The sequence below is a fragment of the Neolamprologus brichardi genome, chromosome 17 (assembly GCF_056152115.1).
Source record: "Neolamprologus brichardi isolate AB-2024 chromosome 17, ASM5615211v1, whole genome shotgun sequence".
Lineage (NCBI taxonomy): Eukaryota > Metazoa > Chordata > Actinopteri > Cichliformes > Cichlidae > Neolamprologus > Neolamprologus brichardi.
In genome coordinates, this window is record NC_142120.1 from 15,243,189 (window position 1) to 15,315,277 (window position 72,089).

Here is a 72,089-nt window from a genome sequence, read left to right on the forward strand (position 1 = left end):
CTCAGGCGAGCAATTTTGTCCACTCAGACAAAGCCTCCAAACTGGTACTGGTACAGGAGTGGAAACTTTTGAAAAAGAAAGCATGGAGTCCTATTTGAAAGTTTTCTTGCTTATCCATGACTGTTTGCATTTTATTGTGATTTTCTATCCAGGTATACTATTGCATAGTGAATCAAAATCTGATGGCACTTTAATGCATTCATAATTCCATTAATTTCACACTCATTGTTGTACCTTTTTCTGTGCATACTGATACACTTTGAACCAAAAATGTAAAATTCAGACCTGTTGCCAACTTTTGTACAGTACTGTAGTATTAAAAATGTACAGCACCAATAGAAGTTTGGCTTGTGCTGTGGTTGTACAGTAAACACTAAGATTTGTTGGTAAAACTGGGAGTGATCTGAACACATTTATTCAGGCTACCATGACATTAATAAATAGAAATACATATTTTTCATAAGACTAAAATTACACTGTTGACATGATGCTGGAGAGATCTGTACGTGAGAACGCTAGAAAGTCTTTTTCTCAAAATCAAAATAATACTGTATGCCTCTACAATTTGCAGACACAGTCGCAGTTAGTTGGCGAAATATGTTGAAATTATATACACATTTAAAACACAACACCTGGCACAACATTAAATTAAAAGAATGAAACATCCAAACAAACAGAGAAACAACAACAAAAAGCTCTGTACACAAGCAACAAATAATCGCTATCTACATTAACTATGCTTAGGGGAAAAAAAATTGGCTTTTCACATATGTTGAAGGCTCTAAATCACAGACTACCTCACTGACAATTACTACTTCTGAATTAAAAGTATGTCCAAGTTGCTGGAGATAGCTCAGAAAATGTGGATCCAATAACGGATACTGTCGTGTTTCAGCAGCTGCGTAGTTTTACACTAATTAAAATGTGCGTATCTGCTAGCTTGGTTGCTAAAATCTTACCGAGGCGAGGATTTAAGACACCTTCTATGAACATGCGTCTGTGTTGGAAATGAGAGAATTGTGATACAATATGCAGATTACACATGAGGCACATATTCATACAGTACATGTACATCTGAGTAGTAGGAATAAATATAGACGACATGTATGCAACAAGAATTGCCATTTGGATAGCATCAGCACTGGACGTAAAGCTTGGCCTTTGAACAAATAGAGTTTTAACTTTCGTCCCTCCAACACCACACTTTTTATTGCCGTGGGCTCTTAGCATGACCTCAAAGTCCTGTAGAGTGTCCCATAATTTAATCGTTTGGTTAGTTAAAAAATAAAATATTCAAAAAGGAGTAGCATCTAATAAACATGCATTTGCCTATTGCTCGTCCCTTTTCAAACAGCTCCATTTAACACGAGCTTTTTAAATGACTTTCCTCTTCTTTCAAGAAGCACAAATTGACTGTGAGCTTTTGTCCAACTAGTTCAAATTCTACTCCCGCTTTAAAATATAGCGGCGACCTGACATGTATTATGGTTAGCAATGTCAGCAGAGACAACAGATTCTTAGTGGCAGTCATAATAGGGCTGCTTTGATTTGTGTTGTGACTGTGAAAAAAAAAAAAGAATGGCTCATGTCACAGCCTTCTGGTCACAGTACCTCATGCAAAAAAAAAAAGGACATATTGCTATATAACATTTCCCCATGCTTCTCCCTCTAATGTCTATCAACTACGGAGCTCTGAGGTTGAGATGAAAGTTGGAATATGGGGATCTGTAACTGTTTTGTGGGGACTACAGGAAGTTGTGCATGTCCGTTTTTGCAGCTGCAAGCTCCTTCTGTCAGTCCTCTGGGTGATTGCGTCTATTGCGGCTCTTCCTCCGGTCCAGCAATGGTTTCAGTTTGGCCAAATCCCCTCTGAGAGGTCCGGGCGGCTCCGATGGCTGCTGCTGCTGCCTCTGTTGGAGGTTCTTGAGCTCCTTTCTCTCTTTGCAGTATTGTTGCACTGCCAGGTTCTCTGCGGGACTGAAGGCTGCCAAAAGGACCTTGGGGTGCAAAGATCTGGCCCATGCCCAAGGCGACTGCTGCTTGTCTGTCAGCATGCTCACCATGGCTTCACTCAGCACATGCAAACGGATTTTGGCGACGGTGCGTTTAAAGCCATTCTCGGAGGTCAGGCAGTAGTAAAGACCCTGGTCGGACAGCTGCACAGAGCGGATGAGAAGGCCGTGCTCGGTGGAGAGGACGCGGTCACTCAGCTTAACCTGCAAAAATATACAACAAAAATCCTGGCTAAAAAATGCAGATTTAAGGGATCACTTAATGATTAATAAGATAAGATTCTTTATTGTCGTTATTCAAGAATGTACAGCAAAATTATGGTGCACCGCCAGGATAAGGACTCTTTGCAATCAGCTAATGAACACCTATGAGAAGACTAACATTTTTAACATTAATAAAGGGACTATAGCTTGTAAGACCGTTGTTTATTTCTCTAGTATGGTTATTTTTTACTTTAATTTGTCACTCAATAACATAGGGCACAGATTTATTGCATGATTGGAGACATTATAGGAGAGAGACTCTTAAGAAATCCTGATAAGAAACCTGTCAGAAAATTGTGCAATGGCAAGGATGACCGTTGAATGACTTGTCACACCCTCAAAAGTCAAATTAGGAAACATGTTTATTCATTTAAGCATGTGCTTTTATCCACTGGCTAGATAAATGCCTGTAATAAATATCTTGGTGCTATCAAGAGGAATGGCGAATGGCGAGACTTGACTAGGACATTCAAGTCTCAGTTATTCATGATTACTGATTAGAAGATCGGAAGACGGCAAACTGTGAATGCATATTTTTTTTCTAAAAAAAATTGAAGTACCCCAAATTTTATATGTGTTTACTGCTCAAAATTATAGTCAATAATGACTAAAAGTATGCCTGAAATGTTAATTTAAACCTAAGAGCTGTGGGAAGTTTAAGTGTTGGTTTGACCACCTGAAAGTTAAAGTTAAAGACTTAAACTTCATTGCAAATGTTTTGGTCACCAGGATATTGATGTCATTGCCTGTACTTTATATAGAATGCTTCTTACTTGTCTGTAAACTCCTGCCAACTACTTGCTTAAGCAGTAACAAAACTGTGAAGAGTGTGACTTAAAGTGGAAACAGAGACTATTTGTCTTCATAGCAAAAGTTGCTCCATTTAAAAAGGTGTTGTTACAGCAGTAAGGAACAACCTTTAATTTGAAGGCGGACATTCTCTGATTCAGATGTGGTTCGCATTGTTAGAAGTTTCACTGTAACTCAGAGGCTAGTTAGCAAGTGTTTGCAGACAAGGCCTTCCATGCAAACTACAAGCCACTGTGGCAATCTGTGCGATCAATGCACTAATAAGGGAGTTTTTGGGGCAGTGCTCTCCTTGCAATCGATTTCACCAAGTGACAGGCAGCAACCTACACCAACCACTTGCCAACCAATTAGGGAACACACATTTTCCCCTAGGGACTAGAGGTTGCCAGGGAGTCACTGCAATGACAGGCATTTTAGATCTATGTGCTTGAAGAGCTTGAAGCTTCATGAGACTCGTCCTACAGCTTAGGACAGTCTACTACTGCATACAGCATACTACTTCCAAATCAGTCTGGCCTCAGTTTAGAAAAGGCTCCAGTGATTACACATCATAAAACTGAAGTGATTTATTTTAAGACCCCCCCCCCCCCCCCCATGCAACCCTGCTCGACAGAGGTGAGAGCTAAATGCATAAAAGATGTGTTTTCATCATGCCCAGCTTTGTTTAAACTTTCGCTGCCTTTTAAAATGCTCCCTCTATTTAAGTGCCGTCAAACATTTACAAAATGTTTCCCCACTGAGCATTGAGTGTATCGAGCCATTAGTAAAAGCCCATATCATGTTTGATCTGTATCAACACTTATTACGATGCTCCCCTGCCAATAAGCATTAAGAGTGTCATTCCTCAGGCAGTGCACATCCTGATAACTCATATGAGCTCACTGGATTGTTACGACATGTTTAATCTTTGTTGTAATATTTAACCAAACACTGGAGCAACCCCCTACGGGCTGACAATGGGACATCTAATCAAACCGCTTGCATTGTGAAGGGTTTATCTTGTTAAATTCTGCAGCTAAAGTGGGCCGTAACATTGACCTCTTGGAGGTCAATGTTAATGGAATTATGAATGCATTAAAGTGCTTTAAATGTCAAACAGACCTCTTTCCTTCTGTCATTGTCTCGCTGAATCAGCCAGCGAATAGACGCCTGAGGAGACTTGGGAAGACACTCCAGAAAAGTGGTGTTGTTTTTTACGCCGTACTGTGTCATCTCCACTGCGTTCCTGTAGGCTAACAGACACAAAGACACACACGCAGACACAGGCAGACACATGCACAGGGTCAAGAAAGGCAATTCATACGTCATTTGCTGACAGACACAAAGAGCACAGATGGACTCAAATCTGGCTCAAGCCTCAACAGTGAGAGCGAGATGTTGACTCAAAGCTTAGTCTGACACCTGCGGCACAACCGAACCCCACCCCAGACTTCATTTTCCACAAACAATATACACTTTGACGTATCAAACCAATTCACTTATTAACTGTGTCATTTTTCTTCTATCTAAACGGTTCATCACTCAGTCGGGTGTATGACAGGGTTGCGACTAATTAGCGGTAATGGCCATATGGCTGGTTCCCCACGCTCGTGTTAATTTAGTAAAGTAAACTGTTCATGGAAATTGAACACTCTGGGGAGCCGATTCTCTCCTCTCATTAAACCGCACCTGCTAGTGGACTGGATATATATTCATGAAGAATGAAGTCTGGAGTACGGACTCAAAAATAGGCCTAAATGCTAGCAGAACACACACAGAAATATCTGCAGGCACAGGCTGTGTGTAAACCTCAAATGAACTTACATTAGGGAAGAAAACTTACAAATCCAGTTTATCAAAACAGCATTAGCATTCATGAAGAGTCATGTTTCTGGCCACCTATACAAATATTAGTCTAATAACTAAACCACTTTTAGCTCTGTTTTGAATCTTTCACATTAATCATGATGCCTTGAGCCATTGTTACCTTTAAAAGGATATTTCCGGAGCTTTAATTACCTTTTAAATTGAATCCTCTACACTGAGTGAGTGGATTTCCATGCATAATATCCTGCCTTCTGCTTCTCCTGAAAGAAGGAGGGAAAAAAAAACTCGGTCGATGGCTTACAAAATAAAATACACAATCATAACAACCGTCCGTCTGTCATATTGAAATGGTGGAAGAAGCAGTCGCTGCCAAAACAATATGAGGAAAATCTGACCATGTTCTTCCACTCGGTGGAGAACACTCATATATAACAGCTTGAGGAAAAAAGCAAGTAAACAGCTGACACATTTCAGAGACATTCTCTGCAGAAAAACAGAGAAGGTCTCTGAAATGTTTTTGTAGTTTTTGTTCTACGACCAAACTAAATTTGGCCTGCGTCTGACTGAACTGTCAGGAGACAGGCAGCTGGTCCTTAAAGGAACCAGAGAGACACCGGAGCAGAGGCGAGGTGTCGCTCATACCTCCTCGTCTGTGTTATGTCTAGACGCCGGAAGGGAAACTACAAAAGTGGAATCTGGTTTACACAGAAGTGTGCGCTGATGGATTGCAGTCATGTGATCTTTTGGCCTTCACAAATTTTGAGCAAAACTTTCTATTCCAGTTTAACGTATAGCACATCAGTTGCTTCCCATGCTTTGGAAAGTCAATTGGTTTGATATTTGCTGTAACTTCATTGGCTACTGTAAACCTCACTGTAATAATCCTGCAAATTGCAAAATGTTAAGTATAATCAAAGTGAACAAAAATAGTGTTTAATTGTGAAAAATGTAAAAGTCGCTAATGTTTATTTAAGACTCGTGAAAGTTTTGCCTCCATGAATGGGTTTCCTGTCAACACCTATCAGTGCTTATTACCACTGAATAATTTGTTTGGAGGCTTGCAGAATTTTTTTTCATGCAATACAAGAAAGCAATCCTCACTGGGTACAATTAAATTTAATACTAGCAGAAAACTGTAGCTATAAACCCTCAAACTGGAAACGTTTGTCTACCTTTTGCCAGTGGGATAGAAGCGGGAGCAGCTCAGTCCATCCCAGGCACAGTAGGGGTCTCTGGCGAGGCAGCAGTCAGCGCAAGCCGAGCCGTAAGCCTGACAACGGTGCAGGGAGACCTGCGAGACCCCGAACTCTGAGCTGGCGTACAGCTGTTGCTGCAAAGTAAACAGTTCAAATGTCAGCAGCCCTGTTTGTCTTAATAAGTGGCCGGCTGACAGGAAAATGAGGCAGGGCGCAAGAAAAAAAAAAAAAAAAGGGCTTATTATTTCCGTGCCTTTGGGAGGCTTATCACGCACAGGAGATTACTGTTGAATGCATTACGTAGTGGCCTTGGACAGTGAATGTTTTTAAACAATATAAGTGCACTTAAGATAAGCAGATGCATACATAACATATTCAGAATGCTTACTTTTTTAGAGGATATTCTTAAGTTTGTAACAGGAGCCTTATTCTGAAAAACAGCAAAGACAAAAACAAAGTTCAGAGCTTGTATGTTGATGAAATAAACGTAGAACTTTCTGGAAAATATACATTTTAATTCATAACACTTCGATGAGAAAACAAATACCAGACTTTATGGTAATTATATAGCAAAGAATGGGCGCTCTCAGAGTTCTTGTTTCATGAAATACAGTCCAAAATAAATCAGGCCCTATGAAGCTATTGCCTATAGAATGTTCTACAGGAATAGTTCTCCAGGCTTCTTGAAGGAACCTCAAAGCTCTTCGTTGGATGTTGGCTGCTTTTGTTTCTATTCTGTGTTATGATGATCCCACACTGCTGATATCAATATCAGTATCTTGCCCAAATATCCTTGGGCAAGATACTAACCCCGTGTTTGCCTACTGGTGGTGGTCAGAGGGCCCGGTGGCGCCAGTGTCCGGCAGCCTCGCCTCTGTCAGTGCGCCCCAGGGCAGCTGTGGCTACAATGTAGCTTGCCGTCACCAGTGTGTGAATGTGTGTGTGAATGGGTGAGTGACTGAATGTAGTGTAAAGCGCTTTGGGGTCCTTAGGGACTGAGTAAAGCGCTATACAAATGCAGGCCATTTACCATTTACCAATAATGCTGAAGTCAGGGCTTTGGGGAGGCCAGTCCATGACTGATAGCTTTCTATTGTATGTTTTTCTATCCAGGTATCCTTGCTGTACTGGCAGTATGTTTGGATTGTTGTCATGCTGGAAGATGAAGCTGTTGCCAGTCATATGCTTCCCAGATGGTATTATTAATGCATACTTTTTGCATTTATATTTCCATCAATTATGATAAGATAAGAAGCCAACAATCGGTCATGAAAGAGTCTCCACCCTCATTTGCCAATGGAAGTAGACTAACTGTTGTACCTCTTGCCTGACCTCTTCCCTGCATATTTATGATGGGGTGAACCAAAAAAACTAAAATTGGAATTCATCCCTTCATAAGACCTGATAACCTGATATTTACTTTACTTTATAGATGTTGATATTTATGATATTAACTTTATATACTTCAAGACACCTTTTGATCTTGAAAAAGAGCTTGCAAAGCAAACATAATCACAAGGACTGCAATGCTGGTGCAAAAAGGCACAAATCAGTCTAGATTCTAGAATAACTCTGGATAGATGTCTTTAGTAGCCTGAGAAATAAATTATGTATTCTAAAGAGACAAATCTCTTTAGATTGAAGTCTATGTGTTCCACCATTTGGTAGAAAGATCAAAGGAGACTTTTTCTTCTGATCACAGATCTATCACCTAAGATAAAACAACATATGCAAAGGTTCACTTGAGGGCGACTTCCAGACTTGGAGTATGCTAGCATGTTTCTCATCACTCTACACTGCTCTGCACTACAGAACATCCATCTCCCAAATGCCACCCTGCCTTTTGTCTGTCTGCCCTTGGTCTTTGTGTAGTGGCCAAACACACCCTCCTCCCAGTCCCTGCCTTTGATTTAAGGGGAGAAAGGGGATTAAAGTGAAAGAGGAAAAAAAAAGAGAGAAGGGAGAAATACAGAGAGCAGACCTTAAACACTTCCAGCTCCTCCAGGATCAGATCGTCATGCAGGGAATGGTTGCTGGGTAGCACAATCACCTTCTGTATTGTACCTTTGTCTGAAGGGCAAAAAAGCACACGTCTCATGAGTTCCAACCCCACACATGCATTTAACTACCGTGTGAAACAGATACGGCTACGCAGCAATGAACATCTAAAATTGTGAGGCATCAGTAAACGCAGAACACGACTGCTGGTGGAAAAAACCCCACCAGCTCCACCAGCAGTCTGTTTTTCTTTGCCCATGTTTGCTTTTGAATTAGGCATGATAGCCATGACCAGTTTCCAAAAACAAAATCAGCTGTGACAGGAGTGGGAATGGAAGCTCTTAAGGCAGGTCAAGGACCACAAAAAGGGCAAAACGCAGCTCTACCCTCATCGGTATGGCTCTTTTGGCCTGGGAATTTGAGCAGCAAAGCAGGGAGGAGGAGGAGGAGGGGGGGGTACAGTAACAGCTCCTGGAAATGCCTGATAAGAGCGTCTCCCCCATCCTTGAGACAAAGCGCCATTTCAGGAGCAGATATGGGTACGCGGCACTGGCTACTCTTCAAAAATCAAGGCAGGAGGAACAGAAAGGAGAGGCTGCTCGATAAACACCGGCAGCTGGGCGAGAGACTCCCAGAGCAGTTTGCTGAATGCCAATGTTCACACGTGGACAATTACAAGCATGAATGGACACGCACTTCTGCTAACAAACACACATTTTTCTATTATCTAAATCTGGTGTTTTTAAGCACAGAAACACACTGGCATATATTCGACAAATATTCACTACACAGCAAGCTGTTGCACAATATTGCCTGTCAACTAAATCAGAACTGTAGAACCTTTTTGGAACTGCATCACTTCGAATGCTTAAGTTATACTTCTGCAGCAAAACTATGTAGAGCCTACTATGCAGCTAATGTAAGTGACTGATATTGTTACCAAAATTTATGTTTCACATATTGTGTAATATCTAGGGATGTGCACGTCAGGTCATGGTGTTCGGTTATGGTATAGGCTGCAGTGTAGGGTTTCAGAAGGTTTTGCACTTATGATGCAGATGTAACGATTTAATGGGTCTGGCATTTTCACTTTTTTACTTTGTCAGTGAGCTTTGGATCATTGGAATATTTCTGATACATGACAGGTTTCTGGAGACATGGTGTCATCTTGTCAGCCAGTATTTTGGTATATCTTCTTATGGCATTCATGTTGTCGTCTGTAAATATCAGCCCACCACTTTCTCAGCCTTTTGTACTCACGCAGCACCATAAAACGGTAGCACCACCATGATAATACTGTTATCATGTGGGTGAATGGGTTGAAAATGAGAAAAGTGTTGTTCATACATTTAGGCTGATGAGAAAACAATCACATGTACGCTGCTTTATCTCAATGATCACATGCAACTTTTAGCATTACATTTTTTTCTGTCAGGGCTTTTTTTTTATAGCATAATTTGTTCTGCAAGTGCAAGTCATTCTAGCATTTTCAATGACTTGACATTTAAGTGATGTCTTACAATAGTGTCCCTCATTTAACCTTAGGTAGTGACTTTCTAAAAAAGTGGCAATCCATTATAGGTCCTTCTTCCTTATGTAATGGAAAAAAATCTACTCTTAATGGACTTTATCTTTTGCTCTGATCTATCTGTGCACTGAATTATACTGCATGCAGCGCCATGTTGACCTGTTTGAGCTGAGTGGCAACAACACAAGTACTCCAGCTTATCTGTGTATCTGATAACCAGCTGTGTCATTGAGTTTCCAAGCAATAACCTGTTCAGAAAGAAAATGTCACTATCAGCCTCTGTGTACTGCAAAGACGATGGCTATATTTGAATGTGCTGATGCCATGATGTAGGTCTTATATGGAATCCAGTTTGTATTTATTTTATACACAGTGTCTTTTCAGCGCAAACATTGATCTAACTTCTATTAAATATATTTAAATGAGGTAGTAAAATTAAAATATTGAGATGCTGGTAGTCTGGCTGGTTCGTTTTTATATTTTTTTGTGTGAAGAAACAAAGGAAATGCATCCCACTGCTCTTTAAGAGGCCAACACCCATCCTGTATTACCTGGACTATTATGCCTGTACTATCAGGGCTTTGTTGACCTTGGACCTCGTGCATCTTCTCATCAGGTGGAAAAAGCCAGAGAGGGGCTTAACTTCTTAAGGAAGTTAAAGCACACTCACCTCCCTCATCACCTACTGACCTGAACTTCTACTGGTCAGCAGTAGAGAACCTTCTGACCTGCTATTGCACAGCAGGAAACAGGAAAGATCTGAAACAAGTGGTGAGGGCAGCAGAGTATATTATCGTCTAATGTAAACCTTCCTTTGGGCGACATTTGTTGTGATTTGGCGCTATATAAATAAAATTGAATTGAATTGAAATTGAATTTGGTTGTGTTTACAACAGCTGACTGTAAAAGAAAGCTAGTTGTATTATAATGGACCACACCCACCCCAGACATCAGCCTCTGGGGAAAAGATTAAGCTCAATCAGGTCCAAAACTAACAAATAAAAAAAAACAGTTTTCCCCACTGGCAGTAACCAGTAAGCCCCTCTTCCCTCCCTAAAGCTCTGTTGACCTTTAGCTCTTTTATCTTTATAGTATAGTCTCTTTTTGTCTTTTGCTGTCAAAACAGCTGAAGAGCTACGAAATATTTGTTTTTTGTTGCACGAACAATAACAATAAAGGATTATTCTATCGTATTTCAATACAAAATTACATCTATCGGAAATATTCTGCATGAGACACCTGTCTAAGATATTTTTTAAATACCAGAACTAATACCAGAAAGCTGAGGCCTGTAGAATGCAGTCATATTGTTTTTGTCACATGTGTACAAAAACCATATTTAAAGTGTTTCTGTGTCTGAACTGCAAAAGGCGTACCTGTGCCAAGGAAGAGCACCTGGTAGTTGCCGTCAGCGGCCATGACCTGGTCCACAGCCACTGCCGTGTATTTATAATCAGCATTCGTACGAACCACCAGGGGTCTCCTCCCCACCGGATAGATGGCGTTAAACATTACAGGATGGTTGCGGACAAAGGTCACCACATCATCTGGGAACTCCTTTGTTGTCTGAATGTCAGGTGTGAAGGCTCCACCAGGACACTGCAGAAACATAGGGTGGGTTTGAACAGTGCAAAAACAAAATCTCATTCATTCATTTCCACAAGTTCTGTTTTTTTTAATCAATTAATGAAATTTAAATAAACAGAAAATAGTATTGCAAGTCCTGCTGCAGAGAAAATACATTACTTATTGTTTAATGGCTTTAAATTGTTTGGATATGTTATTTAGAATATAAAACAATATGAGCAAAAGATTTCATACTTCTCTAGAGGCGATCTCTAGAAATCTTAGAGATGAGTTCACTTTTTCAATATGTAGATCATATGCTCATATGTTATTAATTATCGGTTATCTTATCATATCATAAAAAAGCAATAAAAAATGACTGTGTGGCCTAAATGTAACTTACAGTTCCAGGCCTTGGGTAGGGGATGCGCCCCTGGAATGCAATCCACTGAAAGTTGGGCCCTTCTCTATGAGCGAAGGGCCCGTTGAAGACTGTGAGAATGTCCGCCATGTTGTACACGCACACTGCTGAGCCTTTAAACACGGAACTGAAACGACATGCACAACCTGAGTGAGACACTGCAACAGGAACCAGTATTCACCATCTCAAGACCCTCCCAGATGAAATATTCTGAGGTTGTTTATTAAGGTCTCATTTTCTGAGTTGAGCCTGGGTGAACTTGCTGTCACGCTCCGCTGACAACAGCTCACCTATTTCCTCCTCGACGGTCTGATGTGGTTTGGCTCAGCCATTTAAAACCACACTGCTTAACACATAAAAGAGGCTTTGTTGAAAAGTTGAACAGAAGCGTATTGTGCAAAGTGGAGAGAGGGAGGAAGAAAGCAGGAATAACACCGAGCTCAGAGACCTCGAGGACCTCAGTGTTTAGTTTGGCTGTTTTTTTTTTGAGCCAGGAGACACTACTGTAGGCTTTCTACAATCCTGAGGTAACAAGTGGATCGAGGGTTGTTGGAGTGTCACGCTTGGTTAAACAAACAGACCCAATTAAAGATCTGACCAGAAGTATCGAGTGATCACTTTTTCAAACTTCCAAATTTGCCTTGTTGCCCTGCTGGCTGTGCTTTCTGCTGGAGGAGAGCAGTTTCAGTAATCAGTTTGTTGAGAACATTTTTTTTCAGTTACCACAGAAGCTCATGGATTTTTTCCTTAATCCTCTTTCTTTGTGTTTTTTAGTATTTTCTTTCCTATTATGTCATCCATGTCTTTTCCTCTCTTTCACTTACTGAGGTCCCCTGGGCCATGTATGTGTTCATTGTTTTGGTTTCTATAATTTATTTTCACAGTTTTTGCCTTCGTTGACTTTTGTTGGTCAACTTTCTTTCTTCCTGCAGTGTATTTTATTTCTTTTTGTCTTTTTTTTTTAGTTCTTTTTGGGCCCATTTTAACAACTTAAACACAAACCTAATGATTCTACACTCCTGAACTCCTTGTACATATTTGAAACGGTCTTTAACTTTGTATTTCATTAAAAATTACATAATTAGCTTTAAATGAATTTTAATCCATCCATCCATCCATCCTCTTCTGCTCATCTATTTTAAGGTCACAGAGGTGCTGACAGTGTAAAACATACATATAACCTCCACATTGGACAAATGAACTCAAGATCTTCTTGCTGTGAGGCAATAGTGCTTAGTGCACCACTGTGCTACCCTGAATGCTGAAATGTTAGACATATATACCATACTGTGGCTATGAAATGAAACAAAAAATTATTTTTTTTTCCAGGATTTCAAAAATAAATAAATATCTAAACATTTTTATGTTGTTTTATGTTGTTATTTCTTAAATTTCTGATATTATAAAAATACTCTGTGATATCAGGCTATTGTCTTCCAATATTTTTCTCAGATTTTTTTTTATAATGTGTGTTTATCTAGTTGCTAAAAAACATGGCTGGGTTTCAGCTATTTAAAAAATGCAATAACTAAATTCTTTGTGCACTCAACAATCCTATAGAGTATGCTTATGGAAGACATCCAACAACATCATGTCATATGAATTCTAACATTAACATGTGCTATAAATGTATCCCTCGCACTTGGTCTGCAACATGGCACAATGCTGCAGAGGATCTTGAGGAAAGAAAATCAAGGAATACCATATGGCCAAACCACCAGGACACTGTAATTGATAGTTCAGCATCTGAATAAGCTGTTCTGCCACATGACACGTGATATTTATATGTAAGTGGCCCTTTGACAAGCACATCCCCATCTGCTGATATCCCCTGAATGATTACCATACCTCTGAGGCCTACAGGAATGTTACAGTTGGCTTCATCGGCCTTACCTTGTGGAAGTGAACACGCCAAACACCAACAGGCCCTTGGGCAGATCCGTTTCCAGCAAAAACACACTTTCTATAAGAGAAAACACACAAAGAGAAAAGCACACACCTTCCAGTTTAATACCTTCAGCAAATTCCCCAAATCTTATTTCACATCATCCTACAGATAAAAAGGCCAACGAGAGATGAATGCCTGATAAATGTGCTGATGTTTGAAATTTGAGGCTAAGGCTAAGAAAGTCCTGGATGTGCTTATAGTTGAATACCAGGTAACCAAAAGCAACAGAGCAATTGTTTTGAAACTGGACAAAGGGCTGAAATTCGTATCCAGACCAAACATGGGACGTTCCCGGGATTGTTTATGGAGAAAGCAATCTGTTTGAAACCTTGGAACATAAATAGCAAGCTTTTGGAAATTAGCAATCTCTTTGGTTCTCGGCATTATATTTTTCAAACAGTAAAATTAGTTTAAACTTGGTCCGCAGACCATGAAGACCCCGAGCATGGAAATGATGTGTCAAAAGTAATACATTGATAATAACAGGGTGCATTGCTGCAAGTATGTTCTTCTGTTTAACTCACCAAGTTCATCAAAGTGGGTTTCCGTGCCATCCTCCTCCACAACTGAACAAACCATCCTGGCTTTAAGAAAGGTCGTCCATTTATTGACCAGGCTGCGCTGTCCGCCAATATCATTCTGCCGACAAAAGCCGCACATAGCAACGCAAAATCACAAAAGAAACTGTGCTGGTTTATTTTGGCGAAAGCAAAAGGGACTTACCGGACACACTCTGGCCACCATGGTGTGGATATTCTTAGTATTCCCACTGTTATCTGTTAGCCTCTCGCGGAAGAAAAAATACAATTTGGAGTCATTGGGGTCTGTTCCATCTGGTATGAGGTGGGCGTCGATGAAAATGGGCTCTGAGTGAAACAGTAAAAAAGGTAAGAGGCATTCTAGATCTTATTTGTGTGAATTCATACAGTACATAGAAGCTCTGACATGTGCTCACCACTAAGCCACTTAGAGTTGTGCTGATCTGTCCGCACTGCATTTCTCTTGGTTAGGCTCCTGAAGATGGCAGCATCTGTCCCCATGAAGTCAATGTACATGCCTGAGAACAGCTCCTGATCTAGAAGAATGCACACAAGCCCAATCAACAACATTCCCACACAACAATCCTGAAAACATCACCACAATACACACAGAGCCTTGCATTGGTACATTCAGATGCTTTAGTAATATATTTATACCATTATTATTTTTTGAGAATGAACTCAAACCGAAACGCCTATAGCACTAACGGCACTTACACTCTGCGTGTGTCCTGCTGTTAATAAGCATGTTCCTCACAGCTGCTTCATGCTTTTTATCATTGCTTTTCTCCCACTTAATCGTCTATCAGTTTCGGACCATATGTTTTGGAGGATGTGGGGCAAGTTAGGGGAGGATTAAGGGTATGTGGCCCGTATCCAAGCCAGCTAGCTAAGGGGTGAGTGTTGACAGTACTCAGACAGCCACACAGGGTCCAAAACACGAGGATTTGGAAATGAAGCACAGCTTTTTATTGAGCCCAGACACTGCCTCAGATCTTTAGGGGCTCCGCGTGCTGCATCACTGCTTTCACAACACTGCCTTTGACCCTGGCTTTGGATTATTCTGCACCCTTCCCTCTGGCTCCCTCCCGGTGATCTCTGACATCGCTCACTGGCTGGCAAAGCTGCTGCTGACATGGCAATACTCAGGTGTCAGAAAGCAGAGCTGAGGGTGGAGTGTTTCGCCTTTAGACATGTCAACAGCAACCAAACACCCCTCGGCCAATCAGAGATCAAAGGAAGGAGAACTGGAGAAAGGGATGGGTTTAGCCTGACTTGACTGAAGTATTAACCTGGGGATTTCTTGTGTATTAAAATTAAACTACAATTTTAATTCACTTCACTTTTCTAGTGAGAAGGTGTAGGCTACAATGTTTATTTGAATTTGTAGGCCCATTTTTCATAAAAGGAGAAACGTTATTTTATTTTTATTGCATTTCATATTGTGCAAACTGCATTCTGGATATAAACAACCACATTATATCAGCTCTTTGCAAGCACCTGCACAGAGAGCATCCTCATACAGGCACATCGTGTCTTTAACAGGTAACAATCTGTTTTTGCCTGTTCATGTTTCTAAAGTAGAATCACTGTGGTGTTCATTTTAAAGTCTCAGCACTTTAAAGTCTCTTGGGCTGGTTTTCATCTTGCCGTTGATGTCCGCTTTGTTTCATAGGAAAAAACTAAAAAAAACTGCGTGTCCTCTTTAGGGCAGTCATTTGTTTTGGTATGTTTGAGTGTAGCCCAATTGGTTAACTGGTAATTATGTATAATGTATTTTGGGTCATTTTATGAAATAACAAAAAAGTAATGTAACAAGTAGTGTAGAAATTAATTCCTCCAGCTGAATTACTTTTAAAGAAAGATGATGAGTAATGTGAAATACATTACTTTATTTGAGTAACGTCCCCAACACTGCCCATGGCAAACTAACATTTGAGGTCAGAAGACACGCTGCTAACTTTACTTTAGCAGTGTGTAAGTGACATGGCACATAGCCATGTATATACAAACTTTAAAGAAAGGTTGGGTATGCACAGTCTGATGACAAAGTTTGGCTACATAAGAGCTAATGATAAACTGGAAGCTAATTAGCTAATGTCTTGATGCATGCTCAATTATCCAGGTACGTAAATCTCCAAAAGTTGATTCTGTTTATCTGGACGTAGCGTTTTAAGTGGGAGTAACGTTTTGTCACTCATCCAAGTGACTTCTTCAGTCTCAGCTGACTGCAGGTTTCCCCAATCTTATAAACAGTACATTTGCATAATGACTGAAACTAGCACCACTGAAGGAACAATGGGCTGGGAGGTCAGTTCCTTCATCATAATTATGCAAATTCTCATGACCATTGATCAACAACCAGTGATCAAAACATTTCCCCCACTTAAAACGCTACGTCCAGATGAACAGAATCAACCTTTGGAGACTAATTAGCTAATCTTGATTAGCTTTTGGAGACTAATTATCTATTGTTTCAAGTTTCAAGTTTTATTTGTCATATGCAAGTTAGCACAGGGTCAACATTGCAATGAAATGTGTTTGACGAGCAGCAGTCACTCAGCAGCATGATACAGTACAGAAAATATAATAAAATATAATAAAATAAAATATAAAAATATAAAAATAGTAAGGAGCTAAATATTAGAGAGACGTGGTAAAAGAGAAAAGATGACTAAATATATATGTATCTATAAATATAAATATATGTACACTAGTGATTAAATAAGAAAATCTTGAAAAGAAATATGACAGGAGGGCAGATGGGATATTGCACAGGAATGAGCAGCAGAAAATTACAGTATTGCACTTTTAAATATAAATATCAATGACAATAAAGTGAAGTGACCAGTGCAGATTAAACAGAGTACTTGTGAAGCTGCAGGGTAGCTTCTGAGTGCTGTGTTGTGTGTGTTTAAGTGTTGTGGTTGAGGTGTCGTACGGCTTGGTGGTAAAAACTGTTTTTAAGTCTTGTAGTCCGAGCAGACAGACTCCTGTAACGTCTGCCAGATGGTAACAAGGAGAACAGCTGATGTGCTGGGTGGCTGTGGTCCTTGATGATGCTGTGTGCTTTACGGAGGCATCGCTGGAAGTAAATGTCCTGAATGGCAGGAAGCCTCGTGCCAGTGATGTGCTCTGCTGCCTTCACCACCCTCTGTAGTGCTTTACGGCTGCTGGCAGAGCAGCTTCCGTACCAAACTGTGATGCAGCTCGTCAGCAAGCTCTCAATTGCACACCTGTAAAAATTTGAGGTGATGTTGGCGTTCATGCTAAACTTCCTCAGCCTCCTCAGGAAGTAAAGCCGCTGGCGAGCTTTCCTGATAGCAGTGTCTGTGTGAAGGGTCCAGGAGAAGTCCTCGGTGATGTTGACTCCAAGGAACTTGAAGCTGCTGACCCTTTTGACCTTAACACCGTTGATGTGGATGGGCTGGTGTTCACTGACTGGTCGTTTCCGGTAGTCCACTATCATCTCTCTAGTTTTGCTGATGTTGAGAGTCAGGTTATTTTCCAGGCACCACTCGTACAGTGCCATCACCTCCTCTCTATAGGCCGTCTCATCATTGCCTGTGTTGATATTATTTGTTCAATACTTGCTAGCCTCTATGAGCTAGCCTCCAGTTTGAAAAAGTGACACCAGTTTCAAAGTACCTTCCATTGTATAACTTCTATTTGTTCATTTGTTCTATTTGTTCAAGGCTCATTTGATTTATTGCCTAAGTGAAAAGTTTATCAAGGACTCTTGAACTTCATTTACAGCCAAATAAATAACAATGCAGATTATAACTTAGGGTGTAAACCATAGTCATACGGCTGCATATGAAATGCGCCTGTCTTTGGTCATCATGTCACAACAAAGGTAGAAAAAGATTTCCCAGGCAAAAGGTCAGAGTGGCCATCTTTTAAATCTAATGGCTTATGCATACTCTTGTTTTTGCTTCAAAAACTTCACTCCAAAACAAAAGAAATGTAATTTTGTTTTCAGGGGTTTTAGAAAAAAACAAGAAAAAAAAAATAGTAGATAGCGATTGAGGCACCTACTGAGCATGACAGAGACTGTATTCACTTGTGGATTGAAGGAGCACCTCCCTTTTCCTGACTCTGTCCTGGAGTCAATGTGAAATACTTGTTCCTGCCACAGAGAAAAAGAGGAAGTCAGACATTTTGGAGACAGTTTTATATGATACGTTCTTGTGTCTTGTGCTCTCTACCGCTATAAAACTGAATATTTGAGTGCAACAGTGTATTTTGTGTCCCACAGAGGAGCCCCGCTCAGAGCCTCCTTTAAGGAGACACAGAGGCTGTCCTGCCCTGGTCTACCTTAACTGCTCCATGTGGGATAGTAAAAGAACATTCCGTTTGGGAGGAGAAGAGGAGGAATTTCCCTGCTTATTTGTTGGACAGCCAACTCCTCTTCTCAGGCGGAAATGCTGCCAAGTTTCAATAGCCTCCTTGCGGCAGACTGGACAGTCCAAGCACCGCAGCAACCTAGGTAAATTATAGCACTTCCTGTCCCATCTTATTTAGATCTTGCCCATGGCGATGGTGCAGCTTCCTTGAATGGGGATGACGTCAGCTAAGCACTGTTATTCTAGGAAAATATGCCTGTTTGCCAAGAGGTTCTGGAAGCTGATAGACTCCATCTGGCAGGTCCTGTCATTAACCTCTACACTGCAAAAAATAGCCATCTTATTAATTTTAAAGCCCCTCTCATCTGAAAAAAATGTCTCATTTATTTGTAATTCATTTGGCTCATTGACCTTTGTTAAGCAGCATTGTTCCAAGAATTTGCACAAAGATGAAGGGATAAACATGCAGTTCATCATCCACGAATTATTTGATATTAAGTTCAGATTGTTTTTTCCTTTTATTAGAAGGAGATCTATAAAGTAATTTTTTTCAACAAATAAATGTGCTATGTTCACTCGTGAAAAAACAGACTTATGACACCATATAAAGATTTAAAGACTACATAAAAGATTAATTCCCTTACTAAGACTGACATTTATCGCAGTATGTAATTCACTATGTGTTTTAGGAGTACTTGAAAAACTAATGCCGAAAAACACTAACACGTGCAAAAAAATCTTGTTACGTCCATTCAACAGGCTGCAGCATGTTCACAACCTAGAGCAAAGGTCCACGATGAGAGCTCACTGTCAGCTTCCCACTACAACACCTTGTTACACTTAACAGATCACTTTTTTTGAGACACTGACATGTTTGAGTTCAGAAGTTGCAAACATAGCAGTCTGCCTGTCAAACAAAAACCCCAAATGACAAAAGGCCCCGCAGTGAGGAAGGAGCCTGGTTTGCAGCTCTCTCGCTCTGCTTATTAGTGTTTGGCAGCAGCTGACGGTCTGTGGCTGAATGCTGCTCGCTCGGTGAGCACTTTTCTCCTGGAGGGCTTCCCCGCTCTTACTTTCAGGGCTGTGTGGCTGGAGATTAGAGCTCAGAAAACAGCCATCCATCCTTGACACTAGACCTCAGTTTTCTCTTTCTCAGCCTTCGCATCTCAGCTCTTATGTGGCATCAAATTGACTACATGAAAACTGTGCTCAAAAAAAAGTTATGAGATGTGTAAGTTTTTTTTAACCATATGTTGACACTTCCAACTCCTAGGAGATCTGCGAAAACAATGTTGTGGTATGATTATAGCCATTTTCTCATACACCAATTGACATCAGCTTAATGTATTTTCCGCACTTAGCGATTCTGAATTTTGCTGTTCTCATTCCAACAGCCAGTAATACAAGGAAAATTCAATTTTCATGTTATTATAGCAATCAGTCAAAAACATGTCATGTTGGGTTCAAACCTCTAAATAATTGTACATAAGGGGTAAACAGACCTCTTGAGGCATTTTTTATGATTACTGCCACACAGTGAATATGATTTGCTTATTTTCTCTGTGTGGTAGTACTCACACTAATTTCACTCATCGCACATTGTATTAACAGTCAACCAAAGTTTTCAGGAGCTAAATAAATTACATCATTTTAATTATATTTGCTCAACATAGTTGACACAAGCTTGTTTTGGAAATAACAGAGAAACCAAAACTTCCATAAACTTTACAAAGTGTCCTTAGCCTCACTTGTGCACCATTACAACCCAGTCATTTACAATATATTTACAAATTTACAAGAGTGCTAGACTTTATTTTATTTTTCCACTCTTGAGATCATGTTTGTGTATAATCACTCTGCACAATGAAAATTTTAATCTGTAACAGCTGTTACAGTGCCAGTTGCAATGATCACCTACTCGGTGCTCCCCCAAAACATTTATTCCTTCATGAGTTTGCTTTTCTAATGAAGTGCTTCCTTCATTTATACCCACCTCTGGTCTGCGGCCCCTGTTGACGTACACACAGACGGGACTATACGCTCCACTGCCACACATGAACAGATGAGTTCTGTTATAAGGCTGCACCACCCGGATGAAGTTCCCACAGCCGTGCTAGAAAATAAGGATAAACAATGAGAGGCACATGCTAATGTAAGTGATGTAGATTTAAGAGAACAAATGAGACACCTTTTCTCTAAAAAATTCAATTTTGAATTCATAAGCTCTTGCTTATAATGAAATCAGGGATTTAGCATCTGTATCCTTTGCTGATCCAGTAAGAAGGGGCTTTCTGGTATTAAATGTAAGCTAATGTGAACTAACTGACTTTATGACTCTACTTAGAGAGACCTCAAATAAACTAAACTAAAGTAAACTGAACTGACTCCTTAGACCAGTGGTGTCAAACATGTGGCCTGAGGGCCAAAATTAGCCTGGCAAAGACTTTAATTCTGCCTACTGCATTTACAATGTGTCCACAGTGAAATAAAAAACAAACAAATATTTAACAAAAACTTTGTTTTATAATTACAGGGCAGTCTGGGAAATGAGCTATCAAATCTTTTTCTGTAATTTCAAAACATATTTCTTCCAATTTAAGCCCAAAGAGCTATGCTGACAAATTTATTTTATTAAATAGAGCATTATTATTTCTTTATCATGTACAAAAGCTGACATGTGCTGTTGAAATCACACTTTTCCTTATATTAAGAAATCACAGTGATTTTAATGTGGAGATAAACTTGAGATCAAAGTGTGCTGTATGTGGTCCCTGATGTAAAATAAGTTTGACATTCATGCTTTAGACTGTTCTTTACTTCTTTACTTAATTTTATATTAATTATATCAATAAACAGAGGAAAGGTATGTAGACTAAAGAGATTTTAATACGGTACTTTCTTTAATCAAAGGTAGCCTCAAGTGGCCGTGACAGGAACTGCAGTTTTTAGGTCCTACAGCACTGGCCCAGGATTGGTTGTGCCATAGCAAAAGTTGAATGTTTTAACTGATTTTTATTTATAGCCATGGTGCACTTAGTCCCACAGGTATTCATATTTGAAGCTATATTTAATCTTTACAGTTATTACAGAAATGACAAAGATAATCGCTGCTGCCTTTTTTTTTTTTAATCCCACAGATTGCACCGGACCAGCCGCTGAGGAGTGACCTAATTCGTGTTATATAGCCAAGGAGACACACAAATAAAGAATCTGCTTATCCCTCTGGAAGTATCTCATTCCCATATGCAGGAGTAATTCAAACTTATCTCACTGTTGTTGTGACGGTTATAAAATCACATGCTGCACAATAAAAGGATCCCAGAGCTCACAGGTCTGGTATTAAGGGCAGTGGAAAAAACGTGTCAGCGGTATATGTGACATATCTAGGTAAGACTGACTACTACTCTCACTTCATCTCTTCATCTCTGCTTCCACTTTCCAAACCCCACAGCTGTAGGTGTGCTGGACTTTGTGGTTAATTAAGCCCGAGTTTGCAGAAAATGAGTGGAGAAGTGAGGAGAAAGAAGTGGGGAGAAGAACACATGTCCAGGGAGCTGTCAGGAACTTGGCCAAGGCTGCTGGAATGACAGCTGCTGCGGTGCATGGTCACTGCACAAGGCTCCACTGAGAGCGATCAATGCAAAGTAACAAAACTTTTTTACTGACACGCACCCACATCATGTTTCGTACTGTTTTTTTTTTTGTTTTTTTTTTTAAATCTAACTCTCTGTCTGTCTCATCAAATCCTTCTGAGGCCTTTCAAACTCAAATATATATGAGCTATCATGTTTGATTTCATGTTTCCTGATATAAATACAGCCTTCTTTTAAAGTTGATACATTTGACAAAGCAGCAAACAGACTTAATATCCCCCATGATGCTACATGCGTGACCACAGATCGTATTGCAGAAGAGAAACCTTATATTTATAACAATAACATATGCACAAGGGCTCTGATAAAAGAAGAAAAAAAGCTTGTGAGAGGGGAGACTGTGTACGAGAGAAAAAAAAAACTGCAGTGTGGTGTAAAAAGAAAAGAAAGGGAGAGATGTTAAAGGAGTTGGAAAAAGTGACCAAGGAAAAATGGTAAGATGGAAACAGAAAGTAAAATCTTTAAAGGAAAACTCGCAGGGATTCAATAAGAAAAGGCATAACAGAAGGGAGAAGAGGCCATCAAGTGGCTCCACACAGAGATGGCTCACCCAAATATTTGTGGTAGCCTGTCTGCAGCAGGCTTGCTATGAGTCAGAGCAGCACAAATCACTCCACGACTGGAAACAGCTTTTTTTCTATATCTGCAACAGCATGTTGAATAAAACCCTGGCTCTGTTAGCCCAGGGCCTGTCAGATGATGCAGAGATGGTGGAGAATGTGTGAAACCATGGAGGACTGGCAGCAGATTGACTCTTTTTTTAGTTACATTAAAAATTAGGCCTTTCTTTTGTGTAAAAAGTTAGTTTTTCGCTTTCCATTCTCATGTCCTCAGCACTGCTGTATATACAGACAACTGTGCGTGCACTTGTTTCAGAACAACCCAATTAGAGGAAAACAGATGCGGAGGAGGAATAAATTGACTCTCGCTGTATGTCTTCATTAAACCTTGTTGTAGCTAACAAGTGCTTCTCAGAACCAGGGTGGCTTATGAAATATCTGCGTCAGTGAGCTTTGAGTCAGGTTTTTTTTTTTTTTTTTTACACTGATCCGTGGCATTTCAATCGCCTCCACACCTCGATCTTGCACTGACTAATTGTGACTATGCCACAAGGACTCCAGGCCAGCCGGTGACCCTGCAGACATCTGCTGCTTGATAGAAATACAGTTGGATCTGACGCAAACTCACAGATGCGAGAGGGAAATCCCAGGAGGCAACTTCCGCTGCAGACCCAGTTGGAGGAGCGGATCTTGGAACAGCTGACTAAACCTTTAGTCAAGATCAGGGGTGTCAAACTCATTTTAGGTTGTGGGCCGCATACACCTCAGTCTGGTCTTAAGTAGCCTGTGCCAGCAAAACTATCGCTCAGTAACCTATAAAATTCTTCATGTTCTTTTAGAGTGAAGGAGTTTAACCACACATGTCTTAAGAAAAAGAAGAGTAATATGTCCTAGTTTTAATGACACTGTAGTAAATCAAAGAAACCCTGTCATGTTGACTCTTTGGGCCCAACTTTGTTAAATAGGATAGCTCATTATCTGTATTTTGTCCTGTAATTATCATAACTCAGACAAAGAAAATACGCAGAAGTGCTGCAAAGGAAACCAAGGAAATTCTACAGCAGGTAGTGACAAAACAAAACAAGAAAAAAATTTTTTTTTCAAAGCGGTAATAGGACAACAGGGGGTTTGGGAGGTCTAGATTGATTCTTGTCCACCAAATATAATAATAAGGAGCTTTTTTTTGCCTGAATTCTTGTCAAAGGGAAACAGCTTTCTTCTTTCTTTATTTGTGCATTTACATTCAATTTGACAAATAAAGAAATAAAGCTTTTAATTAAAAATATAAGCAAAAGTATGTTCTTCTAATCATACTTTAACTGTTCTTATTGTGGGACACTGACAGATTTCATGCTGAATGATCCAAAAATGTTTAAAAATGACCATGGGATTATGATAAACAAAACTAAATATTACATTTATTGTTTAGCTAGATAGTGATATAACTAAATTTGAGCAACAATGTCCAGAGTTAAAAATGGCAAACATGAAAATGTTAAGAACTGCAGGACCTCTAATGGCTACTTGAGGTTGTCTCAAAAAATTCTGTACACATATGTTAAAATGCTCTGATTTACTCAAAACTGAGCACGTGGTGCTAAAGAAGCTAAAGAAGAAGCTAAAGGGTGCTGAAGAAGCTAAATAACTTCTAAATAAGCTACCTTTTTTAGTTAGTATTGGGGATTTAGTTATGAATTATTAGCGGTGTGGCTACCTTGTACTAACTAGCTGTCTGCTAGCACTGTTAGGCTTCTTGTAGGTCACTAATTCCAGTTCTTAAATGTTTTTGTAGTGTTGGTTCTTAATATGGCAAATAATATGGTGTGCTGTAACGTTAATTTCATTTACATACTGTAGGACTGATTAACAGATCAGTGACGTGTGTGACCCATCTTTGATCTATAGCTACATCTTGCTAACCAAACTTAATGTTGCTAACTGCTAAATTAACGCTTCGTATTATTGTTAAAATTTGGTCACTGCTGGCGCCAAAAAACCCAACATGGTGATAAGCACAACACTAAACTCAAAGCTTCAAAACACAGGGTGATGTTATGGTGACCAAAACTATCTTTTATATAGAGTCTTTGTGTTTAGCTGAATGCTAAAAACATGTAAATGAACAACATGCAATCTATGCTGTAATGTATTATTACAGTAGTGGGACTCTAAAATAAATCAAGAAATCAAAGAGGTTTATTCTCCTTACTGTAGGGTCCTTGCCTGCCATTTGGCATTCTTCTATTTTGCTTGTTGAAGCAGGCCAAAACAGCTGATGGTTAAAAAAAAAAGGCACATCAGTTAAATTAGCGACTAACAGATTGAAAGAGGCGTAACATCAATATGCTCATGAGGTTTCATTATATCCTGAGTACATGGGCAGAAAAACACTGTGCAAAATGAGTACAATGAATGCTCGGACATTTTTAGTTTCCACACAAGTCTCGGTGTCAGTGATTACAGCTAGCTATCATCTGTGGAAATGTGTGTTTTCAAACCCGGGAGAGGTGCTTAAAGGTCGCTCTCAATGAATATATCAAGCAATTTACTTGACAAAAATGGATGCGGTGCAGCACTCTCTGGGGGAACCTAAATGCTTTCCCATCTGTTTATGCACTTCATGCCTGTCAATTACACAGAAGATGATTCCTTCGCTGCATGCAGAATTAGTTATAAGTGAGCATGAGCATTTTTATGGCTATTTTGAAAAACCCTTAAAGTGTACGGAGGATAGCAAATGCATGGTAATTTGCACACACATTACAATAATATCCTCAGCAGTGGTGTTGTGTTGTCTCTTACACAGTGTTTTTACATAACATTCATGTTTTCTTCTTTGTGCCTGTGAGAAAAAAAAATAGCGCACCATGATACCCACGCTGCAATGGCATAAAGCGTTTCTGTTTAACTGTAACAATAAGCATCTGCTGACCTTAAGTGTGCCATGGGTGATGTTGTTGATGTCCATGGAGAGAACATGGTCCTTGCAGCCCACATACATCCTGTCCTGGTCCTCATCCATCTGCAGCAGCCTGTAGTCCATGGCTTTGTCTGATATACTATAATGTTCAAATGACTCAGAGGCCTGCAGGTCTAAAAGGCAAACAGAGAAAGCTGACTAAGTATAACATACAAATAAGCTTGTTTAAACACTGTCATAGGAGAAGCTTTTCCCAATTCTACTAAATTAAACACAGAGAGAGACAGATACATACAAGCCCACACTGATCTCTTGTGTCCACACAGGTGCCTCAAGGATCCAAAAAGAAAACTTTTAAACATTTGGATTCAGTTTCTTGAACACACCTTATAAAATATAACCACAGCTGCTGCAAAATATTTGCTTCAAATGCATTTCTAAGCAGCACAGAAGGTTGCTAGAAGCATCAAACTGCTTAACATTAACATTCATAATCTCTCTTCTTTGTATTAGAAACATGTGCAGTAGGGGCAATTCTTGATATAGAGAGGGCTGCAGTAAAGTCCACGCAAGGTAACGCCTAGATAAGATCACATGCCAGACTTTACAGTGGAGACCCAAACAGACTTGAGGCTGAAGAAGCAAAACCCGACATCTGAAATCACTCAGATCTTTGGATTTCGAAGTCTCAAAATCTGACGGATGCTGTTTTGTGACTATATCAACTGATTTAACTTAGAGGGGGAGAGGTTCATATTCATTGAAAGGGTATGTGGGAGCAGTGTGTGGTTTTGTACAGCTGCAAAGGGGGAGCTGGGGAAAGGAGTGTTTAAGGAGCAGGGCCAGTATGAGCTGAGTTGTTGTGCTGTGCTAATCAATCCAGTCGAATGCTGGGCTGCTAGGACTTGGGCTGCCACACATACCAACCATGCTGAGGGAACACCAGGCCTGTGCATTACTGAGGATTAGTCATTTGTTAATTTTATGAACTGTATGTGCTTTAAAAGTGTTGAGCAATGTCAAACGTCCATGTGGTTGGGTGTAAATAAAGACATTACTTCAGCAGTCCTGCCTGAGGTTGAAGCTAAGCTCAGGGAAACCACAGATGTCGTGCTTTGGGTTTTGAGTTTTTGGGTTCTTTTTTTATGTGTTTTTGGTTTGATTAGGATTCTGCATTGTTGGAATTTAGCTTTCTATCCACAGTTATTTCTTTTACATCTCTTCCTGATACTTCATACAAGTTCCTTCTAGTGTTGTTATTTCATGTCCTCGGTTCTTAGCTTCTGTTCCTCAGATCCTTATTTCCTGCTAGATCCAGATTTCCTGCTCTGCAGATGCTTTGAACTTTTTGTACTCTTGCAAGTTAACCCTTATGATGTTAACAGCATTAAAGCTGTTTTCAGAGTTTATTCCTCTTTCCCTGAGCCCTGCTTTCACACGCTGCCTTCCCCACAGACAGCCTTTGACATCTGTAGTAGCAGCTCCTTTTAAAGGTCACTACACTGATTTCACGTTACATAATATCAGAATTAAAAAAAAAACCAAACCCTTAACTTCCTCAACCACAGATGACATACACAAAGTGGACACAGCCACCATAATGCCAATGTCAGGGGTAGGCAACTGCAGGCCTCGAGTGCCGGTGTCCTGCAGGTTTTAGATGTCCTCAACATGTCTTGAAGTTCTCCAGAGGCCTGGTAATGAACTTATCATTTGATTCAGGTGTGTTGACCCAGGGTGATATCTAAAACCTGCAGGACACTGGCACTCGAGGCCTGGAGTTGCCTACCCCTGAGGTTTATGTACACCGATTCTGAAACCCATAGTTTAGCAATTTGGCACATTGGGTTTTGAAACCAATAATAATAACCAAGCAGTGGATCTGATTGACAAATCCAGGATATGGCAAGCTTAAATATTAGGGATTTGTGAATCACGAGATAGCCACAATATGGCTTTCTCTAATTGGCTGGACTTGAATAAAGAATAAAGAATGAATGAAGTCCTCATGAAAGTGTTTATTGAGGTCATAAATCCCATGAGTAGCATTATCATTGTACAAGTGGAATGTTTTTTGCAATTAAATGAATTGCCTCCTTTTGGACATTTCCATATTGGCTCCTATTTTTTGTATGCAGTCTTTGGTTGGTTTCGCTGTAAATCTACTGTATACAAGTTCAATCCCAGTTTGCTGGATCATCAACTGTCACTTAAAATGGAGAAGGCCATTAGTACTGCAGAGAACCAGGGTAGCTCTATGTCTATCTTTTATGTACACTCTGTGGTCACAACTTGGCACTTTCACTCCTCTAAAACAGTTTTAGATTTTATGGCTCATAAAATGGTGCAAAATTGAAATCACTCCCCCCCCCCTAGTCTGAACATCGAGGACTGGAGAACAAATGACCACTGAAATGAATCTCACTATAATGTATCAGTTAAGATCTATGATTGTTCACTTAACTTTAATCAACACAGTTAAAGGAAAGCTGTGAGCACAGTGCACATGTTCAAGGCAGATGCCGCATGTGGGTATATTTAAATGCATAGAGTATGGAAAAGTCTTCCTACAGACTCTTTTCTACTCATTAAAAGTGAACATTGTTCAGATACGCACAAAGTAAACCTTCTCAGACAGTTATTTTCAGCCTATTTGCTCCAGAGATAAAGAATTCTCAACCATACCATCAAAGGCCTTCACTGTCGAAGCCAAACTCATGCATATTTATCACTTTTTCAATCTTCACTGAGAGCAGGGGGTATGGGGGTGGGGGTGGGGGGCACTGTAGATCTACACCCTCCATTTCCTTCCTTCTATTGACCCTTTCTGAGCTCTCTTTGCATTCCCTCTTCTAATCAACAAACAGGTTGTCTATACTTTGCTCCATTGCCTTCGGCTAAAGTCACATTTTCATTATTGTGTGACATATGCTTTTGAGGCTGGAGCCTTTCATCTCAAAGGAGAGTGGCTGTTCTGTGGCACCCCTCGCTCTCATCCCAGGCTGTTGTTTGGTGCGTTGGCCACGTAAAGCCTGGAGTATTTAACTTTAAATAAAGACGAGTTAACCACTTCAGTCACAGGCGAGTTTCCCACGACTCTTCGCTTTCTACTCCAACTATGTTTAGGTAAATTGCCTTACATGGTTAATGTCCTGAAGTGAGAGAGCTGGGTATTTTTAAACATTGTATCATCCGAGTGAGAACATCGTCTGGTGCCTAATGAAGAACAGGCACATGACCACGACAGTGTTTTTACCTGACTTATGAGAAACCAAATTAGGAGGGAAGGTGTCCTGTCAAGAAGATTTGTGTTTAATGAAAGAAAAACTTTTAGGATCACGCTTCAAAGCAACCATAAGGATAGCATCGTAGATAGCATCACAGAGTGAGCTCTGTGCGGAGGTAATATTCTTCTAATGCTGAAAAAGCTAATGATGTTACACGCTCTGCTCTGGCACAGTGCAAGCCACCAAGGGTGAAAGACTAATTAACAGCTAATTAAAAACAGGCAGGGTTCCAGATTATTTAAAAAAAACAAAACAACAACATTATATTAATCTCCTGAAATAGTTTCTTGGATGATATTCTAGAAAGACCTAAATATTCTTCAAGATCTTAGTTTTGTGGAGCATAAAAGTGGCAGCTGTATTTAAAACATGCAGCTCTTCACAATGGAGGGACTAAGTAGGGGTTTAGGTTTTACAGTCATACATTATAGCCTATCCAGGCAAGAATAATCTCAGTGGTTGAGTTAAACCTCAGTGGGTGGAAACTAAAGGATCAGTTATGTTAGTTGTGGCCTTTAAAAAGAGAAGAGGTGGCGAGGAGAAGAAGAAAGACAAGTATATGAAGTTTGGACAATCCAGGGTTATTATATTTAAACTAGCCATAACTAACAAAGACAAGATTTAACTGCTATAGAAGTTGATTTATTCAGGACAAAAGGTAATTTTCTTATGTGTGGCATGTCTGGTATGCTAACAAATGTGTTAGACTACCAATGTACCAATTTAGACTCACCAATAAACCTAACCATGTCTTTGGACCGTGGGAGCTAGCTGGACTACATGGAAGCACAGAGAGAACATGGCAGCAAACACACACACAGAATCCACAACCCACCAGGAGGTTCAAACCCACAACCTCCATGGTATAAAAACAAGAATCCTAACTACTGCACCACCATGCCACCATTTATACCAGCATTCACATTTTTGCTTAAGTAAGCTAATGTTAGCCAACATGAACAAATATGGTCTCATTTAACAAAACCACCAATAACAAACTAGTCTATGCTTACTAGGCTTTTGGGAACATTTAACTGTATCCCACACTTTTTCTTTAAAAAAAATCAGAAGTTAAAAAATTCTAATACTGCTGAACGGTCGAAGTTTACATTGAAAGATTTGATAGTGTTACAAATCTTGATACAATTCAAATCAAAACAAAGATGATTCATAAAATAAAGGCGAATTAACTGAAAACTTAACCGGACCTCATCTGGTTCTCATATTTTCCAGTTGATTTTTTGAGTGCCTTCCCCATCTAATCGAAAATTATTTATTAATGTCTCCTGTGAAAACCAGGTCTGACCAGTTTTTGACACTGCTTCACTCTCAAGTCTCACTGACACTAATAAGATAAAGAACTCCTGTTCTTTCTGACAGAACCTTTCCAGAACATTCCACAAAGAGAACAAATTGTTCGGACGGGCGGGGTCTCGGTAAAACAACTGTTTAATATTATGGTGAACTTTGTAGTGTTTTGTCAGTGGGGGGAAACGGGAGACTTTCATGTTCCCTCGTGAAGGTGGAGGACCAGTTAAGCCTGGTGCTGAGACGGGACGCAGCAGGGGTGCGTCACATGGATCCGGCCTATTCAGCTAGAGACAAACTGAAACCCTCTGGAGCCTGCATACCTTTGGATCCAGTATCTTCTCTGTGCTCTGCTTTCAATCTCATATAAACACCCGAGTCACGCCTGCAGTGCTGCAGCGTTATGGACCAGCATTTAAAGTTCAAATTGCCAGATGGTGCACCTGCTCTGTCAGGGAGAGAGGGCTGCTCTGAACAGTCAAGGATTTCCAGAGTCATTTAGTACATTCATTGGGACCCAGCGTTTACAGAATTAGTACCAGCTCATAACCTGTGTACGAGGCATCCGTAGACCTCCCAAGGACCCTTTCAGTCCACTGAGGCATTATATCAAGTTCTTTTTTTTTTGACAACACGACTCTTGTTTTAATCAAAACAGAAAACAGAAGTTGGAGGACAACTGCATTGTTTTCTATGTCCAAGATGACGAAATCCCCTGGATCACATGTGGTTCTTCTGTTGTGGTTTTATGGGCGTTCTTAGTTGTTGAGATCACACAAATGCTGAGAGGCAAGAGTGTCAAGACTGGTTGTTTACAGTTACTGAAGCATGACCGAGACACTTGTTGGAAGTTCAAGGTTTACATTTTCTAACTGGTTTATGCACAAAAGACAGAATACATTGGAAGGATTGGGGAGCTGCACTTTTAAATATTTCTTGAAAAGGGCTAAGGGTGTGAACCACGCTTTTAATGATAAGAAATTAAAAAAAGCAGAATTAATGGGGATGATGAAATGGCTTTATCTTTTTTTTTGTTCTCATTTTTTTTCTTTTCCTCTTAATCTGCAATGATGACACCAGCAAACAAAAACAGAGGAACTGGGTCTGGAAATACTGACAGCTGGTGGGTTTTCTATTATGTATGTAGGCAGGTGGGTTATGCACTTCCCCATGGATGTAACACCAGCCCCCTGTGTCCTGGCTTTGACTTTGAGCTTTGACCCATAGTGCCCTATGGCCTAGATGGAAGACCAATTTTCATAGAATCCATCCTGATCGGTCGGATGGACATGGGGTTAGCGGAAAAGGAAAACTAGTATTGGGAAAGCTGAGACTCTATCTCTGTGACATCTCTTTTTTTCATGAAGTGGCCTAGCAAAAGAAGACCCAACAAAAGGCTTTTGTTCAGTTGAGAAACCCCAGTAGTCCTCCAATATTAAACAACAGATTACTTCCTGCTCATCATATAAGCAGAAAATACTCTTCATGTATTGATAGATGAGGTTTAATGCATTACAATTAAAAGAAAAAAACCTACATTAACTTAATTTTACTGCTTAACTTTATCTGTTTAAAAGAGAATTTGATTTTGCATCACCTTTAGGGAGTTAGTGGACTAAAACAAAGGGCTCCATTTTATTTTGAAACTCAAAAAAGAATATGGCTCATATTTTTGGAGTTTCAAAATAAAATGTTTCTTGCCAGAAGACTTTTCCCCCCTTTTTTTTATGAAGGATATCTGAAACAACTACAAGCTGTGATCAGTGTGGCAGTTAATTCAGCCTCTTCTAAGCTGTGAGAGAATTGATTGTTCATGGGCACAGGGTCCAGTGCAATAACCCAGATAGGTATCCCACAGGGTAACGAAATGAACATCCCTTTTTCTGTGACTGGTGAAAAACATAGAAGAAATAGAAAGAAAGTGTGGGTAAAATGAAGTGACTTTCCATTGTGTCCCTGTTTGTTGTATGGCAGCAATCAAAACCCAGAAGAGGAAGTTGTACTGCACAATTCATTTTTTTTCTTCTGTTGTCATTACATATCCAGGAGAGGAAATGTAACAGCCACCATGAATCTTCTCTCAGGTTTTAAATCCACAAGACTTTCCGATACAATTGCCCCCCAAAAGTGTTTGCGTGAGATATCAGATATGTGAGTTTTAAAGCAGTGACTCCAGAAGAAAACAATGCTTCCATGGTTCTGGTTGCGGATAATAATACAAGAAGTGGTCTGTTGTAATGTGGCATCATAAAAATTAGAACTTCACAGTGGCTGGAAAATATGTGAGATGTTTATGAGAGAGGCATTTGTAATGTTGGACCGCCTGGTTTCAGATTTTAGGAGCTGGTGCCAACTCACTCAGCTGGTGTCGCTTCATGCAGCCTTAGGGATCTTCATCCAGTTTGATAGGAAATAGAAACAGCGTGGTGTCACGATTCATTTTGAAAGGAAGGCTGTAACTTGTTTGAGTCATCAGATAAGGGAGTTACGTCGTAAAAATTCATCGGCAGGTACTTTTATGTCCACACGACAAGGTGGTAAAATCAACAATATTGGATTATTCTGTCAGGATGTTAGCTTAGTCTTTGTAGATCAGCTTTAATCAAACTGACTAGGTGTTTAGAGAGTTGGATTTTTTGATTAATGCTAATGTCTGAACATGAGCCAAAACATCCATCCACCTAATTAAACACACTTCAAGACTGAACGGTGGGCCAATTACAAACCAACCTTAGTTTCTCTTATGCAAATCAGCCCTCATCAATTGGCTTTTTACCTGAAAGGCCAGTATGAATATATTAACTCCATGCTAATGAGACTTGCTTTCCATTTAGTTAAAGCAGAAGCCGTTCTGTGGTTGTCAGGGGTAGCTGGTGGGAGGACCCCAATCACTCATCTTGATAAATATTGAAGCAGGGGCTTATACCGCCCACTTTTCATTCATCTCTCCTCACAAGAAGAAGGAGTGGGTTTCATCACAGAGGCCTGACTTCAAACCTGGTGCCAAATGCCATTGCTCTTAGTCGGAACAATGCAAAGAGCTCTTGGATTCACTTCTGGATGGCTGCACTCTCCTAACACTGTGCTGACCAACTCACACATACTGGGTCTGCAAAAGATTTTATCCCGGCAACTGCCAAGCCTCTTTAGAAATAAAAAATGGCTGGTGCTGGAACATTCAGCCATCCATTTTCCTTGGGGATTTACCCTCTGGTATACAGTAATGGCTGGTGGCATATAAATATGGCAGAAGGGAAGTTAAAGTGTCGATCTAGTACAAGAAGACCACCCAAGACATCTTGTGCTGGCTGACAGAGTCGTCCGATTGTCTGTGTAACTGACATACTCCAAATTCCCAGGAAAGCTGCACTCAGCATGCGAACAGCACTCTCAGCCTTACTGTACTGCAACTGCTGGTCATGGACAAAAGCCCTGTTGGAATTATATCTGCTGTGTGTCATTAATTTCCTGATTGTTGTCTGTCATCAATTATCTACATCCAGACATTTTTAATGTGAATCACATGGCTGAACAGAGTGCGTGAGTTGAAATATATGCCTTCTCTCACGCTGGCGTCCAAAAGCAGACACTATATCTAAACATGACATGCGAGATCGCAGTGTATTTTTCTCCCTTGGCTTTCTGCGTGTGTTTGTGTAGAGTGATGTCAACTGCTGGTGCGTGGTTGACCTGTTAAGGTGATAGCTAGTATTTCGAAGAGACGAAACTTGAGCTGATAAACTGTCCATCATCCGCCCTGCAAGCCAGCTAGCTTGCAATCCCAGTGCCTCAATTAGCATTTATGCAGCGTCCTCAGATGTCACCAACAGTCGATCCTTCACACAGAATCAACTCATGCAGTCGCCATGACTTTTAGCCTGTGACCTCTCACCTGCCCACATCAGGAGTCCCTAGTTACTTCTAGTGGACAGTAAATCTCTGTGCTTTTACTGTCAGGAAGGATCTTGTAGAGAGTCTCAGAGGGAGGGGAGGCCTGCAGGAGATATGGGTCAGAGGATTTTTAGAGCTGTTGTTTTTACAAGGCATATAGGAAAACCATCTTCAGACATCTTCAAGATTGAAATTATATTATACACCAGGGCATAAAAAGTCATCTGGTCCTTAGCAAGTTCTAAAATAATTTAAATACAACCAGGGAAGAAGAAGATCCGCAGTGAACTTAAAGAAGCAATTGCTGCTGCTTGTCTAGGTAGAAAAGTTTACTAGTCCATCTCTAAGCAGTTTGCAGCCCATCATTCAGCAGTGAGAAATTCTTCACAAGTAAAAAACATTCAAAATGGTTTACAGTCTTCCAAGAAGAGGAAGTCCCACTGAGGTCATCCTAACCTGAGTTTGTATAATGCTCAGAGAAACTGCAAGAAACCCAAGAGCTACATCTCAGACTCAACAGTTAGTATGTTAAAAGTTAACGTTCATGAAAGTACAGTTAGAAGATGACTGAACAATGATGACCTTTTTGGAACGGTTGCCAAGTGAAAGCATCTTCTGTCTAAAAAGAACATAGCAGCACATCTTAGGCTTGCAAAGCTGTATCTGAACAAACCACAAGATTTCTGGAACAACGTACTTTAACAGATGAGTCCAAAAAGGAGATATTTGGAAAGAATAGACAGAATCACATAAGGCAAAAAGTAAACACAGGATATTAGCGCAAAGATCTCATACCAGCCATCAAGTATGGTGGTGAAGGAGTAATTATTTGGGCTTGTTAGAATACCAAAGTATTCTAGAGCCAAATGTGAGGTGATAAGTCCAACAGCTAAAACTGACTCAAAACCAGGTCATGCAACAGGACAATGAACCTAAGCAAATTCACTAGCTGGGCCCACTTCCTCATTTTAGGTTTGACAGCGTTTTAGTAGGTAAAAGTGAAAGCTTTGACATGAATTGAGGTGCGGTTTGGGGAAGGCCTCGAAGGGGACTGGCGATGGCTCCTGGGCGATGGCTCCAGCTGGAAGGACCGTGTTTGGAGGCGTGGTCCCGCTCCTGAAATTCTGATACATAATCTCCAATATACAACAGAATGGCCAAAAAAGAAAATCGTGTAGCAATGGACCAGTCAGTCCAGAACTCAGTCTGATTCAAATGCTGTTGCAGGATGTTAAGAAAGATGTGCATAAACGAATGCTCGCAAACCCTGCTTCTGTATGTTGGCTTAATTTTTGTGAAATATATAATGACATGGTGCAATATGTCCTGTGCTGTTGTTCATTTAAATGTGTGTGCATTTAAATAATTTTAGAACCGGATGAGTACTAAAAGATTTGTTTTGATGCATAAACACTTATCAGAAGAAATCATTGAGGGAATGAAGCAACTGGGTTGGTTCTGTTGTGCTGACTTAAAAAAATGACTTGTTTAGGGGTTTCCAGTAAAGTAAAAATAATGCATCTTAAACCTTATTTCAGAGATAGTAAATCTGTGCATATACACAGAAAAACTTGCATATGAATGTAGCCATTGTCCAATTCAATAAGGCGAGCTTACACTATACTACATACCAGAAAAAAGTGATGGAAGCAAACAAGCATAATCCTTTCATAAAATCGGATTACTGCTTTGTGTTAATGCCAATCTTTGACTAAAGAATTTTTCATAGACCTTGGCTCTCCTTAAAGAGACTCTGTCTTTGTTCGTATTGATGGCCATTGATTACCTTTCAACATGTTCCAGAGGGGCAATAATAAAACATTCAACAGGGTGTGCAAGGTCAGACTTGGAAACGGCTAAAAACAGGCGTAGGAAGGCAGAGAAAGGCCAGCTGACAGAGGAGCTGTCAAACATCTCACGGGCTGTCAGCCTCAAGCTGGAGCTCACCACATTCCCGAATACCCCTGAAGAAAATGTCACTCAGGCAATTTCATAGAGATCTAATGACACGCGTGTGGGTTTGTGTGAGAATGCGTACATACACCTGTAAGAAATATGCCACACATATGCTGGTATTCATATATGCACCACTGACCTATACCTATTTGTACCGTATCTCTCTGTGTGATGACAGGCTCATGCTTTGGCCTGTCATGAATTCCTCGCAACAACAGAGCATCACTGATTTTTCTTCATTATGTTTACTCCTCAAAAAATGAAGATGCTAACGTGCAGGTGAAATGTGAAGCAGAGGCAGGAAAGCTGAGGCATGTTGGTGCGATGTCGCAGTCAAATACATCCTGTTCTGCTTCTGGCTACTTGTCAGTGTTGCCCTTTGACCCTTTGATTTTTTGTTGACCCCAAGAGAAAATGCATGCCATTATTCAGTCCGTGTCTGGTGTCTGTGCTGCCGAATGATTATGATGCTCACTTAACCGGTAAAAATCTTATAAAAGGTTATTCAAGAGTGGTTAAATCTCAGGGGAAAAGGGTTCATATTTAAAACATCACATGAGAGGTTAATGTACAGTAATATCATCTGGGACAAGCTAGAAAAAGCCTTGGTTTTGAGGTATAGCTAAAAAGCTTGGAGACTGTGTCTCATAGCTGCATGCGGTTCAGAAAGCTGGAAAAGCACATAGCTTTAACAATGACTCATTGAAAAGTTTGCTACTTAAATGCAATCAAGTCAAAGAATGCACAATCAGGCACTTAACATTAGCACACACTCACTCACTCTGTTAGGTTACATGCACACGCTCACTCACACCATGTAAACATCCTCAACAGACAGCATGAACAGCACTATATCTGTATGAACAAATGGGGGGTGAGGGGATGCAATAATGACTCATGAAAAGGAGTGTATCCGCTCGTCGACGCCTGCTTCCTGATCTCTGTGCCTGGTTCTGGTTCAGGCCGTGGCACGTGTGGCTCATACCAGTGCGATTCAACTGCAGACATCATTTTAATCAATCTCCCCTTTGTCTCAGCCAGGCTGTCAAACATGTGTGCGCCAAAATCTACATTTAACACAAAAGCATATGGCCCATTCACTTTCAAATAAACATTGCTTCATGGCTTGACATTCCAAACGTATAGATTTGTAAGTTAAGACTGTATTGAATATGGAAGTTTTCCAGAACAGCGGGAGACTGTTGATGAGGGTAAATGATCCCGATCGTAAACACAGACCGCTGCCCCATCTGCCTACCAGGGAGATAAATGAGCCAGAATGACATTTGGCACCAGTTAGGCCAACCTCTGATACAGTAGCAGAACCAGTAAGCGGCACATTACTGAATAGTAGCTTATTTTAAATAACACACCTTACAGTTTCAAAGTTTATACAGCATAATAATGTCTCCCACAACTATGCAGAAACCTATTTACAGCGCACCACCCAATATTTAAACCACGTTTTGAATCACAGGAGTATTTTAGTGTAGTAGTAGTATTTTGTGAGATACCCACAGCAAACCTATGTTGATTTTGTAGGCTCAACCACGCAGCAGCCTCAGGGGTTGAAAAATTAAGCGGACATTGATGTGCCAAAAACAGTTGCTCTTGCGGCCACTTGAGGCGGACTCCAAAAGTGTGTCATTCCCAGTAGACATCCATGCTAACGAGCCCAGATTTACAGCAGAAATTAACATGTTTTTAGGCTGTTACAGAACATCTCTGTAGCTTTATAGGCAATTTCCTCCATAAAACCATGTCTGGTGTCTGTGCTGCTGAATGATCACGATGCTCACTTAATGTATGGGGCATTAAAAATGTATTAAAGCTTAAAGATATGGCTAACGTTTGATCTTGCTCAGCATTCAGTTTTAGCAAATGAATGGATTTTAATTATAGGGTGGGAGTACCTCAGGAGGTAGATCACTGGCTTCGTGCCAAATATCCTTGGACAAGGTACTAACTCCAATTCCAAATTGCTCTCTAATGAATGTATCTGAATGTTAGACAGAAAACACTTAAGCATAAAAAGGTGCTTGAATGAATAAAGGTTGAGATTAGGTTGTTTGAGCGCTCTGGTAGAGTAGAAAAGCACTTTATATAAACTAGGCAGTTTTCACTTCTCACTGTCCAGGGTTAATGTGGTGAAGGTGCATATTTAACTTTGTGGCTTGTTGAAAGGGCACTTTTACCTCTCAGTATCAAGTATTACTGCAGCTGCGGCCCGAGGCTTGGCTTCTTGAAAAGGTCTAAGAACTTAATGTCATGGATTGGAAACGAAAATCAATTTTAACTTTGTTCCGATGAGACCAAATCTATAGTAACAACACTGCAGACATTGATCTGAAAGTTGGAGGATTTCTTTGTCTGAGAGCAATTAAGTTTCTCCTCGAAATCTGTAGTCTCTCAGCATTTCAGCCTGATTCTGAAACAGCACATGCATCAAACATAGCACAAAGCAGGCCAAAATAAATGTTGAGAGAACAATAGATACTTAAAGCAATTGAAGGGGAGTATAGCAATTATCTTTTATCACACTTGGTATCCCTAAATAGTTTTGCTGTAAGCAAAGGAGGCCTCTGTTTATTATCTGCGGCACGGAATAGAAAAGCACCACTTGAGAGTTTATTATTTGGGTTAGCTGCATTTTTCACTGTTTATTATGCGTTTTTAATTGCGGTCTGGCTGCGTTCGCTTGAAGAGTGCAAGAGCAAAAGGAGAGCGGGAGAGAGGAATGTCGGAGACAGCAACTTCTCTGCAGGACGTGAGGCTACACCGGGAGTCCCACGAACCTGCCTTACCCCCGTATTGGATTTCAGCAGTGACACGAGGAGGAAAAGGGAAAGGGATATTCAAGTGTTGTGAAATGATCTATGTGCAGTTTAGCCACTGGTTTATTTTTTTTGTTTAGTTTGCTCCAGCTCACAGTAATTGACTGGTCCTCACATCTGGGAGCAGAAGAATCCAGACTGAATGACTGACCTTTTAAACACCCAGCAGGTGCCAAACCACCTGTGCTGTCCTCCCCGCTGGGACAACAGTCTCCTATACATCTTCCATGACTATTCATTTATCTTTCTGGCTGCTTTGGACTGAGCACATACTGCCTGACTTGTTCCTCCCCCGTGTTTTTGTAAAAAATGAGCCTCCACCTTGCTCTCTGTAAGACCCTCCTTGCATCTGGTGTTCAGCCATGCCAAACTTTCTTCCAGCAACCAAGAGTTCAAAATGCTTTCTGAGTCAAAAACAAAGCTGTTTACTTTTGACTTGGTGTTCCTGTTACTTGACTTACTCTTTTGACCAAAACCTTCCATGTTGTTATTCTTTGGAACAAAATCCTATTTTTAATGTATTACTGGCAAACACCTTGGTCCTGTGCACTCCCAGTGAACCTATATTAAATGCATTGTTTCAGACAGGGCTGCTCTTTGTAAAGTCAGTGTCATAACTGCTCAAGCACTTGAGTACTGCAGAGAATGTCCCCCAATTCCAGGCATATTTGTAAAGAGCAGCGATACACAGAGACTAAAGGTAAAAGTAGGACACTGGACACTTTTTAGCACAGCTTTTTCACATATTGTTGGGAGACTGCGACTGATCTATACGCTAACATAAATGACACACAGGGCGTACTTGTGCCAGTGTAAGCAGGAAACAGATGGTTGCTTGCTAATAGAAAATACAACAGAGTAAGGATGGCAAAAGCAAAAAGAGGTTTTTTTGCTTGGAACTAGGTAACACAAGGATGTAAGGCAGTTATAGTAGGGGAAAACATAGCTTGGAAGCTGTTACAGACAAAATATGGCAGCATATTAGAGGAGCACCCACAGAAAAATGGTAAAAAAAATGCTATGTGAGCCCAGCTTTAATGACCCTTCAGGACTCGATTAGGCCATGAACACAGGTGTCCAATTGCAGCACATGTGAATATTATACAGATAAGCACTCATCAAAGATCAAGTCCTGAGCTGGTTTAGGAATTAATGTACTTCAGATAGCGCGCTTGAAACTCCCCATTTATGGTCCTCCCTGTAGTGAAAAACTCTTTCACTAAGCAAAACAAATCTAATCTAATCCACACGTAGAAAGAGACTCAGTCATTCAAGGCGGACTGATTTTCAGCATGGCCACCTAAGACCTTTTTAGGTGGTTGTTTGGAAACAATAACGAGAAAAGAGTTGAATAAATAATGTGACCAAAGATACGAACGACAGCAATGTCAGCTTTTTTGCTGTCATTAGTTTGGGCTTTTTTTCTTAAAGATGGCTGTCACATTTAACAACTCAGAGGTTGCAGAGCAGAGACAGTCTGGACCTGGACCACAGACTGGTTCATTTATTTGGAATGAAGCAATAAGCAAAAGGAAAAAACATGAAACCATAAAAGGGAAAGAAATAGAGAAGAAGAAATGAGAATGAAAGATGAGGAAATTGAACTTTGAAGAGTGTGTTTCTGGGCCAAAACTAAGAAAAATCTAGAAAAAGGGAACAAAATAAAACTACACCTGCTTTAGACTTACACTGCGAGGCTTCAGTCACTATCTGAGTGCAGAAACCTTGCTGATGGACAGCCTCAGCTGCTCTGTGCTGCCTAATCCACATCGAGAGGTACTGAAAGGTGATCAAACGTATCTTTCGGCTCTTGCACACTATCCCTCTATTGCAAAAAGGTTACGGCACCACTCATAGCTAAGGGGTATGAGTGATCCACTATCCCTTCCATGGATACACGCAAACATGCAGACAGACACACACATAAAAATTAAACCTCCCCATCCAACCAAAAGAGAATTCAAGAATCCCCAAAATAATCTGTGTCCAAAGAAATAAATGAATAAAACAGGAGAATCAAAACCAGAGGCAGCAACAATGCCCACACGCCCACAGCACAGAGTGGTATGATTAAAGTTTAACTAGGAACAGATACAGGGTAGTTCTGACAGGCGGTGCCACCTCCTCCCTTTGGTAGACACACAGGAAGACAATGGATAGACAAGGTGGAAATTTAAGGCCTGGGGCATATTGGATTATATAGAAGAAAAGGTTTCAAACTCCATCAAACAAGACTAAACAACTAAATAAATCCTCTAGCATAGTTGCTAAAGATCCCAGGTGAGTCCTATTCCACTCTGTTATAATGTACAGACTTAGCATCAGTTTAACTTCATTACACCGGAAGATAATCATTACAATTAAGTTGATGAGTATTTTTTTTCTTACCTTCAAAGGAAAGGAAGACTCTTGGCAGAGGCTGCGGGAGGCTGGAGACCCCGGTGCAGAGGAAAGAGAGAGCCAGGAGGGAAAACGCCATGGCTGACACCAGAGGTGGCCTGGCCAACCCCTCCGGCCTGCCCATAACTGCACCACTCAGGAACCAAAGCCAGTCACCACTGCTGCTGGAGAGAGGTTTTGGAGAGAAAATAGTGAATTCTGAGAACATGTTTCCTCATACTTCTTCAAGTTAACGGCATTCATGTGCCACCACAGGAATTGCAACAAAAATGGCTTATGTACCACAAAAATACCTAATATATGCCTCAAATGATGTCCTGGTTCAATATAGAGTTAGCATTTTTTTACATGCTATTTTAAGTAGGATTTACCAGGGCAATCATAGTGCATATTTAAATATAATGATTAGGAATAAAACACTTTTCATTGTGGTAACTGGGGGGAGGCTTCTGAAGAACATTGCAATTAACCTTTGATGTAGCAAGTTAAAGGTTAGCAAGTTATCCACAAGGTCATATGCAATAAAGATTTACAAAACTATGTGCACTTTCGGCTAACTTTGTGGAAGTGGAAACCACCATGCAAGAACCAGGAAAATTCTTAAGAATTAATAAAAGAAGTGTAATCAAAAAATCCATAGAAAATATAAATCATTTGGCTTTTTTGCAACACATGGAAAGAAATGTTGCTAGAAGGTTACTAGAAAGTTAGTACTACTTAAGAAATTGACTGAAACCACTGGTGGACATGTTCATCAATACAGTAGCTGTGGATGACTGTTGCTCCAGTGGTAAAGCTAGTTGGTCAGTGCTGAAGTATCCTTGGACAAGATACTGAACCTTAAGTTGCCCCTGATGCATTAATTGGAGTACAAGTGTGTTTGTGAATGTTAGAAAGCACTTATGAATGTATTGCATGATTATCTGTATGATTTTGGTGAATGGGAGTTTCAATTTAAATTTCAAAATGGAACAGATTTGACGTATAGGTTACATAGCAGTGCAGCATCAAACTTTGTGACAACCAGTGAAGCCATTAAATTGAATTTAGTCAATTTAATGGCTCTTAATTTTCAGCTAAATGCAGTCCAATTACAGTGACTATATATGACATATGAAGACTGGTTAATTGGTACCACCCAGTCATGGGATCAAGATTTGAAATGTGATTTTTTTTTTAAAATCTAACTTTGCAGGATGACAACACCCTACAGAATACAGCACACTGCTAGTTTCAACAGCTAATGCATCAGTTTCACTGATCTAGAAATGCTGAGTTACAGAGAGAAGCACTGAACAAACAACACTGAATAAAGAAAGAGATAAAAAACAACAACATGTCAGTTAAATCCCATCATTGCTTTATCCTCGCAAATGTACGGCTCTTAAATATGGATGAGTGAAATCTGCACAAAAGAGCTGCTGGAGAAACTCTCGCCGCAGCCTCTTCTCATTCCTTTTCCATAACGGGACAAGAGCAGCTCAATTATTGATAGAGGCAGGTACTGTACTGCCTGTGGGGCGCTAACTCCTGCAATGAAACACTCCGCTGCTGGAGAACGGCCGGGCTGTTTTTAACCACTCATTTGGCCGCTCCACCACCTGTGCTGTGCAAAACCACATCGCACTAGACATAAAACAAAAATGACCCTTTCACATGCAAAAACAAAATAAAAATTTCACAGACTAAATCTCTGATGTCATGCCTTATGGATGTGCGATAAAAAATTGATGGCCAAGAGATAAGAAAGCTGCAAGTTCGCTATGAAAATTTCAGTTTGGGGGTGTGGTGTACAAATAGGTTAAAATATACGTGTGAGGTGGAGTGCAGCATGACTGATATACAGCTTAAGTGGAATTCTGGTGTTCAGGTGCATAAGGATAACATATGGAGGACTGCTGGGGGATGAGATGTCTTTGGCTGCACTTGAGAGAAATAAACCAGCACGGGGCATTACCAGACGGCCCCAGCTGCTGCAACTGCAGCCCTTCTCCTGCTGCATCATCCACACAGCCTCACACATGCACGCACACCCTCCCCTTCAAGCTCAGGCATTCACACAACTTGGCTTCTGTCCCCAAAAGATCTGGTCCCTGAAAAAACTGGTCACCTGGTTTGTACATAAAGATCGATGTGCTCCAATTCTGAAATATTGCACAGTGAGATTTTCACCTTCGTCATAATACAATTACAGCAGTTTTTGCAAATCCTCCAAGTCTTAGAATATCGAGTATAAAACGAAACAGTTAATGCATCTTTGTGCTAAAAGCAGAACATTGGTAAAATTACTTAAGTCTAAAGACTCTTTGCAGCACCCTGTCTTTTTCATTTATAGCTTCTAGACTTCATCAGGTCAAATATCAAACTTGAATATTTTTCACAGCGTTCCAGCTTTAGGTAAGTTTTCCTTTAGGGATGACTTGAATGTTTGTAAGTATACAGATGGTGCAAAAATGGTGCAAAAATATTTTGTACCAAACCTTGTCCATGTGCCATCTTTCATAAAAAAAAGCATACTACAGTTAATATTTTAGAAAGCAAGATCCTTGAAAATAAAATTTAGAGACAACCCTAATTTTTTAAGTGAGAACTACATTTTCCCATATTTTTAGGTGGACTGACCTTTTGAGCTGCCAAGCTTCCACACCTACCACTCCCTGCTCCCTATCAGAGAGTTGGTGATCTCCCCACGGAAAGCTTCTGGTATGGAAATGTTGGTCTCACAGCTGCTAAACTCATCCTCAAGGGAGTCTCATGCGCATACTGTGATATCCCCAAGAGGTTGTGTTCCGACACTTTGCTATGCCACACTAAATACATGAATGAGCTCACTCTCCCTCACACTCGTGGAGCACTGTAACGCTCCCCTAGATGAAAGGGTTTCACAGTAAAGGATGTTTTCCTATTTGTTGCCATGAACAAAAATAATAAATTCTGCAATTAATTTCTCTGAGCTCTTCGGCCGAGAAATTCCAGGGCATCAGTGTGCCAGGAAATCTCTGTAACACCAATTAAATGTTTTCCCACAAAGCAGGTCAGTGAAGTGAGCGAATAGTTATATTTCCAGCGAGGTGTAACGATAATTGTGTTTGTTGTGCTCATTGCTTGGCTGGCAGCCTAATGAATTTTCCATCTTGCCATTTTGGAAGCTCAAAAACTAATATTGATGAAAGTGGAAAACTGCATGGATTATCGCTCCCATCTGCTCCTATTAATGCTTTAAACACATGAACCCAAATCAGCTACGAGACGAGTGGGGACGAGTCCTCCCGGTTGGAATCAATTTGGCATTTTGATCAATACAGGAAGAATTAAAATCACAATGATAAACAAGTTTTGTCCTAGCAGGACGGTGTGCGTTCATACCACACCCTGTCATTCGGTTGTCAGCAGCTCTATTACAGCCACACATTCCCCTGCACACATGACCAGCAGGCACAGCTAAAAGTGTATATTTCAACTCTTAAACTCCACACAAGCACATTGACTAAGATTAATCTTCTGATTTCGAACCATGTGACTGACCACAACTTTTTTTTTTAAAGCTCTAAATAAAGAATCTATATAGTTATAGACAGATGCTGGTGGAGACTTTAAACCAAAGATTTAAGCCTTTTTAGATGAACGAGGAAATAAAAAATGTTCATAAAGTCATGTTTTCCATTTTACTGGCTGCAGCGTAATAACCAGTCACAGTGTATTTAAAAGGAATTGTTCACCAAGCACATGAGTGGAAAATAAAGCATGACACAGAAGTCTGATGTAATACCACACATGATCTCAGAGAAGCACCAAGTCATCTGGCAGACTCTTCCACAGTCAGATTGAGTTTACTTGCAGCTTTTTTTTTTAAAACTAATTCTCACTGGTGGGACTCTGCACCTGTTAGCCTGCTGCCTACCAACTCCTCTCTGCATCCACTGTGAGATCCACTCCACTGCATAAAAAGTACAGTGTGGTACAGGCAGTACAGGCAGGTAAACCTTCTACCTTTAGAAAAATGAACACATCAGACCTTTGCCAGTGACTCACCTCTCAGGAGCTTCCTCCGATGCTGGTCCAAGTTTCGGAAGGCAGGATCGTATTTCTCGCCTGTTTCTAGTATCCTGTAATAACACCAAAGAAGAAAAATGCTGCTATTCCATCTAAGTGCTCAGAGAGCAGACTTGACTGAGAGAGCACAGGAGAGAGGAGAGGAGAGGAGAGAGGGAGGAGGACGAAAAGACAGAGAGAGCGGGTGTCCTATTACACACTCTTCACTGAAGTGCCCCCTCCTCCTCCTCCTCTTCCTCCTCCCCACCCCTCCTTTCCACGATCGTCCTCCCTCTCTCCGTTAACTAGACAGCAAACAGATCACATGCGCAGCTTAAAACATCAGAGAGGCAGAGGACGTTTACCTCACCACAGTAAGAGGGTGAAGCCCGAAAAGGTCAGGCACACTCGCATCACAAACAGATTGCATTGCTTTTAATCTGTGGGTGATCCACTAGTTAGATTGCCTCCAGTGATACCAACGAAATCAGATGTTTTCTGCTCATTTCCACTTTTATGGGCCTTTTTTGTTTCCCACTGGGAAACAAACTATTTTAATTACTGGGTACTTGAAACTTTGCAAGTCAAATAATCGTCAGATAAGGAGCATTTTCTCTCTGAAGACGGTTCAAATATGAACTACAGTCATGCTCACCACTATGCATGACATCACTAAACTCAGGTGATGTCTGTGTAGTCAGCTGTTATGTTAAATATGACCCACATTGCCCAATAAGTATAGCAATAGTATTGATGATCTCTTTTAGTACTTTCCTGAAAGTGATGGGAACATATTGAGTTTGCAGATCATGAACAAAATTATGATCATGAACGAAAGAAACTGTGGGATTTTTAGAAAGATCTCAACATCAATAAAGATTTCACTTTGTTTTTACTAAATTTAAGGGGTTTTCATCTAAAATCTGGACATCAGGGGATCACCTATAAGCCAATATAAGTGCCATGCTCCAGAAGAGCATTGCCACCCTCTGAGCAAACTGACTATCTTGGATGAAAAAGAAAGAATATTACTTTGTTTTTTTCCATCAAAGTCTTTAAAAAGACAAAGAGCAGTATAAAAGTGATATTTTTCTCTTACCCTTGTTATTTATCCGGTACACAAATATGATTCACAACAGGCAGGAAAACAGAACCACTCTAAAGTGTGCAGATGACTCTTGTTATTGTTAGTCTAGCTCCAGGATAATGAGACCAGCCACGGCCTGTCATTGATTACTGTGTTAAATATCACGATCTTCAGTTAAACATATATGACAAGAGATATGATCACTGATTCTTAGAAAATATACTCATACACAAGATTAAATCATTAATGGAAAGATGTTAGGGGAATGTTCTCACATTTATAAATCTCTTAACTGCAGCTGTGCATAAAAAAAGGCACCAATGTCTGTTGAGTTTGAGGAAACTTTCCAAAATCCACATTGATAATTTTATTTTGAGTCTGTTTTATTCTCTTCCTTGGTTCCATGGTTTGGATACATATCTGTAAAGAACAAAAACAGATTAAATTAACTTGTTAAATGGTTAAAAGAAGCCACAGCTGAGCCCAGCGTCCCCGAGCACCAGACAGTCACAGCAGTAGGCTGGCTCTATTATATTTGATCACTCGCACTTTCACACTGAGCTCCAGTTTCCAGCCTTTCAGTCCCAAAGTGCAGAACAACAAGGTTTAAAAACAGCTTTGTTCCAGATTCTCCGTTATTATTTATTAATTTTTATTCCTCACTATGTTGCGTATGCTTGTCTGTTGTCTGTGTTTGTGTTGCAAAAAGTGCACGTCGGGATGAATGACTCATTTTACTGCAGACCAGATGTACCAGCGGGTGCAAATAAAGTAACCTGAACCTGAACTTGAATGTGTAGCGATTCTGATAAATTGAAAAAAAATCACTGTTAACACACAGTTACTTTAAATGAGCTCAGTGAGGAAAGCTTGGCCAGCATGGGAAGTTTATAAAGCTATATTGTGTAAGTAAACCCTGCCAAACTTGCTTCAACGTAATTATTTATTCCAATACAGATTTTGCAGCTTCAACACGAGGCGTCAGGAAGTCTTGGCCCTAAACCCGAGCGCTACAGTATGTAATATCAGGTACCACTCACAGCAAGCCTTTGATTTAACCTTGTTTCCACACTAAGCTGCAGAGAGATACCATGCAATTTGGATTTTTGTAAAATTCATGTGAAAAGGTGTTTTTTTTTCTTCCCCCTTAGCTGGGTGTCACATGTCACTTCATTGCAGGTATATGAGGCAGGATGTTAAGGATTTTCCACTTTAGCGCAGGGGTTTCATGGAAATATTTGAGCAGATTGCTAAAAATCAGAGCACAGGAAAGACAGAAAATAAAAGGTAGTGTGTGAGCCAGCTCTCTGATGAATACATCTGATGGTAAGAAAACGTAAAACAGGGGGAGGAAAGAGAGGATCACTGGTGGCTCAGACAGGAGGAAATAATTACCCCTCTCCTTGACAATGGAGCCAGATTTACGCCTCTCCAATTAAAGTGTCAGGATGGCCCACTAGAGGGGTGCAGGTTTTTCATTGGTGCATGAAGACTATATTGCAAGGTCCTCATAGGTGGAGAAGGAGAAGAATAGAAAGAGGTGGGTGAGAGCAAAATTGAGATGAGGCGTATCTTTTACGGTCCCCGTGACAGAGCCGCAGCAGTAAATTAACTTGATGAGAGTGGAGAGCCAAAGTGAGGGTGACAAATGGCAGACAGGTGTGCTGTCTGACATGACATATGATTATAGAGGACTTTGTCTTACAGTAAGTGATTGTAAAAGAGATGAATTTGGTCCAATGTTTTTATCTTTTATTCCCAAATATTATGATAACTGTCTTGAGTCTGGCCACTTAGCGTCCAGTCAGAGTCTCTGTTACACAGACTGTATCTGACAAGCGCTGTGCTGTGTTTCTGTGCGTGAAATGGTCTTCTCACTTAATCTCTCGGCCATGCACACATGTGCCTTTGAAAAAAACCTGCCCCTCGTTAGCGGTGCAGATGTTATGCATTTGTCATGCTGATGTTAAAAGCACAGACCAAGGTTAGGGGAGGACCTCCTATGGTGTTCGCCTTATCACATGCACATTTAAACACTTGCCAACTCACATGGTCGGCACTAACACAATAATATACTGTCAGCACCAGTGTTATATTTGATTCTTTTAGCTTCTTCTTCTTTTTTTCCTTTTACAGTTTTGTATTCGATGACTTTAAAAAACACAGTTAACCGAACACAGTAAAGCCCGCATATATTGAGCTATTTGTTTTTTTATGTTACTCTCAAATGTTTCCGATCTTCAGTAGATTTTAATATCACACAAAGATAATCGAAGTAAAAAGTAAAAATTCAGTTTTCAAATGATGATTTAATTCATTACGGGGAAAAAAGCTATCCAAACCTATCTAGCCAAAATAAAGTAATTAGTATTCAACCATGTATTAACTGTGATTAATCAAATGTGTTGGAAAGCTGAATTTAGTTTGACCAGCCTGGTTACTCCTACTACTACTCCAAGAGCCCATTGATGACTCATCCAGGAGGGTAAAAAAGAAACTAGAACAACATCTAAAGGACTGCAGGCCTCGCTTGTTTCATTTAAGGTCAGGGCTCATGATTCAGCAATAAGAAAGAGAGATCACAAAGACTTGTCTCGTATTTGACACAAAAACATCCTGATGATCCCAGAGACTACTGGGAAAATATTCAGTGGAATGACGATTGCACGAGCAGCCATAGTTGATGGAAGCATGAATTCTGCTCTCTACCATATAATCCTGAAGGAGAATGTTTGGACATGGATTTGCCTCCTGAAGGTCAAGCAGAGTTGGATTATGTAGCAGGACAATTATCCAAAACGGACCAGCAAGTCCACCTCCGAATGACTTAAAACACGAAGCTAAGCAAAGGTTTTTGACTGGCCTACACAAGGTCTCAGATTGAGATGCTTTAGCAGGCCCGTTATTCTCCAATGTAAAACTATTCTGCAAAAACAAGTGGACAGAAATTCTTCCAAAGCGATGTAAAAGGCTGAAAAAACAAAAAACCAGTGCGTATTTTTTGTGCCTTAACTTCTAAATTCTTAGGTTAATTTTAAGTTAATAATTACAGTTGGAATCACATTATATTTTATTGTTTGTATTTGCTTATAATTTCCTCCTGGATTGTTCTTTTATTCTGTTTCTGGGAAGCTGATTTAGAGAAGTTCATTACTAATCTAAAGTAAAAAGAAAAAATAAACACAAATTACACAAATTACAACATAAAGTTCTAACTGTGAACATGGCAGATTTTCCTGCTTGATAAAATTACCTTTAAGACATATCTGGGACATCTAAAGACCTACTTTTTCACAAACTTTATGAATATTCTAATTATTTCTATTTCAAAGCTGCTGGGCACAAGAACTCTTCACACAAAAAGTCCTTTCTTAGTGCTGACAGTATCTCAGTGTCTATTCGGACATTTTGTCCAACATTCTTCAAATGCTGTCTGACAACTTGTAATGAAAGTTCCTATTAAACTTGCATTAGCACAGCAATACCGTGCACTGCTTTTGAACCTCCAACTGATCAGTTGGCCGTGCCACACGCATTTTTTTCTGCATAAGTCAAACCAGATTATTTTTCTCCATCAGGGCAGCTGCTCTGAGTTTACATATGTTCCTTCCATCTTTGGGGCTGTGGCATACTTACGGCCGACACTTCTGTGAAAGTGAGGGAAAACAAAAGGCAGAGATGTGAATAATGGCACACTAATTAGCTGCTAAGCACCAAAGGGCAGATCTGATAAATGCTAAACAGGACTGTGCAGAGTCCTTCACGTTCAACAGCTCACTTTGAGAGATTAATCGAGAAGTTTAGTCACCCCTGCAAAAAGAGATGAGGAATTCTACCAGAGTCACGCTCTGTGTCAAAACATCTGGAGAGAAATCTCTCAGTGCCTCTTTCTCAGCATCTGAAGTCATCAACTGGAATACACATATTACAGTACAGTGGTGTAAAGGGAGTCTCGAGTATGACTTTCTTTGTGAGAGGGTAATTTTTAACAGAAAGGTGTCCGCCGTGCATGAGCTATCCAGCACAGACTGACACAGAAAAGAGGGAACAAGAAAAGAGGAAAACGGCGAGGACAGACAGAAACACTGGTGATGAGCTAAAGAAAGGAAACAATTAGTGAGCTCATTAAAGTGACTCATTTGTCCACTGACTAATTATTATTTGTTCCGTCTGACCTTGAAGCTGCCTGGATGCTCTCATTCAGTTTTTCCACTATATTTTTTCCAGTGTCATAATGTGCTCACAGTATAAAGTCACAATTTCTCAAAGAAAAACAGAGGTCACTGTAAAATCTATGAATTAAAATAAGTGCATTAATTTACCTGATATATATGCCATCATAAACCATTGCTCACTTGGAAAAAAATATGCTAATTACTGTCCACTCACAGAGAACAAATTGTAGCTTAGCTATCTTAAGTAAACAGTACTGGCAACTTATTAGATTTTACTGTGATGCCCATTGAATGCTCTGTTCAATCAAATGGTAAGGGTGTGAGAAACCCACATATTTGATCAGGGTCTAACTTATCTCACTGGAGATATCACTTGTTACTTTCCACAATACCTTGTTGGGATTTGCGAATGTTAGGACCTGGCTAAAAAGAGAACCTACACCGAGTCAGTTAGAAAGAAAAGCGACTGGACTTCTTTAAGTTTCTTGAAGATGTTTCACCTCTCATCTGAGAAGTTTAAGGTAAGCTAAGGTAAGGTAAAACGCAGCCTAAACTCTCTTAGCCAAACTTTCTTACAGTTTCTTCAACTAGTCTTCAGAAATAAATCTGGAGGCTTTTGCTTTTGCTCTGTTTGTTGTCAAGATGACCCCACACTGCTTTGCTTTTTTGCGTTTTGAACTCTGGGTAGACCGATCCATGATTGGTGGTTTTCCATGGTGTTATTACTATCCAGGCATGCTTTTATTGCATTGTTATGCTCAAAAATAAAGCCACTGGCAATCAGACACTGCGGACCTAAACCATAAAAGCTTCCACCTTGTTTTACAGATGGCCACAGACACTGTTCTACTTCTCTCCTGACTTCATCCATATATACTTACAATTACTTACCATAAATGTCACATTTGGATTAATTACTCCATTACTCCAGACCTGTTAGCATAACTCAGCCTTTTCTGCCTGTTTCCCTTCCACAGTGGCTTCTTGACCCCACCCTTTCACTGAGGCTATTTCTGATGAGGTTTCAGTGAACAGTAAATGAATGAACTTAGGGGCCAGATGCATCTCTTAGGTCTTGTGTCAGGTCTTTGTTGGACTGTGTCTTATTTCCTATTTCGTGATACTGTTCTTCTGCTGTAGATAGTTTGCACAGGGTATTAAGCTAAGCCTCAACTGGTCATGTAGATGGGCTGGACTGAAAATCAAAAACATAACCAATATTTAAAGACAAAAACTTGCTCTGAAAGCCTTGAAAGGTGTTGCTCAAGACTACTTTAAAAATGATAAGAAAGTCTGGCTCCTTGGAAGCAGAATATAAAGAAATGAGTGGTGACTCAAGACTTTTGCATCATACTGAGTATTTTAAAATAACATGCAAACAAAGCCTGGAAGACTTTAATTCTACCTTACTTAATGTCGTCAAGATGTGTCAACAATATCAAACTATTAGTATATTAGCTTAAAGCCCCTCTGTCCCAGTTCTACCTGGCACACGGGTAATTTCTCATATATGTCTCTTCTCCCATCTCTGCACATCATTTCCTGTCTCACACTTTTTCATCTTAGTGGGAGGGGAAAACACTGAATCAAATTAAAAGTTCTCTACTCGAGGCATTAACTTCCACAGAGGAACTAATACAATCTGGCTATGATTTATCCCCACTTCCTGCTTCTTGTAGCTGCTGTACATGTGCATGTGATACACATTTCCACAGCAGCACAGAGTTCAATCCTCACATCTTAATAGATTTTATAGTGAACAACATCCACATCCACATCTTTATCACTCTAATAAACTTAATGAGCTTACATATTGAACAGCCTCTGTTACAGTGATTGTGGCTTTCAGGGGCAGCTTCGAGAAGCCTCAACTGGGATGTATGCTTACTCGTCTGTAAGCCAGTTTCAGGTTATTCTCAAGTTCTCTATCAGGACTTGGAAGTGACATCCAATAGTCGTTTTTTGATCATTTCTGATTTTCTGATACAGAAACAGTCTGTCACATTTGAAAATATAGGGCTCACCAAGATATTTTACAAAGACTGCCTTGAATTTAGGTTGAGATTTCCCCCAAAGTGGCTTCCAAGTAGGAAAAAAAAATATCTTCTCACTGTATGACTGCATGCATTCCACATCTGTTTACTCATGATTAGAGTCTCACATGCCTCTTATGTGTGGAATTATCCAAATTCAAGATGCCACTTTTTTATATGCACATCACTGAAAAAAATATTAATAACTGTTTTTTGTTTATCATTTCAAATCAGTATCTCTTGGGGTTTAGCAAGACATATTTGGTATTACTTGAAATTGGAAATCAAGCTCCTTGGGTGTAAAGGATAGACCCACTGCTGTAGAGATTGATTAAATCTTTGGCAGGCCCTTTTTATGTAATACATTAAATGGACAACTCAGCCAGCAATATATTCATTTACAAAAAAAACCCTGTACATATAAATGTATGTGAGAAATGCATGAGATTGCGACACATATTGATGAATGCAAAATACAATAAGGCATCGTTAAAGGAAATCTGTGTGGCATGAGGTGACATTAATTGAAACATCCAGTGCAGCAGCTTTTTGTCAAGACCAGGCTGGTAATGCTGGACAACTTTCAGTTTAATAACAGAACTTTTCTGAGCAGAAGGGATTTTTAATAAACCGCAACAGAGTTCAGTGGTGGGAGGCCAGCATGATATGGATATCTGGCGCATATTCTGGATAAGGCTGATAGTGTGGGGATTACACTGTACCAAGAGGCTCTGTGTTTGGAATGAGTGCTTGGACTTGTGCAAGTGACAGCTGCTGGGAGGAGAGTCCTGGAAGCGGATCCTGGAATAATGGAGTTACTGGAGAGTGGCGAGGTTGTAAGAATGATAGGTTTGGGAGGGCCCTTCGCCACAGAACTGGGGATGCACTAGCGGCAGCGCCAGTACAGAGGAAATGGATGGATAAATTGGATATTTGGAAGGCTGATGGTGTTGGATACCATTCAGGTGGTGGATTATTGGATGTCTAATACCCACTGAGACAGTCTCTGGAATAAAGAGCGTATCTCAAGAAAGGGGCTGAGACTAGAGCTTGTAAGGGACATACACAGTAGACTCCAGACAGAAAAAGCAGAGATGTATCCCTAATGAAAGCCAGAATGAAACTGGTGACAGTAAATATAAAATACAGCACATATAAGCAAGAAGAGACACTGACAAAAAGCTTGGGGCTGACATTTTGGGAAAGACAGAGTTTATTATGTCAGAACAATTATTCACACATACTGGATACATGAAATGAAAGTGCTTGTTTAGTGGAATGTCCTACATCCTTCAATGGCAACACATTTACCCAGATATGCCTTTAAATTTGGCCCTACTTGTGAAGCATTAACTCCTTTCTGGCGGCATAAAGATGGTTCTGAGGATATTAAGCTAAGCCACTCTGACGCAGCACAGATGCTCCAGGTGTGGGTCAAATGTGATAAATAAGAGAGACAGCATTCAAATTGATGTAAGTGGTCTTTTGGGCAGGTTTAGCAATGTTTACCAATTTGTTTTTGTTAAATGTCTGAAAGTCGGTTTGATTTGAAGAATCTCAGCAAAAATAGACTGCGAAAAGATCTGTAGATAGTCATAATGAAATCAAGTCTTCATCATTATATACACCTTTGACCTTTTCACTTCCACTGGCTATATATTCCATTTTATTAATGCATGTAATGCTGAAACCCAGGACGGGCTATAATTACATCACATCAACACACTGAAAATTAGGTGAAGGCCATTTTTTTCTGGTTCACATTCTCTGTCTCTGTCTCTCTAGAGACGTTGACACTGTGTATCAGTTGGAAGAACAGAGAAAAAGTAGGTAAAGGCTTTGCAGTGATAGCGAATAATTATAATCATCAACGAATATTAAACCCTACCTAGCTGCTCCTGTTATATATCTTGCAGTTATGCTGGAACTTCTACTTACATTTTAACAAAGAGTCCAAGTCAATGCTTTTAATTGTGTTTTGAAAATTTGGAAACTGATTCTTCAGCTTCCTCCTGCATATTAACTCTCATTCTTTATGTCTGCTTGTCTTTAAAGAGACACTAAGAGGCTCAGTTGTTGCTAGTTTTTAACCCAGTGTAACAAGTGATCCATCATTCAAAGTTAAGGAAATAGGCAACATATTGCATGTGTACAGGTAATCCGACATTGTCTCGAAATAGATGAATTCCTCTTTTGCTCTTTTCCTTTATAGTGAAAAGTTGCTATTTGCAGTTTGAACACACATTCATTCAAATCGAGGCCATTAGCTTAATAAGTTATTGTGATGATGAACGTGTCAGTGAGACAAAGACAAACTTTAAAATTGAGCACGGGAAGATGGAACAAAACTTCAAAGCTTCAAAGCAAACAAAGCTCCTTAACTTGCCAAAGCAGTTCCCATCTCATTACCCAGTCGTCTGCTACATTTTATTGGATTTCTACACTCATTTCCCTGAACTGTCACTGTGTCAGACTTCCTCATTTTACACAATGTAAAATTATATCAGACTTGCACCCTACAAGTGCAAATTCTCTGAAAGAACAACTTAATGATGACTACATTTTTTAAACCTATATGTGAAATAAATTATTAAAAGCTATAAATGTAAGATTGGCTAAGTACATGGCTGTTAGTTGATTTTACAATACCTCATGCTAGGAACATGTTGGTTTAACCTACATTTAAACTTTCAAATCAGCAGCGTATTCCTGATTTGGCCAGTGGTATGAACTTTGACGAGACCCTGCAGTGATTACTTTGAATAGTAAACACCCTCAGTCACTGATAGAAATGAGATAAAACACACCATCTGGAAGGAAAAAAGTATTCTGACGGTGAAAGTAAAGCCTGTTGCAACAAGCACAGTCCACCCCAGAACCATTCATCATAATTCAGGACTTAAGCAGACAGCACATAGGAAGGCGACAAAGATAAAAATCTTGAGGTGTCTGCTATCTTTTTTCATCTGAATTCCTGCTGTTCGGCTGTCACTGTGGATCACTGGTGTGACCTCAGAGCCCTCTGTACCACATCCACAGGAATTTCAATCAGGTAAAGAGGATATTTTTCTTCTTGATCATCTCAGAGCAACAACGTCACTCAATAGTTGTCACTCCGTTCAGTGTGGATCACGATCATTTATACTCTGTGGGCGTTCTCAGCTTTAAGCTCAGTGTCAATTTTCAGCAGTCATGATTGTCCAGTCGAGCCCTAATTAATAGTTGGGGTCAGCTGTCTATCACTGACCTGGTGTCAATCACATATTGACTGACTGATTAGTGAAAAGGGAGAAACTGCTTATGTTCTGCTTTTGCTGCAAGTCTGTCATGAATTAGCATGCAGGTCTCTATCTTAGCTCTCTGAAAAAGATTGTAGCAGTTGGATGAGAGGGTGGAACTGAAGGGTTATCAGTTAACTAGCTGACCAGTTTATGATCATAATTGAGTGCATAATGGGTTTGGCTAGAGAAAAACAGGATTGAACTGCAGACCAAGGTTTGGTCAACAAATGGTTGGAAGTCAAAGGGAAATGCTTCACTGTTAGGTTTCCAGATTAACAATCATCAAATGTGGACATTAAAACCAAAGAGATCATACTTTGAACGCAAATTTGTTTAAACTAGAACATGTGCATTGTTAAAATCCAAGATATCAAGGAGTGCTATACCAGTAGCAGTGAAGGCAGGAATCAATGTAGCCTTGAGTCCTAGCCTCAAGCAGGATAAAGGAGCTGGATAAAGAGGTCTATTAAGCTTACTTTTTTATTACAAGCTCAGGTTTGTTTTTTCATTTTCAAAATCCAATTTTTTAGCCACAACTCACACTGACTCAATAGACGCTGCTTCAGCGACTGTTTTAGCCTCACAGCATTCATAACAGAACCAGTTGTTGGTGATCTGGTAGAAAAAGTTTGCAGCTTCAATATCCAATATGGTCATTTTTTAAATCTGATATTTTATTACATATTAACTGTCTCCTTAGTAACAAATGTATTCTGTTCTGTGACCATCACTGAGATTATGGAAATGTAGAGAAATGTAAAATTTTTTAAAAACTAAATGGGGGCTAGTGCCATTCATCTTGGATAATGTAAACAGCTGAAGTTCCTTTAAAGACCCTTAATGATCCTTTAAAACATCAGCAGACGGCTAAAGGGGGCATTTTAATACAAGCATGACACTGTTTGAAGTGTTAAGATAGATGGCGCATTAAAAAATATAACAGTATCTTAAACTATCTAACTATCTATATTTTTTAGGTTCAAAATCGAGTACCCTTTACCCCAATATGAATAAATCTCAAGGTTTTGCACAAAAAATTCCCCCTATCAACATCAACTGTGATCATTTTATATACATCAGCAGACGGGATGATAGGATTCATGGAAGCCGCAGCCCCCACACTCTACCTGCATTATGAACAGATGTGCCAGAAGCCAGAGCTCCTGATTCAGCGACCCGTGACGAATGGCTGAATTTCACCAAAGGCCAAAGGTCAAGACATATCCTTTACCCGACCCTGGTATTAGAGACAGATGCATGATGTCAGTTCCCATGTGTTGGGACCGGTAAGGTGACTGCAAACCCTTTGACACACCAAAGACTTCCCCATGGAGCTGCAATCTCGTCAGTTCCCCTGTGAACCGTGAACCTTCAAAATGCCAGATACCAACCTCAAATTATCTGTCCCCAAAGGACCTATAGACTTTCGTTATTCACCCTCACCCTGCATTACCCCGACCAGCCAGCCCCCAAACACCCACCAAAGCCATTCACCTGCGGAAGGAAGCACATAATACAAGAAGAGGTTCAGGTTATGTCTCAACCTGTGATTTTGTAGGTCGTCATTCTCTGTATGTCCTGGCCTTGTAACTTGGTTCAGAGCAGCTCCTTTTTTATTATTTATTGAACACAAGGCACACCCTTTAGTGGATACACTTCCCATAAAAAACTGCTGCACTCTTGCCCTTCCGCCAAATTCTCTTCAGGATACATTTTCATTCTTTAGCAGTAAAATGGAAGGAATTATTCAATAAGTAGTTACATTATGGGTTGCAGTTAAAGAGATAAAACCCTTTTTGTATTTAGCAGATGTTATGTTATTATCTCAATGATTACCACGGTATATTTCACTGGAAACCTTTGGAGGCTCAAGTGCCCTGGATATTGTTTTTTTCCAGTAAAAATGTGGCTTATTTTACTTCCATACAAGATATTGTTTTGCTCTCTGGCATCAAGTGATTTCTTTATTTCAAGTTTAAAATAATTTTTTATTGATTTCAGTGATTAATAGTGCAATATACTTTTTAATGCCTTTATTTTACAACCATATTATGCTTCTCAATAAGAAAATGTACTCAGTATAGATACCAAATACTGCACACACCTGCTGTAAATCCACGTAATAAATAAATTCATGTGAAACCAAGGTCCATTTATCAGATTAGAGTGCCTGCACGACAGGACCTGGGCGGATATACTGGCCCCGTGTCACCCACCACATATATAAATTGGGCCTTGTGTAAACTTCCTGCTGTTTTATATGCTTCCTGAGGTCAGGGGTGAACTGACGAGCATGACTAATTTCAAAATAAATCAGCATCTGAAAGCATTCTGTCACCGGCACAGTAGAACTGAATTAGCTTTCATTCATTGTAAAGGTTCTCAATTAGCCCAGTTGTTACTCATCTTGATGGATGTTGTTGTTAACCATGAGTTTGCATGCACACGCTGCACAAAGTGTATTGGCTAACACAAGTACAAAACTGAACTTAGGCATGTTGTAGCGTATAGCACTTTATTCTAGCACTATATGTTAGTTTCTTCTTATAAAGAACTATATTTGGAGTTTTTTGAACCAATAAATTGCACAAAAAGCCAGATATAGTAAAAAAAAATATACAAATTAAAACTAATTACGTAAACTGATATTTAATTTCTTTTTAAACAACACATCAGCAGGTTCGACAAGACATTTACATTTAAAAACAAATTTAATTTTCTGGCAATTAGTTCATGGTTCAGGCTTTAGGGGTTTAAGCTTGCTTTTGGCTTCCAAGTGGAAAAAACCTTAACTTGCTATTGCTCATAGCCACTCAGGCATTTGTAGTCTCAGAAGCAAGAGTCCCTCTTATTTTGGTATGGCCGTTCTCATCCCTTCCCATTATGACATCTGTACTCTCATCAGTCACTTTGTTAGATAGTACTGGTTTGGACTTCCTTTTGCTTTCAGAACTGCCTTAATTCTTTGTGGCACAGATTTAACAAGGAGCTGGAAATACTCCTTCCAGATTTTGGTCCATGTTGACACGATAGTATTACACAGTTACTGCACATCCAAGATGTACATCTCTTGTTCCACCACACCCCAAAAGTCCTCTATTAACATTAAAGTGGAGACTGTGGAGGCCATTTGAGTACAGTGAACCATTTTTCATGGTCAAACAAACCAGTTTGAAATGCTTTGGGCTTTGTGAATTGGCATATTATTATGCTAGAAGCAACTATTAGAAGATGGGTACACTGTAGTCATAAAGGCCCAGTTTCCTGTTCTTAGTTGACAGGACTGGCATCTTTTCTGCATATTTTAGTTATAGCAGTTGGTTATTTACTCTTGCTTTCCTATCAGTCTCTGAAATATGCAAACTAGCCCTTGGGACACCTACAGCCACATTTAAAGCCACTTAAATCGCCTTTCTTCTGCATTCTGACTCTCAGTTTGAACTTCATCAACTCATCTCGACTATGTCTACATGTGCAAATGCATTGAGTTCCTTAAATTGGGTTGGCTACTTAAATATTTACATTAACAAGGAGGTCATCAGGCAAACTGAATTAAGTGGCCCGTGAGTGTTTTCTATGTGAAATCTCAAATAATTAGTCATTGGATTACAATGAAATCTTGTCCTTACTTTGAATTAATTGCAAAATCCTCACTCCACCTTACACTAGAGCATTGTTAGATCAAAGTTTTGTTTTTAAATATGTCACTGAAGTTAGTCCAATCTCAACAAAACTAAAAGACAGACCCATTAACTACTTTGCATTTAGTACTAATGAGCAAATACTGTCAAGTATTAAGTAACTATCAGTAAGTTAAATGTATCTTTTTCACAGAGTCCTTCAGTGTAAACCAGCTGTTTGTCTTACCATCACAAACTACCCGTGTAGGCATTCCTGAAACAACATGAAACTGTTTCTAATGAAAAGGACCAACAAAGGCAAACACACTTCACTTGCAACAAGAGTAATAAAATCTTATCTTGGAGCAGTTCTGTCCTTTGTACTCACTTGCTGCTGATATTTGCTTGTACTTGTGGTTTGGATAAAGATAGAAACAAAAGTAGAAAGTAGTAAAAAGTGCCGTTCTCTAAATTCTCATGGGGCCTGCTTCTATCACCTTTAAGAAATACACCATTCCAAATTCTACCTGTTGTTAGGAAGCATCTAAAAGCATGTAGCCAAACTGTCTTTGTCTTGCTGATATCTGTCAGCTCTTTGCAAACACACACCTTTCACCTCTGCTGTTTCTAACTAATCAGGACTAAAATAAGGCTTTTATTACAGTGGATGAATAAAGTCATACAGGCAGCTGACCTGCGTTCTTAACATCGTTTACTGTTTAGTACCTGTTATTTGTTTGTGCTTTCAGTGTGGGGGCTTCTAAAGGCCACTTAAACCCTAAGTGATACATAGATTGAGGCCCAGACAGTTTAATCAATATGCCTGGGATTAGTCTTAAGACGTTATCATCTGAAGAACTGCCTTAATTAGCGCTACTGCTTTGCTTGCTGGAACTGTTCAGGGCATCTTTGGCATAAAATGAGAGAAAAAGATTGCCAAGTGTTGCTTTCCTTTCCTTTTTTCATATTGGTTTATATAAATTAATCGAATCATGTTTTTCTAAATCCCACAAATCCTTATCCATTATTCTGCCATTACAAAGCAGAGGTAATCATGCTGCACTTGAACAAGGTACTTTTACTGAAATGCAGGGAAGTGAGATGACTTCAGAATCAGTTTAGTCTATACATGGTTTATCACAGCTATGAAAATAATACACACAAGAAAATGTCAGAGGCTATATATGATGATATTGGTAAAATAGTGGCTCCTGCATTACCGATGTGAGCAAGTTAAGCAACTTGGAGCCTATCACATTTTTTCGATGTAGGCATTGCCCTTGTGCTAAACAATGAACTCTAATTATGCTGCTTATAAGTGGACCTTTCATTGTTGTGGTATGTGTCGCTGCAATATGTAGTCACTTATAGGAAGGTGACGATCCAGGTTTATTTTCTGGGTCCTCATGCCCCAAACATTCCTCCAACCAGGCTTCCACAGGACAGCATAGTCTGAGCCCCTCCTGATGAATGAGCTCCTCACCCAATCTCCAGAGTACAGACTCCACTAGGTGGAAACTCATTTGCACCGCTTGTCACCAGCATCTCATGGTTTCGGTCACTATCCACAGCTCATGGTCAGAGGTGAGAAAAGAAGCAGTAAATTGACAGCTTCACCTTCAGCCTCAGCTCTGCCTTCACTACAGACTGTACTGATCTGCCTCTCAATCTCCTGTGACATATTTTCCCTACTTTAAAGAATATGGCTCATAGTGCAGTTCAGGAAAATAAATCCACAGTACCAGTGTGAATTGTTCAATTTTTTTCCTACCGTTATAGAGATTATAGCATGAAGGTAATGCAGTATTTTAGTACAACCATTAGAAATGAAATTTTCCACTTTCCTTATCTAGTCTGAGTAATCCTGGCTAAATTAGAAATGCATGGAGAGAAGATTATATTGTGCTGGGAGGATATGGCTATGACTTCATTTTATACGGAAGGCAGCTGCTGTGTCCAAGGACAAGCCTCCTTAGTTAAAGAGAAGGGAGCGCAGCAAACAATTATGAACATATGTGAGCAGGAAGCAAAAATTAAGTTAGCTTTTGAAACAAAGGCATTCAGACTTATGCAAGACTATCATTTGCCAATCATTAAATTTTAGTACAGATTGTTGTTGTTTGGCTTGCCAAAGTTAGCATGATTATTAATCAAATGTCCTCAGTCTAGCAGCCCCTCCCCCTACATGTCATTTTGTCTGCTATACAATTCAACTAAAATAAGGCCTGTCACTCTCCATTTTCTTGATTACCTCTGCAGTGTGACCTCTTACAGATTTACACTTAACCTGGGATGACATCAGGTCCAAATCAATAATCAAACAGTACACGTCTAAAGCAAAAAGAGCAGTTTTGCTTAACCAGTGCCGATGTTTTAAGTAAATGAGCTGAAGGACAGCAGCGAGAAGCCAAGATGTTTAATTAGTTCGACCCTGCAAGTGCCACGGGACCATCTCCACCCCGAGCTGATGAATAGTCCTAATTGGCTGAGTGAAAGATCAGGAATACTCAAAGGTAATTCCATTCAAGGCTTTGATTGATTAGGTCAGAATTAACCTGTACACTCAGTTTCCCAGGGGAGTGTGTGGCGGAGATCTTTGTCTCAATTGCAGATTGGTTTAGACATCCATCTGGTACATGTGAAGCCATCCCCATAAAGAGACCAGTTACTTTCTTGAATTACCACGCTTAAGATTTCATGCATGCATGTCAGCAAAATGTCATAGCCAGCAATAAAAGTTTGTTTTATTTTTTTTGACAAAGGGGTGATAAAGAAGAAAAGAGATGTAAAAGCCCATCTTTTTGGGTGTGTTTCAGCTTGAAAAGCACTGTGCTGAGATAGTTACTAAACCTCTCTTGCTTTAACTCTTTACCATTTGAACGCCTGCTGGGAATAACCCTTGAAGCTCTTTTCTGAACTGTGTGGTTTCTGTTATATTTCAGGGCTGATGTAGGACAAAATGACTGGGTCATCAGAAGTCAGTCAGGGTGGTCTCTGCCTATTCAACAACGCTTGAAAAAACCCAGAAATTATTCTAAAGGTTGTCAAACTGCACCTATATTGATATATACTGAGGTGTCAAATGTCGTCTTTATGGGGGAAATAGTAAAATTGTTTGTTGTTTACCCTTTGAGGTAAGATCACAGTTGCTTGCAGCCTAATTTTTAAGAAACATGATGTTTATAAGTGGCAAAATCCAGGAAAAAAACTATTGTGCCTAAAACTGTTGTACTTATTGGCTTTAACCATATTAGTGTGGGCTGCATTTTAAAAACAGCATCTGTAAAAGCTGTAGTTTGAAAAGTAAGTGACCATAATTTCAATCATATTTGCTCTCAAGGAAGATAATTACCCATAAACATAACTGTGGCAGAAACTATAGTCTCCAGCAACCTCACAGCTTATACTCACATTTGCCAAGCACACAAAAACCAACAGAGCCAATCTGAGATATGCACTTTTGACATGCATGTTAGTGGCAGCGGTCTGTAGCTGCAGACAGCAGGACAGGAAGCTTATATTATGTGCAAATCTGAGCCCGACACCAACAGTAATAATAATAAATCTTATTTGAAAGCCCTTTCAGAACACTCAAGGACTGTACAAGGTAGAATAATAAAAGCAACATAAAAGCAAGCAGTTTACACAATCATAAAAGCATAAGACATACAACAAATTTAAAATAGCAGAGTGGAGAGGTTATGTGGGATAGGCTATTTTGAACAAGTGAGTTTTGAGTTGGGACTTAAAGAGAGAGAAGGAAGAGATATTTCTTAAATCAGGAGGTAGGGAATTCCAGAGTCGAGGAGCAGAGCAGCTGAAAGCCCTGCTCCCCATGGTGGCAAGACAGTGGGAGGGAACAGAGAGAGAAAGGGAAGAAGAAGATCTGAGACAACGAGATGGGGCGGTGATCCGAACCAGATCAGAGAGATATGGAGGAGAGAGATGATGAATAGCCTTAAATGTGTACGAGAGTATTTTGAAATTGATATGGTATTTGACCAGGAGCCAATGAAGCTGCTGCAGGACAGGAGTGATGTGGTGGGTAGAAGGGGTCCTGGAGATGATACGGGCAGCAGAATTCTGGACGCGTTGGAGCTTGTGGATGGATTTTTGAGTAAGACCAAAAAGAATTGAATTACAATAATCAATCTGGGAAGTAACAAGGCTATGGACAAGAATGGCAGTGGCATGTGGGGTGAGAAAAGGACGGAGATGATTAATGTTGCGCAATTGAAAATATGCAGACCGAGTGACATTATTAATGTGTGAATTGAAATATAGAGTACTGTCACCCAAGCTTTTCACAGAGGAAGAAACGAAGACCGGCGAGTTATTGATAGTAACAGAGAAACTGTTGGTTCTGGATAATGTTGATTTAGTGCCTACCAAGAGAAGCTCGGATTTATTACTATTAAGTTTGAAAAAAAATTAGAAGAGAACCATGAATTTAGTTCGGCTAAACAAAGGGTGAGGGAGGATGGGGGAAGAGCAGAATCAGGTTTAGTGGACAGATAAAGTTGGGTGTCATCGGCATAACAGTGAAACTGAATATTGTATTTACGAAAAATGTGTCAGAGCAGTAGAAGGTAGATAATGAAAAGAAGCGGCCCCAGGGCAGATCCCATAATACTAGGGAGTGGAAGGAAAATATGATTTTCTTTGTTTGTTTTTGCTTGTTTAACTACAGATTTAACTTTGAGTAATCCTTTGGGCATGACGTTTGTTGCTGTGTGTTTAGTCAAAGAATTTCCATCTCTAATTTCGTTGACTCAAGTGCCTTGAGTTGGGATTTAACTATTGTAGTTTATTATCTCTAGGACTGAAAAAAGAAACCACAATGGAAGTGCTAAAATCTGCATTTCCTCGAGTGGCAACTTGAGGTTGACAGCAAAAGCAAAGCATACAGGTTTATGTTCAGAAAGAGATTTTCAATCAAACATGGTTCCGTGCAGTCCTCCACAATCCCAGCACTTTGCACAAGGCAGATTATCTATCCTTTGGTTGAGGGCTGGTTGACAAGTGGGCCAGGACAGGGAATGGAGGTACAGCAGAGTTGACCAGGAATGGGAGAAGCATGGAAGAATCGTTCAAGATTTAAAAAACAGAGCACAGGCAGTAGCAGCAGCGGGCAGTTTTCATTGTTTTCACTCAGTTTTACTTCAGCTGTTTGTATGTTATAAATTCACTCCTTTCTGCTGTGGTTGGTCCATCAGCAGACAGGCCAGTTGTACCACATATTTCTGACACTGCCTCCATCTGAAAACAAACATTCTCTGCAGGTAAGTCGGCCAGTCTGTGACTCCCCATGAACTGCCTGTGCGCTACCCCTGCTCAAGTTACCCTCTGCTGGCTCGCTGTTAAAATGCCCACCTTAATTACACATTAAAAAGCAGGTTTTTAGTGCTGTTAGCCAAAACTAAACATGGTTTTTCTTGCCTCCTTTAACCCTTTAAGACCTACCATAGAACCAAGTCCGCCAGAGCTTATATTATATTTTTACATGCTGTAGTGCCATTTTTGGGAGCATTTCAAGTTGCTATACATCAATACAACCATTACAGCCTAGATTTTAATAATATGTAGGAATTAAGTGCATAGTGATTACATAAATTGCAAAAAAGTGCAATAAACTACAAAAAAATTGAAAATCGTTTTTGTTTTTTTAACATTTATTTCTAGTTAGAGAAATTTAAGAGGCTTATCCCTCAAAACTGTAAATACAAAAAAGTTGCACAAAATAGTTTCCCACCACAGGAAATTTATTTTGAGTGCCTTCATAGTTTTATTTTTGAAATACACCAATTTTTATACACTGCAGGAAAAACGAAAATAAATATTATAGTGCAAATTTGCAAAAAAGCAGCATATGCATCAAAATAAACTATTTCCAGCAGTGCAATATGAGTCCTAAGCATCCCAGAAACGACACAGAAAGTCATAAAGTCAAACATAACTTTTAAAAACACCAGTATAAGCTCATTGAGGCCCGGACCGTAAAAAACTACATTTCCGCGAAATGACGTCACTTCCGGTTTCGGGCAGGTCATGGCGGACATGCGATAGTTCGCGCTGCCGTCTAATCCAATGTAGGAAGTGTTACAAACAGCTGATCGGATCGGCAAAGCCTGTTTCTGGAATATTATGTTTTTGTTGCTGCGAGCGCTTTTTATGCAGTTTTTGCAAAGCTATATGTGGAAGGAAACTGTGACCTAGGACAAGCTGATGTAAGTACAACTCCTCAGGTTTCATATGCAAAAAAAAATATTGCGTTAGCTTACATGGTTGCAGAGCTACCGGGATTTAAAAATAGTTACGCAAAACGGAGCGTGCCCGCTCCTACCGGTTTTAAAGGGTTAATTTCCCAATTTATAAGAAATGTGAAAACTGACCAAACAAGCATACTAGTGCTAACCACTAACTTAGTAGCCCACTCAATTGTCCATGTTTGTTCACTTTTGGCACCCACAGATGCTAATATGAAACTTTAAAATGCAGAGTCCACAGACTAGCTGAATAGACATCGTGGCTACATCCATCCTTTAAGTACAGTCTATAGATTTTGAGCAACATAAGTAAATCATATTAGAGTGAAATTGAGAACAAGTGAAGAAAAAGCCCACTAACTAGAAATTAAGCTGGAAAACTGAAACATACGAAAGGAGAAGGGAAGATTTAGTGTGCCAGAGTATTAAAGTTTAAATGCTACCTTAATACAAAAAGTTAATCATGCGCACACATAAATGTGGAAGCAGAGCAGTCGTCCTTGATGATGACAGTGATGATGATGATGATGACAACCCAGCTATGGGTGGGCCACAAGCCAGTGTACTCCTCGTGCTGGTCCCAAGCCTGGAAAAATAGGGAGTGTTGCGTCACAAAGGGCACCAGGGGTAAATGTTTGCCAAATGAAATCAATAATCAAGATGTTGAAGATGGAACTGCCAGGCAGGAGAAAAAACAGGAACACCACAGAAGAGGTTGGAGTGGAGGAGGACATGCAGAGGGTTGGTGTGACAGAAGAGCGATGATATAGAGGCAGATGATCCACGGTAGTGATCCTTTAAACAGTGGCCAAAGGAAGATGATGATGCAATTTATTTGTGTGAATGTCTTTTGTATATCCCTACATTTTCCTGTATATTCCCAATGTTTAGTGGATGGGTTTGCATTACGTCTATAATGGTTACAATATTAATCTTACAATTTAAATGTCCTCATTCGTGTACACAGAGGAAACAAGATAACAGTATGTAACAATGTGCGCTCTTCCTGTAAATTTGCAGAGTCGCAGGAGATAAAACAGTGAAGACGTATTGACAGAGCACACGACAGTAACCAACATTACAGCAGCCGCAGCATTATTGACTTAGTACAAAGTGTATATTTAATTAACTCAAATGGATTGCAGCATTATTTACAGGCACGCTGTCCTCAAACCAAGAACTGCATAATTATTATAGTAGCAGGAGTTATATTGGCAGATTATCTCATGTAGTTCTTCATATAAGAGGCGTTGCTCCCGGCATACTAAGAAGTCATGGACTATATCTTTATAATATTATAAATCACTGACAAAGAATCTAAATGATCATTGATTATGAGGTCAATAATTAAAACAAACCATAACATGTGCATTAGCTGTGTAGTCCGCTAACACAGTTTAATCCTTATGCTTTTTACATTTTTTTATTATAAAATACAGATGAAAAGCTTATGTTTGTAGTTCATATATACTGGAGTCAGCACACTTCTTTATGCTTTCCTGGCACAGATACCAGACAAGGATTTCCTGAGTGAAAAATGCTAAATTTGTTGCAGGGGCAGACGACTGGAGTGATTTGCTTGCATACTGAAACAAGTAACACATTCTTTGTGCATAAAACATCCATCATAGCTTTTCTGAAAGAGAAGATCCCGCATGTCCAAGTTAAAAGTTCAGAATATCTGATTTTACAAAAGAATTTGAATGGAGTCAGCTTATGGGGAGAAGGAAAATGCAATGAGAATACCGTCCCATGTGTCAGAGCGAATGTCTGTGCAGTGAGTGGAGCTTTGTTGCCCAAACTGAAAGCATCTGTTGAGCCACTTTGCGACTAAACACACATCTGTTTCTTTAAATTGAATTGCTGTAAAATTCAACTGAGGTCAGTGAATCATTGTTTTATATCTTCTTTTTAATCATTTGTTCCTCCTAAAGATGTTTCCTTTCTGAAGAGGAAAACAATGCCTCTTCTAAAAGTTTGCATGGTGTGGGGGTTCAAAGCAATGGCCTTTCTTCTGAGGTCAGCCTGAGGACAAAAACATTTACCAGCACAGTTTATTATGCCACGAGAGTGTACACAGATGATATACAAATCAGATGTGAAGAGAAATGAGAGTGTAAGCAAATTGTTAACTTTGGTATATGACTCCCACGGGGGCTGTACACCTCTTCACAGTCAGTTTGACACCAAACACATAATGGGGCAGGCAGGCGGCCGCTGATGAGCTGTCCAGGGCGCGCGCGCGCACACGCGCACACACACACACACACACACACACACACACACACACACACACACACACACACACACACACACACAAGTGTTTGTTCTGTAAGAAACAAACTCTTGTATCCTGCTCTCTGACACTGTGCTTCCTCAAATTGTTTATGCTGAAGCAGAAAGTCCAGGAAAAGCAAACTAGGATGGGTGGCATTAAAACAATCAGACCAAATGACTGATCAACTCAATTAATCATTAATTCTCCTTTAAACAGGAAAATGTGAGTCAAACTTTATTGAACTGAATTAATTTATAGTCACGTTTCCTGGACACCTGCTGTTGCCATATTATTTACCACTGTGAGTTCAACGGAAGGGAGGTTGAGCATAAACAAAAATAAATTTTGGAAAATCTGAAAGAAAATACATTTAACTGTGTTTACGTGACAGATTGCACCCGTGAGTCCACCGTTTAAGCCTTGCCTGGCTACTACAGGCTCCGGGGCCGTGCCACGTGTCTAACTTTGTGCTACAGTTAGTTCAAAAAAATCAACAAAGTTTTAAAACTTGCAGATCTTATCAATTAAGAGGAATTTGGGGACAGGCCTAAAGTTCTGCACGTTAGAGTGCTATAAAACCTTTAATGACACGTGACGTGTTGAAAGCATGCCTGCTCATGCGGCTGTAGAGCACAAATGCACAGGATTTCATTACAACGAATCAGAAGAAAGTGATGTAAATGAGAGACTTTTGCTGGCTGGCTGGGGTCAAAGAGCGCTTTAAGCCCCACTTATTTTAGGTCTCACCCTCTGTTTCCTTTGCAATCACATTTCATTAGTGGGGTCATATTTTTGAGAATCCATAGAATATAATCAGCAAGTTCGCAGTGAAGGGCAGTTGTAATGTGTTTCACATTACATCAAAAATACGTTCTTCTATTATTATTTTTTTCTTGTTAAAAGAGCCTCTTAATCCTATGATGTTGAGACAAGGAGCTGTGTGGAGGACATGAAATGGAAAAAGCCATTTGTCATGACCAACATTTCCAGCCGGGGTGACGATTTAAAATGTGAATTTACTGCTGTCTTGGAGCTCTGCCAAGTGGTTTTGACCGCTAGATGAAAAGAGAGGACTATTTCACATTTGTGGTGAATTCTACTAGCTACTGTTTTGTAGCATGTATCATATATGATGTAACACTGGTGTTAATCTGAAATACTTCTGTTGGATGAAAGTGCTGAAAGTGTTTTTGGTTTAAAATCTAAAGGCTAGTCACCAGCTTTGTTGGTGCAGTGCTTTTTTAAAAATTGCAAACTGCTTTATACAGATAAGAGTAAGGTGACTGACCTCCTTTACAGCTCATCATACTTATACCTAAATGTAACTGTTAATGCGAAAATCCTCCAATTCACAAATATTTTAGGAGAGTCTAAGACCTCATCCACATACAGGAGCAGTCTTAGTGTCTCATGAGCCATCGGAAGAGTCCCCTTGAGACTACTCCACCTGTGATGGGGCTGCACCGTGCAGAATCAAATTAGTGACTTGGGGAGCCATGTTGAAACACAGCATACCACAACTCCCGTGTGAATCTCAGACCTCTTCATTACAGCGGCTGATAAGCGAGCATTAGCCTCTATCTCTAGGCCCGCCAACTTTCTCCCATTTCCTTATCAAAGATTCCGCAATGCCCAAGAAAATATTTGGTGGGAAAGCTGAAATGTATCCCACAACTAAAAAGGCTTTGGAAGCTCTTAGTGGCAGATCCTCGTGATTGGAAGGACATGATAAAATCAAACACCGTGGACCAGAATACTGAAACGGGATTTTGTTTTTAAAAGGTTTCAATTCTACATTCAAATGTATCAGGACAGCGATTATCCACGCAGCATTGTTTCTTTGTTACGCTCTCCCAGCTGTTGTGATGATTTTGTGGAAAACTGTGCTCATTACTGGAAGCCGGAGCAAGCAGGAGGTTGTTTTGAGCAGGCTGCCTGCTCTCACCCATGCAGTGTAATTGGCTGTCCTACTCAGTGAGGTATCTCTTAATAAAGCAGCCTACCTCTGTCTATCCATCTATCTATCCATCCATCCCTGGCGCCATCTTTCCACTATGCTCAGCAACATTAGCCGCATGAGAATAACAGGGTTGCAAGAATGCCCCGAACCTATTTCCAGATTCGTGGTTTCAGCTGACAAGCTGCTATAATACTAAATCCTTAGAAGCTGCACTATCATAACCTTAAACTTGGACTCGAGGCAATGCAGGGTGGAGCTGATCTAACTACTATTAGCCATACAAAAAGGGACAACGACACTGGCATGACAGGGGCTCATGGGCTAACAAATCACCACCCGTCATGCAGTCTTACATCTGGATGCTCACACTGTGTTTTGTACTCCCACTTGGGATGACAATGTGTTGCAAAACAAATAAAATCTGTTTGCTTTAAAAAAAATGTCTTCGTGAACATAACATGTCAAAGATTGTTTGAAGTGACGGACTGTTTTTCAAAGAAGAAAAAATGGTATTAATTTATGTAGATTTTGAAAATCCTGAATCGCTGTTTTATTTATTTATTTATTTATTTTCCTTTCAGGTATTGAGTTGTTTAAGTTGATGGAGAAAGCACGGTGGGTATACATGTGACACATTGTAAAGTCCCATCTCGCTCTGCTTGCGGACTTGAAGCATGAAAATATGCCTGACAGCTGCGGGGAAACATATGCAGCTGATAAGCTTGAGTTAAAACAACTGGGTATTCATCTGGAGGTGATCAGAGGATAGTTCTACCAGGAAAGACACATTCCAGTTATGATGAGATTCAGCTCTAATTAAGCGAACTCCAACAAAAACACGTCCTCCAAAGAAAAATAAATTAATTAGAAATGCCACGCTGTCGTTTTCTGTCTCCTGCACTTTGTGTCAACAAAAAAAGATTTATTGTAATGCACACGAGAACTCTTCGAGAAGCCTTACAGCATGCATAACAAAACACTGACTGTAGAGTAAGAGGAAGTGAGAGTACAAGATATGCTGCTGCTTTCATTATTTAGTTCAGTTCTCCCTTTTTACTCATTACTCCTCATTATATCTGCTGCACAAGTCAACAACAAAAGGAAACATCGTGACAGATACCACGAGCCAAGATCTGGGGGAACAGATTGGAAATGCTGCCACCTAGTGAGCATCTTGAGGCAATAATAATTAAAAAAATCCAAAAAGGTTTTATACCATCTATCCATCCATCTATATTCTGCTTTATTTTAGGAAAGACTGTAGTTGAAATGTTGACATACTCACTGGATTTTATTATGCTATTTCTGAAAATGTATCGGGAATAGGAAACAATTTTAAATTCCTTTAGAACACCATCTATGCTACAACCCTTTTATGAGTTTTGGCTTGAACAAACTATACTAAACAGCATCCTATGTCCTTTAGACATGAAACAGCTACTGTTAAAACATGAGAAATGATACACCAGATATTTGTATATTAAGCTGTAATTGTATAGAAACATCCTAAATGATCCTATATGAAGACATGATACGGGTGTTATGGACACTTTAGAGACATGCAGTATCAGATGAGGAGAGCAGTTCTGTCAGCAGCCACTTGGTGATGCTCTCTCAACATGCAGAGGGCTCCACTTGACATTTAGGGATAATACTCTAAATGAATAAAATATTGCAGACTCATTTTTCATGAAGCAGACTGATAAGTCAATAATCCACGCAAAAGCCTGATTTTTCTTATTAAATCTGCACCACAATCACAGAGAAAGGGGAAGGAAATGAAGCCTAGCAGAGCACTTTGTGAGATCATTTTAAAACTTTATGACAATTAAGGATTAGATTGCACAAATGGAACGTCATGTCCCCGATATTTTGTATATTGAATGTGATAACAGAGCAAAATTTAATTAGAGGCTCGGCAAATATTCCACAATCTCACAATTCCTCTCTAAGTCAGTCTGGAAAGTCACTGGCAACATGGAATCTGCTTGAAAATGATAACATCTGCATTAAACAACGTAAACTGACAAAGCGAGTTCAAAAAACAAGCCACGTCAAATGCAAGACTCATCGATCACTATTATAGTTAGAGTGGTGCCGAGGGTGAAGGTTGA

At 39.9% G+C, this 72,089-nt stretch overlaps 1 protein-coding gene across 4 annotated transcripts; it reads right to left on the reverse strand.

The window, feature by feature from the left end:
- Positions 1–399: 399 nt before the first annotated feature.
- sema3c (sema domain, immunoglobulin domain (Ig), short basic domain, secreted, (semaphorin) 3C) lies at positions 400–45,533 on the reverse strand. Of its 4 annotated transcripts, none has more exons than XM_087831093.1 (18): positions 45,276–45,533; positions 41,232–41,404; positions 25,580–25,740; positions 24,857–24,919; positions 20,428–20,547; positions 18,127–18,217; positions 14,505–14,624; positions 14,273–14,415; positions 14,074–14,188; positions 13,495–13,564; positions 11,584–11,728; positions 10,991–11,213; positions 8,070–8,158; positions 6,477–6,518; positions 6,065–6,222; positions 5,085–5,152; positions 4,188–4,318; positions 400–2,216 (listed from the first exon to the last, which is right to left on the reverse strand). In XM_087831093.1, exons 2-18 carry the CDS (start codon positions 41,365–41,367, stop codon positions 1,794–1,796), a joined length of 2,298 nt encoding a protein of 765 aa, XP_087687219.1. In that variant the 5' UTR covers positions 41,368–41,404; positions 45,276–45,533; the 3' UTR covers positions 400–1,793. The 4 variants fall into 4 exon arrangements, with proteins under 4 accessions (XP_087687219.1, XP_006780903.2, XP_087687220.1 ...); XM_006780840.3 differs by having other exon boundaries at positions 41,232–41,407; XM_087831094.1 differs by lacking the exon at positions 45,276–45,533 and adding an exon at positions 43,866–44,026.
- Between the last annotated feature and the right edge of the window lie 26,556 nt (positions 45,534–72,089).

Bases quoted from the DNA above. Each gene is read 5' to 3' on its own strand.
- sema3c (XM_087831093.1), bottom strand. From the start codon at position 41,367: ATGGGCAGGCCGGAGGGGTTGGCCAGGCCACCTCTGGTGTCAGCCATG. The intron at 20,548-24,856 runs GTAAGGAGAATA...CTTATTTTCTAG, and splicing joins TGGCAGGCAAGGACCCTACA to CACGGCTGTGGGAACTTCAT. The intron at 14,625-18,126 runs GTAGGTGCCTCA...GCATTCTTCTAG, and splicing joins TACAGTCTCTGTCATGCTCA to ATCAGGAGCTGTTCTCAGGC.